The sequence below is a fragment of the Pongo abelii genome, chromosome 19 (genome assembly GCF_028885655.2).
Source record: "Pongo abelii isolate AG06213 chromosome 19, NHGRI_mPonAbe1-v2.0_pri, whole genome shotgun sequence".
NCBI lineage: Eukaryota > Metazoa > Chordata > Mammalia > Primates > Hominidae > Pongo > Pongo abelii.
In genome coordinates this window covers 76,492,767-76,559,016 of record NC_072004.2, presented here as the reverse complement: position 1 = coordinate 76,559,016, position 66,250 = coordinate 76,492,767, and the positions used below count along the sequence as shown (strand labels likewise).

The 66,250-nt window shown below is 46.5% G+C and overlaps 2 protein-coding genes across 2 annotated transcripts; both read left to right on the top strand.

Annotated features, from left to right (window-relative positions):
* Positions 1-8,288: 8,288 nt before the first annotated feature.
* On the top strand, positions 8,289-31,844 carry LOC103889611 (ADP-ribosylation factor 2; the record flags this gene model as incomplete). Its single annotated transcript, XM_054537166.2, has 4 exons — positions 8,289-8,442; positions 13,871-13,981; positions 25,696-25,820; positions 28,935-31,844. Coding segments are annotated over 4 exons (552 nt in total), but the record flags the coding sequence as incomplete, so codon positions are not given.
* A 625-nt stretch (positions 31,845-32,469) lies between these two features.
* Positions 32,470-35,183, top strand: LOC100431834 (putative uncharacterized protein encoded by CRHR1-IT1). Its single transcript, XM_002827392.4, is given in 3 exon segments — positions 32,470-33,177; positions 33,977-34,134; positions 34,136-35,183. Coding segments are annotated over 3 exon segments (474 nt in total). The 5' UTR covers positions 32,470-33,092; the 3' UTR covers positions 34,367-35,183.
* The last annotated feature ends 31,067 nt before the right edge of the window (positions 35,184-66,250 follow it).

The following is a 66,250-nucleotide window of genomic DNA, read 5'->3' as shown; positions in this document are numbered from 1 at the left end:
TCATCATAAGCAATTTATGCTTATTGAGTCATTGCAGTTCGAGATTTATAAACTTCCCTGAGCAGCCACTGTGATTTCAATTAAACCTCCCTCTTAATTGTCAGAGTTTTAATTTTTAAAAAATAAGTTGAGTTTTCCATTTTAAAATCAGTACACTATTTTCCCTCGATCACTTAAAAACAATCATAGTCCTACCTCCTGAATATATTCACTAGTAAGTTCGGCCTATTTTTAGCCTCTTCCCCTATACATTCCTCATGCATATCATTATAAAATTCTCCCTCTTTTTCTCTCTCTATATGTATGTATTTTGTTTGTTTGTCTTTTGAGACAGAGTCTCACTTTGTCTCCTAGGCTGGAGTGCAGTGGCACTATCTTGGCTCACTGCAACCTCTGCCTTCCAGGCTCAAGCAGTCCTCTCATCTCAGTCTTCCGAGTAGCTGGGGCTACAGGTGCACACCACCATGACCAGCTAATTTTTGTATTTTGTATTTTTTGTAGAGATGGGGTCTCACCATGTTGACCAGGCTGGTCTTGAACTCCTTGGCTCAAGCAATCTACCCGACTCAGCCTCCCAAAGTGCTAGGATTACAGGTGTGAGCCACTGCACCCGGCCATATGTATTAAATATATATATAATATATATATAAAACATACATGTATATGTGTATGTATTCATGTGATTATAATTGTTTAGCAATTGAATGCCATGTGGGCAGGAACTTTGTTTATTCAGAGGCTTGTGAAAGGAAAATAAAAACTTGGGACCCCAATTCATTCTGCCAAAAGAAAAAAAAATTAAGCTGAAAGCTAAGTCATGCAAGAAGTTGCCTTTCCTTTCATTCCTAAGCAGGACTGGCTGCAGCTAACTACTCTATGTCCACCTTATCTTATGGTAAGCACGAGAGTAATACATAATTGACTATTCCCCTACTTGCTCCTTGTCTCTTGCAACATGTGAATTCAGTAATGTGACCATACCCTCCTTCTTTCCCCTCCAGCCTGCTATTCCGTTTTAAATATTAAATCCTGGCTGGGCACCGTGGCTCACGCCTGTAATCCCAGCACTTTGGGAGGCCGAGGCAGGTGGATCATAAGGTCAGGAATTCGAGACTAGCCTGGCTAACATGGTGAAACCCCATCCCTACTAAAAACAACAAAAATTAGCTGGGCATGGTGGTGTGTGCCTGTAATCCCAGCTACTGGGGCGGCTGAGCCAGGAGAATGGCTTGAACCCAGGAGGCGGAGGTTGCAGTGAGCCGAGATTGTGCCACCGCACTCCAGCCTGGGTGACAGAGCAAGACTCTGTCTCAAACATAAAAAATAAATATAAATAAATAAATAAATAAAATATTAAATCCTTCTGGCCGGACGCGGTGACTCACACCTGTAATCCCAGCACTTTGGGAGACTGAGGTGGGCGGATCACCTGAGCTCAGGAGTTGGAGACCAACCTAGCTAACATGGTGAAACCCCGTCTCTACTAAAAACACGAAAATTAGCCAGGAGTGGTGGCACACGCCTGTTAATCCCAGCTACTTGGGAGGCTGAGGCATGAGAATCGCTTGAACCTGGGAGGTGGAGGTTGCAGCGAGCCATGATTGTTACCACTGCACTCCACCCTGGGCAACAGAGTGAGACTCTGTCTCAAAAACAAACAAACAAACAAACCTAATCCCTCAAAATCACCTTTGGAAAAAGGCACAGGCCTGTCTCCCAGGTGAGCATCCTTAATTTTGGCAAAATAAACTCGTAAATTGATTGAGACATGTCTCAGATACATTTTGGTTTACAGGCTCAGTGCAGATCTTGGGAAAATAATGAATATTCTTAGGCTATGAGGGATGGAAGGATAAATTCTCATAATTATCAGCTCCAGCATTCCTTCTGTAGGAACAAACAATGGTAAGTAAAAATCTCACCTTTGTTATTTCACCTTTTTTTTTTAGTTTATGATGACTCCATTCAAACAACCTTCATAGTTTCTGGCAAAACAACTTTCTATCTTTGCCTTGGAAGTCAGTAGGACATAATATATCATTTCTAATAGATGAAATAAAAATACTAGTAAACATTTAGAAAAATAGCAAGTCATCAAAGAAATGAAAATTAAACCAGCATGAGTTTGTTGTTGTTGTTATTGTTGTTGTTTTTTGAGACAGAGTCTCACTCTGTCACCCAGGCTGGAGTGCGGTGGCTCGATCTCTGCTCACTGCAACCTCCGCCTACCGGGTTCAAGCGATTCTCCTGCCTCAGCCTCCCAAGTAGCTGGAATTACAGGAATGTGCCACTACGCCCAGCTAATTTTTGTATTTTTAGTAGAGATGGGGTTTCACCATGTTGGCTATGATGGTCTTGATCTAACCTCGTGATCCGCCCGCCTCGGCCTCCCAAAGTGCTTGGATTACAGGTGTGAGCCACCACACCCGGTTATGTATAATTTTTACAGTCAGAAAAAACATACTTTAATTATTAAGGAGTCATATGTATTTATATTAACCCTCATACATATAAGCAATATAATTAGAAGAGTAAGTACAGTACTGTAATTGTAATAGTTTTGTTTGCTCAATGCACAGTGAGTCAGCATACAGAGACACCCGGCTGCAGCAGAGTTTAATAATCATAGGGCATCTGAATGAGGAGATGGGAAGAAGCCTCAAATCCACCTCCTTGAGAGGTTTGGGGGGCAGGGTTTTTAAGTCCTCTGGACAGGGGCTGCAGTGTGGGGATCGATGACTGGTCAAGAAGTGAAGGGCGAAGTCATGAGACAGGGAGACCAAGAAACCTCATTCTTGTGCTGAGTGGGTTCCTTGGTGGGGGATGTCAGAATTCAGGATCTGAAAAACAACCAGTTCTTGAGCAAAAAGATCTTATGAGTCTAGCATCGGAAATTCTTACTCATGGTAAGAACCATGGAGAAACAGGTAGCAGGTGGTCTAGCACGTGGAGTGATGTTCAGTGAGTTAGCAGCTGCAGGGAAGTGGGTAAAAGTACACTTGTGCACCCTGGATAACAGCTAACTATATATAATGCTGCCTAAAGCCTGGCTTGTTAACTCTCCTTAATCCTGTGACGGCAGTTTCAGTTCTGTATTTGCTTAAAAAGATTAAGGTGGCCAGGCGCGGTGGCTCATGCCTGTAATCCCAGCACTTTGGGAGGCCGAGGTGGGTGGATCACTTGAAGCCAGGAGTTCAAGACCAGCCTGGCCAACATGGTGAAACCCCGTCTCTACTAAAAATACAAAAATTAGCCAGGCACAGTGGCACATGCCTGTAATGCCAGCTACTTGTGAGGCTGAGGCAGGAGGATCACTTGAACCTAGGAAGCAGAAGTTGCAGCGAGCCGAGATCGCACCACTGCACTCCAGCCTGGGCGACAGAGTAAGACCCTGTCTCAGAAAAAAAAAAAAAAAAAAAAAGAAAAAGAAAATGAAAAGAAAAGAAAGAAAGAAAAAAATTAACGTGTGGGAGTGGGACAGACCCAGGCTACTTAATATTTTTCTGTAAAACAGCAGGGATAATAGTTTCTTTTATTTTATTTTCTTTTTTTTTTGAGACAGGGTCTTGCTTTATCGCCTAGGCTGGAGTGCAGTGGCACAATGTTGGCTCACTGCAACCTCCGCCTCTCAGATTCAGGCAATTCTCCTGTCTCAGCCTCCCAAGTAGCTGGGATTACAGGCGTGTGCCACCACGCCCGGCTAATTTTATATTTTTAGTAGAGATGGGGTTTCTCCATGTTGGTCAGGCTGGTCTCGAACTCCCAACCTCAGGTGATCCGCCTGCCTTGGCCTCCCAATGTGCTGGGATTACAGGTGTGAGCCACCATGCCTGGCTAGGGATAATAGTTTGTAATTCACTGGGTGTTACGGTCCTGCAGGTAACATTCTTTTTCTTATTTATTTATTTAGTCAATTCTAGCAGTATCTTCTAACTTTTTTTGTTCGTTTGTTTTTTTTTGAGACAGGGTCTCGCTTTGTCGCCCAGGCTGGAATGCAGTGGCGTGATCACGGCTCTCTGCAGCCTCGACCTCCCAGGCTCAAGTGATCCTCCTGCCTCAGCCTCCTGAATAGCTGGGACTACAGCCGCTACCATGCCCGGCTAATTTTAAAATTTTTTTGCAGAGATGGGGTTTTGCCATGTTGCTCAGGCTGGTCTCGAACTCCTAGCTCAAAGCCCTGGACTTCCAGGCGTGAGCTACCGCGCCGGGCCTGCTAAAGTTCTTGATATAGTTCCTGGCACATAGCATATGTTTAATAGATATTTGTTATTCTGATGATTTCAGTTATGTACCATTTACAGGCGTTTGTAACCTTTTTAGCTAACAAGGTGGGCATTTAGGGAACTGATTATAGAAAGCATTTCTCAGAAACGAGGACTGGTTCTGCGACGTCTTAACGAGGTGCGGGTGGCCAGTATTTTCCCCAACTGTTGAAAATCTGTTTAGAGGTGGGAGGGCAGTCTAGCCTCAGGCGGAATAGGAAGCCTTCCTTTTGCCTAATTTCAGTGTCAGTGGCTGGTTATTTCCTACGCGGAACACCGCCCCAAACTAAAGTCTACGTTTAACTCAACCGCGGTAAATTTCCTTCCATGGCACTATTAACTTGGCCCGGCCCACATGTCCGCTCCCGGTTGGTGTGAACGCTCCGAGGTTAGCTCAAACCTCGGCGATTTTCCCAGCTGATTGGCCGTGCAAATAGACAATCCTTTTGCTTTTCTTATTGGTCGCACGTGGCATCGGGGGTGGGGGACGTGGGCGTGTCTCGCCGGAATTCGCTGAACTGTCATTTGAAGATGAATATGGTATTGCCAGAGCTTCGTGGCGTCGCCTACGGCGCTCCCTCCCTCCCAGGCCCTTACTGTTCTTTGCATTGGCCAGATATGTCGTCACTCACAAAACTTCGAGCTCATTGGTGCAAAAGCTCCAGGAAGCGGTGGGTGATTGGTTGGTTGCTGTTCCTGTCCCCACGCCAGTCGTGGTTTAGCTGAACTGAGCCGTAATCCTAAAGGCTGCGGAGTCGGCGGTGACGTAGATAGCGGTGCCTTGAGTGGCAACAGGTGAGTCTCCGGCTGCAGGGACGGGGCGGCAGCACTCAATACCTGGCTGGATCTCCACTTCGTCTGCGGGCCAGAAACTCGGGGGAGGCGGTGGCTTTCAGAAAGGGATTGGGCTCCGCTGTTCCTTCTTCGCCTTCTCTAGGGCCGGAGCAGCGAAGAACCGAAGGAGGCTTCATAGGTTCCACGCAGGGCCCTCTCTCTGCTCTTCCAGGGGCGCACAAGTTGAGAAGGAGCGGCCTGGCGGCCCAGACAAAAAAGGCACGCGGCGTCTTTCCCCGGGAGCCGGGCGTGCCTGGCTGCCGCGCACGCTCACCTGGGCCACCACGCTCGTTCGCGCCCCTGACGTCGTGCCGATGTTTCTCCCTAATACACTTTTGGCGCTTGGGGCTGGGAGACTGAGCGTGCCAAAAAGGCCCTGTAGTCGGGGCCATCTTACCCCAGAGGGGTCTCCAGCGGCGCAGGGGTGTCAGGACCACGGGCGCCTGGGGCACACGAGTAACAATAAGAGGAAAGAGAAGGGAGAGGGAGGTCAAGGGGGTGTGTCTGTGCGGTTGGCAGGGGGAATTGGAACTAGCTGCCCCAAGGGGCATCTGAGCGGCAAGTACCTTCCCTCCCCCACCATGTTCCTGAAAAGTCTCCTCATCTGTGAGATTTGCTTTTTTTTCGAAACAAAGGAAAGGAATCTCTAGTTTTGTCGCCCAGCAAGATTTTGAGTGCTGCAATGCACTGGACTTTTATAGTCCTATAATGGACTTTCTTTGAATGATTAAAACATTTATCATTCTTTGGTCACTTACGCCACGTTTGTGAACAGGATAAATTCTGTGCTCGCTTTCTCTCATCCTAGAAAGGAATGTTGTGTACTTGGGCGTAATCCATGATATTAAGCTACTGCTGGCCACTGTTGAATTTCAGTGGTGAGGCCTGTGGAATTTGGTTACCTCCCCTCTGTGGTTACCAGAGTCCGAATGAATGGGAGATTGGCTATCCTCCTTGCGTCTTCCCCCTCCCCTGCCCAGGAGTAAAGCTTTCTTTGGTTAGCAATTTAAAAAGAAAATAAATCACAGTGTCTAGAACAAGGATGTATGTCTTTTTCTTTTTGAATTTTTTTTGTTTTATTATTTTTAGAAATAGAGGCAGGGTCTCTCTATGTTGCCCAGGCTGGTCTTGTACTCCTGGCCTAAAGCAATCTTCCCTTGTCTTCTGTTATCTCAGTAAGCAAAAACTAAAGTGATCCTCTTGCCTCAGCCTCCCAAAGTGCTGGAATTACAGGGGTAAGCCACCCTGCCTGGTCTGAAGATCTTTATAGACTTCCAAGAGCTTGGTTAGAGGTGTAGACCCAGCACTGCTTTTAAGTCTTTACTTAGAATGTCAAGCTCACATTTCAAGTCGGCTGATCTCAAAGAGACTGTAAATTTCTGTAAGTTAGTCTGACTTTACTATTGACTTACTTTATATAACCTATCATGATTTCTACTGAAAAATAAAATATTGAACATTTATGCTGTTAGAAGTCAATATAGTGATTACCTTTTATGGAGTAATGACTGGGAGGAGGCACAAAGAGAATTGGTCTGATAACCTTTTTTTTTTTTTTGAGACGGAGTCTCACTCTGTTACCCCGGGGTGGAGTGCAGTGGCCCAATCTTGGCTCACTTCAACCTCCACCTCCCAGGTTCAAGTGATTCTTGTGCCTTAGCCTTCTGAGTAGCTGGGACTGCAGGTGTGCGCCACCACGCCTGGCTAATTTTTGTATTTTTAGTAGAGATGGGGTTTTGCCATGTTGGCCAGGCTGGTCTCGAACTCTTGACCTCAGGTGATCGCCCACCTTGGTCTCCCAGAGTGCTGGGATTATAGGCGTGAGCCACTGTGCCCAGTGGTTCATGAAAATTTGTTGAACTTTACAGTTATCATGTATGTTTATACCTGTATGTAAATTATACTTAAATAAAAAGTTCTAAGAACTGGTTGAGAGTAAGGTGATAGTTACAGCAATAGAACACTGCATACTGGCTGGGCCTGGTAGCTCACTCCTGTAATCCCAGCACTTTGGGAGGCTGAGGTGGGAGGATCACTTGAGCCCAGGGGTTCGAGATTAGCCTGGGAAATATAGTGAGACCTCATTTCCACAAAAAATGCAAAAATTAGCTGGGCGAGGTGGCGTATGCCTGTGGTCGCGGCTGCTCCGGAGGCTGAGGTGGGAGGATTGCTTGAGATGGGGAGGTTGAGGTTGCAGTGAGCTGTAATTGTGCCACTGCACTCCAGCCTGGGTGACAGAGTGAGACCCTGTCTCAAAACAAAACAAAAAACTCAAACGAAAACTGGATGCTGTGGTGCATCCTCAACTCTGCCAAGTTATCTCTCTTGGCAGTGAAGCTTCCCAACGCTGAATTTCTTTGCCTCTGAAATTTCTTAGGTTATTTCCAAGGTGTCTGCTAGCCACAGGGAACTACTACGTTTCCAAGGGATATTGTTGTTTAACCTGCCTTAAAGACTTTGTTTTATATTGCATAAAATAAACAGCTTCTGTTTCATAAATTCTCATTTCAGTAGAGTTTAGAATGAGGTATAGTTGTATTTGTTGTATCATTGCTTCTGTACTTCTGTTTTTTTAAAAAAAATTAATTAATTAGTTAATTTATTTTTTGAGACAGTCTTGCTCTGTTGCCCAGACTAGAGTGCAGTGGCGTGGTCCTGGCTCACTGCAACCTCTGCCTCCCCAGCTTCAAGCGATTCCTATGCCTTAGCGTCCTGAGTAGCTGGTACTACAGGTGTGCACCACCGTGCCCAGCTAATTTTTGTGTTTTTAATAGAGACGGGGTTTCACCATGTTGGCCAGGCTGGTCTTGAACCCATGACCTCAGGTGATCCACCCACCTTGGCCTCCCAAAGTGCTGGGATTACAGGCGTGAGCTACCGCGCCTGGCCTTGTACTTCTGTACTAAATGACTAAAGGCTGCCACTGTCGTGGCAGTGCTGAGGCTATGTTGCATATCCCACTTGGATGCTGCAGTGGAAAATAGAATTTTCTGTTAAGGCATGGAAAGGTTTAGTTGAGTTTCTCTTTGAAGACAAGACTCACTACTCATTGGCCAAAGTGTACCTAAAATTGTTGAATTTTTCCTAGGAGCCATTTCTAATTGACACTTGTATTTTCTGCGTGTTGCTTCTATATCTCTAAAGAACAATTATTTGGCTTGCTTTTCTTGTCATGTTACAGAATTCAATTAAATTACAATAGGAAACATTTTTGAAAAGCTCTTTAAAAGTCTATTTGGGAAAAAAGAGGTGCGGATTCTTATATTGGGTTTGCATACAGCTGGAAAAACCACCATCTTGTATAAATTGAAGCTGGGGGAGACTGTGCCTACCGTCCCTACAGTAGGTAAGTTAATGAAAGACCTGTGGCAATTCCAGTTTACAATTTAGTATGTTATATATATTTTTTAGGTTCTGTTTCACCAGAGAAATATGTTTTATTTTTACATGCTTCTTATGTTATTGAATAATTCTTTTTAAAAATCTTGTCTACTCCAAGAGCATACATTTTTAGAGGCCAAAAACCAGGTTATATTATGTATCCTTTTTTTTTTTGACTCTGTCACCCAGGCTGGAGTGCAGTGGTGCATCTCTGCTCACCGCAGTCTCAACTTCCTGGGCTCAAGTGATCCTTCCACCTCCCTCCTGAGTAGCTGGAACTACAGGCGTGCACCAGCATGCCCAGCTAATTTTTGTATTTTTGGTAGAGACGGGGTTTTGTCATGTTGCCTAGGCTGGTCTCGAACTCCTGGGCTCAAGCGATCCTCCCGCCATGGTCTCCCAAAGTGCTGGGATTACAGGCGTGAGCCTCCACGCCTGGCCAGGTTATGTATCCTTTTCTAGTGGCTTGCACATTCTTAGGTTCACAAGGGAGACATATGAACACATGGAGGCTAAGCAAATTTAACCCCATCTGCTTGGCAAAAAAGAAAAAGTTAATGGGCAAAACAGGGAGGGTAGTTCTGCTCCCCACTCCTCGCAGCTAGTGTCCCAGCAGAAGGCTGAGGTGGGAGCTGGGAATCTGCTGATGCCTCTTCAGTCGGCCTCTGTTCCAGCTGGCCTGCCTTAGTGGCAGCATCTCATCTGTCTACACCAAGTACACTCCCAGTGCTTAGAGATGGAGTGTGATTTCTTTTCTTCACTGTGGCTCAAACCAACTGCTTGAGATGATGTCCAACTAGAGAAATAGACAAGCTGGCTGCATTGCTCTTACTGTGAACCAGCACTGTGTTTTATGGGCTTGTTAAGAGATTTACAAAGCGAGTTTTGACAGAACTGAATCTTTGCCTTGTGAACTGCCTCTAGATCCAAACTTCTGACTGAGGATACACCCCACAGGGTGGCATGTGAACATTACTACTGTTCTGAATATTAGGCACAGGACTCAAATGATCAACTTTCTTTTTCTTTTTTTTTTTTTTTGAGATGGAGTCTCTGTCACCCCAGGCTGAAGTACAGTGGCGCGATCTCGGCTCACTACAACCTCCACCTCCTGGGTTCAAGCGATTCTCATGCCTCAGCCTCCTGAGTAGCTGGAATTACAGACATTCACCACCATGCAAGGCTAATTTTTGTATTTGTAGTAGAGACAGGGTTTCACCATGTTGGCCAGGCTGGTCTGGAACTCCTGACCTCAAATGATCTGCCTGACTAAGTGCTGGAATTACAGGCGTGAGCCACCGCACCCAGTCTCCAAATGATCAACTTTCAACTTGGGCAGTAGCTGCAGAGATTGCATCGATTGAGGAGTGGGAAACCGAGGAGAATGTTCGAGTTATGAGATGGTTGTGTGTAAGGTAGTAATTTGGTTAAATTTTTCAAATGGATAAGCCAGTGCTGTCCAGAAGGCACTTTCTGCAGTGATTGAAATGTTCTCTGTCTGTGCTGTTTAGTGTCATAGCCAATAGCCATGTGACTGTTCATGTGCTTGAAATGTGGCTAATGCAACTGAGGAACTGAACTTTTTTTTTTTTTGAGATGGAATCTTGCTCTGTCACCCAGGCTGGAGTACAGTGGCGTGATCTCAGATCACTGCAACATCCGCCTCCTTGGTTCAAGTCATTCTTCTGCCTCAGCATCCTGAGAAGCTGAGATTATAGGTGCGTGCCACCACACCCGGCTAATTTTTGTATTATTAGTGGAGACGGGGTTTTACCCTGTTGGCTAGGCTGGTCTCGAACTCCTGACCTCAGGTGATCCGCCCACCTTGGCCCCCCAGAGTGTTGGGGTTACAGGCATGAGCCACTGTGCCTAGCCGGGAACTGAACTTTTAATTGTATTTAACTTTTAAGTTTATTTTTTATTTATTTTTATTTATTGATTGATTTTTTATTTTAACTTTAAGTTTAAATAGCCACATTGCCAGGCACAGTGGCTCATGCCTGTAATCCCAGCACTTCGGGAGGTTGAGGTGGGAAGATCACTTGAGACCAGGAGTTCGAAACCAGCCTGGCCAACATGGTGAAACCCCATATCTACTAAAAATACAAAAATTAGTAGTGGCATGCACCTGTAATCCCAGCTACTCAGGAGGTTAAGGCAGGAGAATCACTTGAGCCCGGGAGGCAGAGGTTGCAGTGAGCTAATATTGCCCCATTGCACTTCAACCTAGGTTACAGAGCAAGACTGTGTCTCAAAATATAAATAAATAGGCCGGGCGTGGTGGCTCACGCCTGTAATCTCAGCACTTTAGGAGGCCGAGGTGGGCGTGTTACCTGAGGTCAGGAGTTCGAGACCAGCCTGGCCAACATGGTGAAACCCCATCTCTACTAAAATTGCAAAATGGGCGTGGTGGCAGGCGCCTGTAATCCCAGCTACTTGGGAGGCTGAGGCAGGAGAATCACTTGAATCTGGGAGGCAGAGGTTGCAGTGAGCCGAGATCGCACCATACACTCCAGCCTGGGTGACAAGAGCGAGACTCTGTCTCAAAAACAAAACAAAACAAAACCATAAACAAATAGTCACAAATGGCTAGTGACTATGTATTGGACAGAGCTGGGGTAGACAGTTGTTCAATGTCATTTATTGAATAATTTTTCCATGCTGATTTGAAATGCCTTCTTTGTCACATACTAAATTCTCACTGGTATGTGTGTCTTTTTCTCGACAACTACCTGTTGCATTTATATTTGAACTCTATTCAAGTGTTATTAGAGCTTGGCATATCCTTAAAAATAATTCATTATTCATTTTCAGAGATTTCCTGGTTATGCTTGCTTGTTTATTTCTCCAGGTGAAATTTTAGATAATTTTGCTAAGTTTCCTGCCCCTGCCCCTACCATCATTATAGGATTGGAATGGCATTGTATTTATTTATTTAGCAAGAATTTAGATTGTTGCAATGTAATGAGTGTCTGTCACTAAAATAAGGCATGACTAGAATTGAGTTTTGGAAGGTGAGCAGGCCCAGCTTGCTTGGGTCTTTACAGTCATGTTTGGGATTTGGGCATGGGAAGCCACCAAGGGGACATCTTTCCTTCTTTTCCTTCCCTTCCTTCCTTCCTTCCTTCCTCCCTTCCTCCCTGCCTCCCTGCCTCCCTCCCTCCCTTCCTCCCTTCCTCCCTTTTCTGTCCTTCTCTTCCTCCCCTCCCCTCCTGTCCCCTCCCATCTCTGTCTCTCTCTCTCTCTCTCTCTTCCTCTTTTCTTTCTTTTCTGTCTTGGATCTTATTCTGTCATCCAGGCTGGAGTGCAGTGGCATGATCTCAGCTCACTGCAACGTCTGCTTCCTGAGCTCAAGCAGTTCTCCTGTCTCAGCCTCCCAAGTAGCTGGGACTATAGGCACACGGCACCAACGCCTGGCTAATTTTTGTGTTTTTTTGTAGAGACAGGGTTTCGCCATGTTGCCCAGGCTGGTCTCGAACTCCTGAGATCAAAGCAATCTGCCCACCTCAGCCTCCCAAAGTGCTGGGGTTACAGGTATGAGCCACTGTGCTGGGCCTATTCTTTCTTTTTTTAATTTTTAATTTTATTTTTTAGGGAGATTATTCTTTCTTTTTTAAATTTGAAAATATTCCAATCAAACATGAATGTGTAGAGAAATGACGTGACCACACTATGTGTTTTTAAGCTATTGCTTTGATTAGAAGATGGTGACCGGATGGAGAGAGGGAGAGTGGCAGAGGTGAAATTAGTTATATGGTTTCAGGAATTGAGGCTAGAAATGATGGTCTGTTGGGTTAGGGTGACTATTAGTTGTTTAAGGGGTTGAATTGATAAGATGTGGTAGTAGGGTTCTAGGGTGCGAGCATCGGATGTTTCCAAGGCACCTCTCAGGCTATCAGCTTGTGGAACGAAGTCAATGATGGGATAACTAGCAGAGGAGGAGGTTGGGGGTAGGGACCTTAAATTCCATTTTTCACTGATCACCTTGTTTTGGGGCCTTGAAGACATTTGCCAAAGCTGTTAGATTATGCGCCTGAAGCTCAGGAGAGAGGGCTAGGTTGGGGGATTTAAATCTCAGAGTTAGTACAGAGAGAGGAATGAAGTCGTGGGAGTGAGTGAGATTGCCAAGGGAGGGGTGCAGAAAGAGGAGAATGGATGGGGCCAGTGAGAGCCGGGGGGACTCCGTCATTGCAGGATCAGTTAAACATGGCTGAGTTCACTAAGGAGAATGAGACAGTACAGCCATAGAGATAGAGGAAAAGGGAAGCTGGGGAAGGGTGTCAAGGAGGGAGTGAGCAGTAGGGTCAGAGAGAAGATCAAATTATGGAAGAACTGAAAAGGCCTGTGTTAGATTTATTGACCTGGTGATCACTGTTGACCTTAGTGAAAACCAGCTACCCAACATGGTGGAGCAGAGCTAAGGTGCTGTTGCGTGAGAGGACCAAAGAAAGCTCAGTGAATGTAGCCACACTCCTTTGAGACATTTGACTTTAAAAAAGCAAATAGGCCAGGCGTGGTGGCTCATACCCGTAATCCCAGCACTTTGGGAGGCTGAGGTGGACAGGTTGCTTGACCTCAGGAGTTTGAGACCAATCTGAGCAACATAGTGAGACCCTGTCTGTACAAAAAATTTTTTAAATTTAGCTAGGTATGGTGGCTCATGTTTATAGTTCTAGCTACTTGGGAGGCTGAGGCAGGAGGATCCCTTGAGCACAGGAGTTTGAGGCTGCAGTGAGCTATGATTGTACCTCTGTGCTCCAGCCTGGCCAACACAGCAAGGCCCTGTCTCTTAAAAAAAAAAAAAAAAAAGCAAATAGAGGGTGAAGATGCGAAGGAAGAGGGTGCAGATGAAGATGTGGGGATCAAGGAAAGGTTTGTTTTCTTGTTTTTAAAGATGTAAAAGGCTTAAGCATGCCAAGGTGAACAGATTGGAGATATTCAGATATGGGAGAGAATAGGAATAGTAAAAAGTTCCAGACAGTCTGGGTGGAGTGGATCTGGCTCATGGAGGGAGTTGGTGGAAGAGAGTTACCTTCTTCTGTTGTTCAACAGGGAGGAAGAAAAGCATGGGTAAAGATGTAGACTGGCTTTTACACTGTATGGTGGAAGTGGAAGTCAGTCCCATCGGTGGCTTCTCTGCTCTGAAGTGCACTGTGATGGTCTCCTGCTGAGAGAAAGGGTAGGTGCGTGGCTGGAGATTGGAGAGTAGAGAAGGTTTGAGACACCTGTCCTGATGAATGGGCGAGGGGGCCAGCACATTCTCTTTGAAGGCTATAGATCTTTGACTAGCAGGCTGCTTTGTAAATTAAAAGTACTATCCGCATGTTGAAATTATTTTGAATTGTTCAACCAGCACAAATCATAATTAAATGTTTTCCCCATATTTCATTTAGGTTTCTGTACGGAGACAGTAGAATATAAAAATATCACCTTCACTGTCTGGGATGTTGGCAGCCACTTCAAAATCAGACCTCTGTGGCGGCATTTTTTCCAGAACACAAAAGGTAAAGATTATTCAGTCTGTAGCCTTGATACTGTTTCTGTGAAATGTCTCTAAGTGATACCTTGTGGTGCTCTGCTCTATTTACACTGTCAGCCATTTCCTCTCTTAGGGTCTCCTTATACTTACTGGGGAGGTTTCTTTTGTGAGACAGAGTCTTGCCCTGTTGCCCAGGCTGGAGTGCAGTGGTGTGATCTTGGCTCCCTGCAACCTCCGCCTCCCAGGTTCAAGTGATTCTTCTGCCTCAGTCTCCCAAGTAGCTGGGGTTACAGGCATGCGCCACCACGCCTGGCCAATTTTTGTATTTTTAGTAGAGATGGGGTTTCGCCATGTTGGTCAGGCTGGTCTCGAACTTCTGATCTCAGGTGATCCGCTCACCTTGGCCTCCCAAAGTGCTGGGCTTATAGGTGTGAGCCACCGTGCCCAGCCCCCCTGTCTACTTTAAATCACTACTAGATTACTTATAATGTCTACTAGCATGTAGACATTTTTTTTTACTGTCGCGTTATTTTTATTTATTTATTTACTTATTTATTTTTTGAGATGAAGTTTCACTCTTGTTGCCTAGGCTGGAGTGCAATGGCGTGATCTAGGCTCACCACAACCTCCGCCTCCCGGGTTCAAGTGGTTCTCCTGCCTCAGCCTCCTGAGTAGCTGGGATTACAAGCATGCACCACCACGCCCGGCTAATTTTGTATTTTTAGTAGAGACGGGGTTTCTCCATGTTGGTCAGGCTGGTCTCGAACTCCCAATCTCAGGTGATCTGCCCGCCTTGGCCTCCCAAAGTTCTGGGATTACAGGCGTGAGCCACCGTACCCGGCCTGCGTTATTACTTTTTAATATTTTTGGTTCAAGGTGGGTTGAATCCGTGGATACAGAGGGCTGACTATAGTTTTTACACCCTGATTTTCATGTAAAATATTAACCATATGGAATCCACAAATTACTCATTTTAGAATTTATTTGGAGTCTGTCTGTTTTGAAGATTCTCCTGCATGTCCTTGATAGTAAAGGCTTACATATTCGTCAGTCTTTCCAGACCAAATACCCAAGTTGACTGTCCCTTTTTTTTTTTTTAGCACATTTTTATTTGCTTAAGCTTCTAAAGTCGAATGTAATATCATTTGCACAAATAAAAATTAACAGTTGGTCAACTAAGAGAGCAAAGTATAGAGTGTTTTTCAAGGGATGACTGTGGCTTTCAACTTTAAAACACAAACCTGATTGAAATGTGGTGGTGTGAACATGGCAATGGGAGGTACTCTTCTGCAGGTTTAGGAGAACATTGCCAAAAGCAATGTTGATGCTTAAATTTCAAAAGATTTGGGTTTTGTTGTTGTGTTCTTAGCATTTCCCTCAAACATTTTATTTTGAAATTTTTCAAATATGCAGAGAAGTTGAAAGATACTCACATTCTTATCAATTAACATTTTGCCACATTTGCTGTATCTCTCTGTATATGTATGCTTTTCTTTTTTTTCTTTTTTTTAATTAAGTATTTATTGATCATTCTTGGGTGTTTCTAGGAGAGGGGGATATGGCAGGGTCATAGGATAATACTGGAGAGAAGGACAGGAGATAAACACATGAACACATAAGGCCTAGGCAGAGGTCCCTGCGGCCTTATGCAGTGTTTGTGTCCCTGGGTACTTGAGATTAGGGAGTGGTGATGACTCTTAAAGAGCATGCTGCCTTCAAGCATCTGTTTAACAAAGCACATCTTGCACCGCCCTTAATCCATTTAACCCTGAGTTGACACAGCACATGTTTCAGAGAGCACGGGGCTGGGGGAAAGGCCATAGATCAACAGCATCCCAAGGCAGAAGAATTTCTCCTCCCAGACAGGGCGGCCGGGCAGAGGCGCTCCTCACTTCCCAGACGGGGCGGCCGGGCAGAGGCGCTCCTCACATCCCAGACGATGGGCGGCCGGGTAGAGGCGCTCCTCACCTCCCAGACGGGGCGGCCGGGCAGAGGCGCACCTCACTTCCCAGACGGGGCGGCCGGGCAGAGGCGCTCCTCACTTCCTCCCAGACGGGGCGGCCGGGCAGAGGCGCTCCTCACTTCCTCCCAGGCGGGGTGGCCGGGCAGAGGCGCTCCTCGCTTCCTCCCAGGCGGGGCGGCCGGGCAGAGGCGCTCCTCACCTCCCAGACGGGGCGGCCGGGCGACTGTCCCTTTATATTTTATATCATTGTTTTAGCTGTTACCTTTGGCAATTAACTCTATTTGCAGTTATCTTTTCCAGGCTATAGATTTTAGAATGTTTTTTCTCAAAGTAGTGCCTTTATTTTTTTTTTAACTTTTTTAGTGGAAAATCCAAAACAAATACAGAGAGGATAACATAACGAACCCCCATGTACCCATCACCAAGCCCCAACAGTTATTAGCATTTTGCCCATCCCAGACATGATGCCTTTTATTCATATGTCCTTTAGTGTTCATTTCCAACTGATAAGGCCTTTTTATATATATATATATATAATCTCCATGCTATTATAACATCTCCAAAATTAATAATAATTCTTTAATATCTAGCACCTAGTCCTTATTGTAATTTCCCCATTTGTATCAAATGTATCCTGGCTGGGTGTGGTGGCTTACACCTGTAATCCCAGCACTTTGGGAAGCCAAGGCTGGTGGATCACCTGAGGTCAGGAGTTGGAGACCAGCCTGGCCAACATGGTGAAACGCTGTCTCTACTAAAAATATGCAAAAAAAATTAGCCAGGCGTGGTGGTGCATGCTTGTAATCCCAGCTACTCAGGAGGCTGAGACAGGAGATTCTCTTGAACCCAGGAGGCGGAGGTTTCAGTGAGCCGAGATCGCACCATTGCACCCCAGCCTGGGTGACAGGGCGAGACTCCATCTCAAAAAAAAAAAAAAAGAGAAAAAAAAAGTATCCTTTCTACATCTTTTCTACATTTGCTTTGTTTGCATCTGGATCAAAGTTCGCACAGTGCATTTTGTTGTTTTGCCTCTTTAGTCTTTTATTCTACAGCAGTCGTTCTTTTTCTCTGCCTTTTTTTTTTCCTCTTTTTTTTTTTTTTTTGAGACAGGGTCTCATGCAGTGGCACAATCTTGGCTCACTGTAACCTCTGCCTCCTGGAGTCAAGCGATGCTCTCACTTCAGCCTTCCAGGTAGCTGGGACCACAGGTGCATACCATCACGCCTAGCAAATTTTTTTGTACTTTTTGTAGAGATGGGTTTTCACCATGTTGCCCAATCTGGTCTCAAACTCCTAGGTTCAAGCATCTGCCTACCTTGGCCTCCCAAAGTGCTGAGACCATGGTGTGAGCCACCTTGCCTGGCCTCCCCTTTTTTTTTTTTTTTTTGTTTGTTTGTTAACTGTTTATTCCACATTCTGGATTTGGCTGATTACTTTATTATGGTGCCATCTAACTTGCTTGGCTATCTGTGGATTTCCTGTGAACTGGTTGTTTATTCTAGAGACTTGATTAGATTTTGGTTCATTTCAGGGGCAATAATACTTCATAAGTATTCTTCCTATCCTAACACAGAAGTTCGGTTGTCACACTTAGACATTTTTTAAAAAATTTTTATTGTGGCAAAGTATATATAATATAAAATTTACAAGTTTATTCTTAAGTGTACAATTCAGTGGCATTAAGTACATTCACCATGTTTTACAACCATCACCACTGTCCAGTTCCACAATTTTTTCATCATCTCCAACAGAAACTTTGTATCCATTAAGCAATAACTGCCCATTCCCTTCTCCCCCACCTCTCATTAGCCTTTATTCTATCCTTTGTCTATGAATTTGCCTATTCAGTGGAATTGTATATTAGTCTTTGGAAGTTTAGCTGCCTGGCCTCTTTCACTTAGTACAATGTTTTCAAGGTTCATCTATGCTGTAGTATGTATCAGAACTTAATTCCTTTTATGGCTGAATGATATTCTATTGTATGGATATACCACATTTTGTTTATCCATTCATCTATCGATGGACTCTTGAGTTGCTTCTGCTTTTTGTCTATTATGAATAATGTTGCTATGAACATTCATGTCCAAGTACCTGTTTGAGTCCCTGCTTTGAGTTCTTTGGGTATATGCCTAGAAGTGGAATTGCTGGGTAACTATGTTTTCTTTTTTTTCTTTTTTTTTTTTTTTTGAGACAGAGTCTCCCTCTATTGGCCAGGCTGGAGTGCAGTGGTGCAATCTCGGCTCACTGCAACCCCAGCCTCCTGGGTTCAAGTGATTCTCCTGCTTTAGCCTCCCAAGTACCTGGGACTATAGGCGTGAGCCACCACGTCCAGCTAGTTTTTTTGTATTTTTAGTAGAGACAGGGTTTCACCATATTGGCCAGGCCAGTCTCGAACTCTTGACCTTGTGGTCCACCCGCCTCGGCCTCTCAAGGTGCTGGGATTATAGGCATGAGCCACTGCACCCGGCCTCATTCTTTTTTTTTTATTGTGGTAAAATACACATAACTTAAAATTTAGCATTTTAACAATTTGTTTTGTTTTGTTTTGTGGTAGTGATGTTTTTGTGAGATGAGGTCTCTATATGTTACTCAGACTGGTCTCGAACTCATGGGCTCAAGTGGTTCTTCTGCCTCAGCCTCCTGCATAACTGGGACTACAGGTGTGCACCACTGCACCCAGCTCTATCTTAAACATTTTTAAGTGTATAGTCAGTCATAATGTTCTGCAACCATCACCACCATTCATTTCTATAACTATTTTCATCTTGTAAAACCGAAACTTTGTACCCATAAACTATAACTTCTGTTCTTCCCCCACCCTCTCCCCCTACTCCCTGGCAGCCACCAGGTTGTCACATTTTTAGTGATGCCAAATGGTTTCAGATGGTATCAGCCTAATTCCCCTGAATTAAAATTCTCCATCAACTTTTCACCTGATCATTTTAGCATCCATTGAAAACTGTTGCCTAGACCCATTATTTTATTAGAAGTTACAAAATGGTGATTTTTCCCCCCTCCTAAATCTTGTTATTCCTCTGCATTTATTAGCTAAAATCCTTCTAAACAAAGAATTCCCTCATCAAATATTTGGTTTCCCTGAAATATAGTTTGTACAGGAAAGGCTGGAAAAATGCTTTATTCTTTTCCTTCGTGGATTTTCAGAGAAACCACTGGATGCCCCACAGCTTCCATGGTGACTCTTAGATGTTTGTATCTTCGTGTTTCGATCTGCAGATTATGTATTTTTTTGATACTCAGAGCGTCCATTTATCTTGGACTGGCACTTGACAACTTGGCAAACCCTTGCAGTTTCTTAACTGTAATAAAACTAGAACACATGGGTTTGAACCACAGCTCTGTAGTGAAACCTTGAGAGAGTTAGGTAACCTCGTCTGCCTCAATTTCCTTATCTTAAAATGGAGATAATACCTACTGCCTGCATCATTGGGCTTAAATTACTTATGTAAAATGCTTCATTTCGTGGCTGGATGACAGTAGGCACTCAAAAGCACAAATTGTTTGAGGTTTCACTTCATCATTTCTCTGGCAGAATTCTTTTTTCTTACCCTACTGGGAGTTTTCACATTCAAATACCAAGATGAAATAAATACCTTTATTTCTTCAATCTTCTCTTCATAACAAGCCTAATTTTACTGAGTTTCGGTAGCTATTGTTTTTGATGGTAAGGAGCTGGCTGTATTCTAGGACCTTGGGGTGGGAAATTTGGACTTTTCATAAAATAGCAATTGGGAGCTGTTGGAAGAATGGACTTGCCGTGAGTGGTCTTGGATGCAGCCCCTATTTTTTCTGCCAGTTTCTAAAGATCAGGCTGTCTTTTAGTTTAAATTTTTTTCATCAGTATGTTGAGTATGACAGAACTTAATGCTTTTAGCTCTCTATTAAGACATTTAACTGTGTTTCACTTGTATAGATTGGAATTTGAACAGTTTCTGATTTCTATTTTATTTTATTTTATTTTTATTTTTTTGAGACAGAGTCTCGCTGTCTCCAGGCTGGAGTGCAGTGGCGCCATCTCAACTCACTGCAACCTCCACCTGCCAGGTTCAAGCGATTCTCCTGCTTCAGCTGCTCGAGTAGCTGGGACTACAGGTGCGTGCCATGCCCAGCTAATTTTTGTATTTTTACTAGAGATGGGATTTTACCATGTGGGCCAGGATGGTCTTGGATCTCTTGACCTTGTGATCCACCCGCCTTGGCCTCCCAAAGTGCTGGGATTACAGGCGTGCATCACCGCGTGTTTTGTTTGTTTGTTTGTTTGTTTGTTTTGTTGAGATGGAGTCTTGCTCTGTCACCCAGGCTGGAGTGCAGTGGTGTGACCTCGGCTCACTGCAACCTCCACCTCCTGGGTCAAGCAATTCTCCTGCCTCAGCCTCCCGAGTAGCTGGGATTACAGGTGCCCGCCACCATGCCTGGCTAATTTTTTATATTTTTAGTAGAGATGGGGTTTCACCATGTTTGCCAGGCTAGTCTTAAACTCCTGACCTCCAGTGATCCGCCCGCCTCGGCCTCCCAAAGTGCTGGGATTACAGACGTGAGCCACCGCGCCTGGCCGTGATTTCTTAATTGATATTTTTATAGAAGGCATAAGATGGTCCATTAGTTATTATGGAGAAATATTTTTCTCCTTGATTGTAGGTTGTTATTTTAATTTGTTGAATTGTAGCATATCTATCTGGTTCAAAATTCGAAAGTAAGAAAAGGTGTATACTCATCATTTGGTATCTGGGGGATTAGTTCTAGGACCTCCCATAGATACCAAAATCCTTGGATATTCAAGGCCTTCATATAAAATGGTGTAGTATTGGCATAAAACCTATGCACATCCTCCTGTATACTCTAAATCAGTGGTCCCCAACCTTTTTGGCACCAGGGACTAGTTTCGTGAAATATAATTTTTCCACAGACCCGGGGACCGGAGAGGGGGATCAGGGATGGTTTTGGGATGATTCAGCACATTGCATTTATTGTGCACTTTATTTCTATTATTATTACATTGTAATATATATTGAAATAATTATACAAACTCACTGTAATGTAGAATCAGTGGGAGCCTGAGCTTGTTTTGCTGCAACTAGATGGTTCCACCTGGGGGTGATGGGAGACAGTGACAGATCATCAGGCATTAGATTCTCATAGGAGCACACAGCCTAGATGCCTCGCATGTGCAGTTCACAATAGGGTTCACGCTCCTATGAGAATCTAATGCTGCAGCTGATCTGACAGGAGGTGGAGCTCAGTTGGTAATGTGAGCGATGGGGATGGGACGCGGCTGTAAATACTGATGAGGCTTCTCTCACTCACCTGCTGCTCACCTCCTGCTGTGCAGCCCCGTTCTAACAGGCCCAGTTCTTAACCGTACTGGTCTGTGGCCCAAAGGTTGGGGACCCCTGCTTTAAATCACCTCTAGACTACTTATAATGCTGAATACAACATAAATGCTGTATAAATAGTTGTGAAACTCTATTGTTCGGGGAATAATGACAAGAAGAATGTCTGTACATGTTCAGCACAGACGTAGGTTTTTTTTTTTTTTTTCTGAATAATTTCTATCTGTGGTTGGTTGAATCCATGGATATGGAACCCATGGATGTGGAGGGCCAATTATATAGTAACAAGTCACTGTCTCATTCCTGTCCCTTAACCATTTGGTTCCCCTCTCATAGACAACCTTTTTTTTTTTTTGAGACAGAGTTTTGCTCTTGTTGCCCAGGCTGGAGTGCAATGGCTCGATCTCGGCTCACTGTGACCCCTGCCTCCTGGGTTCAAGCGATTCTCCTGCCTCAGCCTCCCGAGTAGCTGGGACTACAGGTGTGTGCTACCATGCTCAGCTCAGTTTTATATTTTTAGTAGAGGTGGGGTTTCACCATGTTGGCCAGGCTGGTCTCAAACTCCTGACCTCAGGTGATTTGCCCACTTTGGCCTCCCAAAGTTCTGGGATTATAGGCATGAGCCACCTTGTCTGGCTGACAAACATTTTTATTTCTTGTATATCTGTCCAGACATACTTTATGTATATACCGGCAGCTCTATATACATATATTCCCATTTAAAAAACACATTAATAGTATACTATTCATGTGTAAATATACTTTTTTTTTTTGAGACGGAGTTTCGCTCTTGTTGCCCAGGCTGGAGTGCAATGGCACGATCTTGGCTCACTGCAACCTCTGCCTCCCAGGTTCAAGCAATTCTCCTGCCTCAGCCTCCCGAGTAGCTGGGATTACAGGCATGTGCCACCACTCCTGGCTAATTTTGTATTTTTAGTAGAGACAGGGTTTCTCCATGTTGGTCAGGCTCATCTTGAACTCCTGACCTCAGGTCATCCGCCCTCCTCGGCCTCCCAAAGTGCTGGGATTACAGGCATGAGCCACTGTGCCCAGCTGTAAATGTGCTTTTTGTACATTCTCTTAGTTCAGATGTAGGACCAGTCTGATGTTAGGTTCTTAGGTCAGGACCTATATAAAGATAGTATAAAATGGTACCTAATATTACAAAGCTTTTTTAGGAATGGCAAAGGGATAATATGGCAGCTTCCTCCCTGTCAGTTCGGCATTGGTGACTAAGGATCTCAAATTTCTGGATAATCTGGCTTGCTTAGTTATGACGACAGACCAGAACTTGCTGATAGCATATGAAATCTTCGGGGGAGTTTTGAATGTTTTTCATTTTTTAGTCTGATATGATGTAGGAGACATGACATTGACTCACATGCAAGCCCCAAACACGCTGAAGCCGCAGGAGCTCTCTATCAGCCATAGTAGGCTGTTCTGTAGCCGTTGGTTCAGGCAGCTGTGGAGTGGGCCTGGGAGGCATGGAGGGAAAGGGAAGAGGGCTGGCACTGGTTTACTCTCCTAGACATAGTGAAATCTCATGGTCAAAGGAAACCAAGAAGTCATCTTACCCTGCTACTATTTTCCTTCCAGAGTCTCTTCTGCAGGCTCCCCATGAATTGTGGCTGAAGCTGTGCACAAAGAAGTATCTCCAGTGACAGGAATGCCTTCTGAGGCAGCCCATTGCATCTTCATCTGCTGACACTCTGCTAGGCTGACTTCTGTAGTTTTCACCACTGAACTTCAGTCCACCTCACAGAGCTCTATACAACACCTGAATCCTCTTTACATCATAGACTTTCAGCTACTTGAAGATAGCCATCAGCCGCTACATGAGTCTTTTCTCCAGGTAAAATCTCCAGTTATAGCAGCTGTTCTTCATATGGCCTAATGTCTAATGCCTTTGCTCTCCTGGTCATTTTTTGAATTTCTTCAGTTTGCCCATGTCTCAGAGTGTGGGGTCCAGCACTGCCCATGTAACGTTCCCAGGATATTCTGACTGATGTAGAGTAAGCCTGGTATCACCCATGTCCTAGGAACTGAGACCCCATCACTGCTGGTGATGCAGCCTAGGATCAAACTGTTCTTTTGGCAGCCACTTCACATTTTTGTGTTAAAGGCTTACTGTTAGCCAAACACAATTTGTTTGTTTGTTTGTTTTTTGTTTTTTCCAAGACAGGGTCTCACTCTGTCACCTAACTGGAGTGCAGTGGCACGATCTCGGTTTACTGCAACCGCTGCCTCCCTGGTTCAAGCAATTCTTTTACCTCAGCCTCCCAAGTAGCTGGGACCACAGGTACGCATCACCACACCTGGCTAATTTTCGTATTTTTAGTAGAGATGGGGTTTTGCCAAGTTGGCCAGGCTGGTTTCAAACCCCTGACCTCAAGTGATCTGCCCACCTTGGCCTCCTGAAGTGCTGGGATGACAGGCGTGAGCCACCACACCTGGCTGACAGATTGTTGTTATCATTAATGTCACATGAACTACTGCCAAAGGCGTCTCCCCTTCCTGTGCTTGGAGGGTGTGTTGGATGCCACCTGTGCCCCTCCCTGGAGACGCTTTTGGCCCCACAGCTTCCTTCAGCCAATGCAGCAGTGACTGGGTCTGTGCAGGTTTTGGTCACCTTCACTCAGGTGTGATGGAGTGGTGCCTTTCTTTGGCCTGCCCCAGGTATCTTTTACTTCTTGGGATGTATTTGATGCTATAGTATGGAATGCTGCAGAGACTTCCAGCACCAACCCCCTGGAGTTGGACTTTATTTCACAGATTGAGGGCACCATCCTCCACAAGAATCCCCAACTTCAGCCACCAGCTGGCAGCAGGTTTGGGGGTCCTCAGCCCACCCTCACTTCTGGCCAGATGGCTACAAATTTGGCGATTTCCACTACCCCCTCAGGTTTGATCACTTGTTAGAATGATTCACAGAATTCAGGGACATGCTATGCTTACAATTACAGTTTTATTAATTGATCAATAAAGCAAAAGGATACAAATGAACCAGTCAAAAGGAAAGACACATAGATCTGGGAGGACATCAAATGCAAAGCTTTCATTGTTCTCTCCCCATGGAGTCAGGGGCTGTTACCTTTCCAGCACATTGATGCGTGACAATGTATAGAGTATTGCCAACCAGGGATGTTCTCCTGAGCTTGAGTATTTGTCATTTTTATTGGGGCTTCCTTGCATAGGCACTATTGATTGAATCATTGGCCATGTGACTCAAACTTTAGCACCCTCATTTCCCCAGAGGTGATTTTGTTAGCATCCACTATCTAGGGGCCCACCCTGAGTCACCTTGTTAGCATCAACTTACAGATGTGGGCCCGCCATGATAACAAAGACACTGCTATCACTCTGAAAAGTCCAAGGGTTTAGAGGCTACCTTCTAAAAACTGGGGGCAAAGACCAGCCAAATTCATTACTATACAGATGCCCATAGGAATCTCTTGGTGTTCATACCAATGTGACCCAGAAGTATGGGTGGCCTAACACCTGTTGAGTTGTTCTTGAGCAACAGGGAATGGGTACTGAAGGATACTTGTTTCCTCTTTTGTCCTCTGGGTGGACAGTTCTGACAGGCATTTGATATGGCTTCTTAGAATGTCTAGCAACAGTGAGCAGTGGTCCCATAGTGGGGGCCCAGCTTGATAACTTGTCCTTCTATTGTCTGTCCCTCCTGCCCTGTTTTACTCCCTCAGCCCCTCATTCCTGCTCTCTGGGATCACTTCCCAAAGAAAGTACCTGCACTTAAGCTTTTGTCTCAAGTTTTGCTTTAGAGGGCTAGCCCTAGAATGCTATTTATTATACTAAACTTTACCTGTTTTAAAAAACAATATTTTGGCCAGGAGCAGTGGCTCATGCCTATAATCCTAGCACTTTGGGAGGCTAAGGCAGGCGGATCACCTGAGGTCAGGAGTTTGAGACCAGCTTGACCAATATGGTGAAACCTCGTCTCTACTAAAAATACAAAAATAAGCTGGGTGTGATGGTGCGCCTGTATTCCCAGCTAATCGGGAGGCTGAGACAGGAGAATTGCTGGAACCCAGGAGGTGGAGGTTGCAGTGAGCCGAGATCATGCCACTGCATTCCAGCCTGGGCTGCAGTGAGACTCCGTCTCAAAATAAATAAATAAATTAATTAATTTAAAAAAACATGTTTTTTTCCCTGATGTGGAAATTAAGTGATTAAAAAAATGAGACTTTTTCAGGATATATTCTTGTTGTTAATATGGTGCAAGGCTGTGATGCTTCTGCAAAAGTGAGTTGAGTGTATAGCAGGCCTCCTTACTATAGAGATGATGTATCCTTCCATATCGATTACCTTTGTGAAGTCACACACACAAGCAGGGAGAAGTCGTGAAGATACATAAACAGCTGCGTTTTCCAGGCTGAGATCACTAACATGCTCGTGATTTCTTTCTAGGTCTGATTTTTGTAGTTGACAGTAATGACAGAGAGCGGATTGATGAGGCCCGGGAAGTGCTGACTTACTTGTTAGAGGACGATGAGCTCAGAAATGCAGTTTTATTGGTATTTGCCAATAAACAGGTATGTTGTTATTGGCTTTCTGAATGCTGGAACTGAAATTTACTGCCAAATGTCTCACTTATAAATACAGACATTTAAATGAGATGTCTGCCTCCCTCTCTCCAGTACCAACCATAATGTCTCCCACCATCTCCTTGCTAGAATGTCTTTTTTTTTACTGAGAGAGAGTCTCACTCTGTTGCCCAGGCTGGAGTACAGTGGTGTGATCTCAGCTCACTGTGACCTCCACCTCCCGAGTTCAAGTGATTCTCCTGCCTCAGCCTCCCAAGTAACTGGGATTATAGGCATGCGCTGCCATGCCCACCTAATTTTTGTATTTTTAATAGAGACTGGGTTTCACCATGTTGGCTAGGCTGGTCTCGAACTCCTGACTTCAAGTGATCTGCCCACCTCGACCTCCCAAATTGCTGGGATTACAGGTGTGAGCCACCGAGCATCAACTAAGTTCCAGACTTGGTTTTAGGCTTAAACCAAGACAGACAAAGTCCTTGTGTTCTTGGAGTTTATGCTGCTAGTGGGAAGAGAGTCAACCAATAAATAACATGTAATGTGCCAGGTGTGGTGGCTCATGCCTGTACTCCCAACACTTTGGGAGGCTGAGGCGGGGGGATCACTTGAGCCCAGGAGTTCAAGACCAGCCTGGGCAACATAGTGAAACCCCATCTCTACAAAAAAGTACAAACATTAGCTGGATGTGGTAGCATGCACCTGTGGTCCCAGCTATTCAGGAGGCTGAGGTGGGAGGATCGCTTAAGCCTGGAAGTTCGGGGCTGCAGTGAGACGAGATTATTCCATTACGCTCCATCCTGGGCTACAGAGTAAAATAAATAATAATATGTGTCAAATGGTTTTTATGTGTTGTGGAAGAAGGAAAAGCATAGTAAAGGGTCAGGGCAGGTGTGGGAAAGACTGGGAATGCCTCTCTGATAAGATGACATCTGAGCAGAGACCAGAAGGCCGGGAGGAAGGGAGCCACATGGTTCTAGGAACAGCATGGCAGCCAGTGCAGCTGGAACAGAATGAGCAGGGGAGAGAGAGAGGAGATGAGATTGAATCATATAGGGCCTGTTTTGGAGGAGGAAAAGGGCTTGTACATAAATGTAAAACAGTAAAAAAACATGGGAGGAAGACCAAGCGTAGAACTATCCAGCCTCAGGACTCTGAGCTAAACTAAGCATGAAAAAGAAGGTAGAAACAACCACGTGGAATTGTACCAGTCTGAGATGACCACCGTCACATTCTGACATCCTTCTTTCACTTTCTCTTCCATGAGTACATTCATTATGTATTTGTGATCATACTGTTTTGACAATGTTGCATCCTGTTTTATCACTTTAGATTTATCAAAATCATTGTCTCTTTGTTATCCAACTCTTTGTAGACTTGATTTTAAATGGTGGATGGATCATCATTTGTACAACTGTTACTCTTACTGTTCAGGTTCAATGTCAGTCCAGAGTTTGCACTAGTGAACATATGACTATTAAAGAAAGAAAATGAATCTGGAGGGTGTGTGTGTGTGTATGTGTGTGTGATTTTTTTGTTTTGTTTTGTTTTGAGACAGGGTCTTACTCTGTCACCCAGGCTGGAGTGGAGTGGTGCAATCACAGTTCACTGCAGCCTCGAGCTCCTGGGCTCAAGTGATCCTTCTTCCTCAGCCTCCCAAGTAGCTGGGACTGCAGGCATGTGCCACCATGCTCAGCTAATTTTTAAATTTTTTTGTAGAGCTGAGATCTTGCTATGTTGCCCAGGCTGATCTCAAACACCTGTGCTCAAGCTGTCCTCCCACCTCAGCCCCGCAAAGTGCTGGGATTACAGGTGTAAGCTACCGTGCTTGGTGCCTCTGTTGTTTTCAGTGATAAAAACAGAATGTTCTCATGGTATAAATACGCATACAGTTCAGAATATTCAAGTGAAATATTCTAGTGCTACTATTCATTGTTAAATTTATTCTTTCTCTTATCAGAGATCCAACTTTCTCTGCCTGTGTAAGCAATTATATGATTGTGTTCTTTCACTTAGCGTATCTTGGAAGTCCTTCCATATCAGTACATCTACAGCTTATTTATTTATTTATTTATTTATTTATTTATTTGTTTGTTTATTGAGATGGAATTTCACTCTTGTTGTCCAGGCTGGAGTGCAATGGCACTATCTCGGCTCACCACAACTTCCGCCTCCTGGGCTCAAGCAATTCTCCTCCCTCAGCCTACCGAGTAGCTGGGATTACAGGCATGCGCCACCACTCCTGGCTAATTTTGTATTTTTAATAGAGATGGGGTTTCTCCATGTTGGTCAGGCTGGTGTAGAACTCCCAACCTCAGGTGATCCGCCTGCCTCAGCCTCCCAAAGTGCTGGGATTACAGGTGTGAGCCACTGTGCCTGGCCTTACTTTGTTCTCTAATGCTGATTTATTCAAATTTAGTTTGAGCTTATTCTGTGCCAAGCACATTTCAAGGCACTTGGGATACATCAGAGAACAAGACAGACCAAGATTCCTGCCCTTGTAAAGCTTGCATTCTAGTTAGGGGAGACAGATAGATAGTCAATAATAAAGATACTTAAATAAGTAAATGTCATGATATAGTAACGTATGGTGAGTGCCATATTGAAAAGATGGAACAGACCACTTCGGTGAGGTCTCTGGTCCAGGAGGCTTTGTAAACCGTAAGGACTCTGACTCGTATCCTGAGAGAGGGGGAACTGTTGCAGTTTTGATAGAAGAATGATTCAATCTGATTCACCGATGGCTGGGTTGAGAATAGGCTTCACAGGAGCAAGAGCAGAGAAGTAGGGAGGCCAGTTAGGAAGTTATTTCAGTCATCCAGGTGAGAAGCGATGTGGCGTCAGATCGGGGTGACAGCCGTGGAGTGAGTAAGTGGTCAGATTCTGGATAAATTTTGATAGTAGAGCCATTAGGAGTTCCTGACAGATTGGCTGTGACATTGAGAGAAAAAAAGTAAGGATAATTTCAAGCTTTTTGGCCTGAGCAACTGGAAGGTTGGAGTTGCCATCAACAGAGAAGACTGTGGGTTTGGGCACGTTTAGCAGGGAAGAGCATATTTCGCTATGTGGATACAACTATACATTGATTTTTGAATGTTCTTTTTCAAGGATCTCCCTAATACTATGAACGCGGCAGAGATAACGGACAAGCTCGGCCTCCATTCCCTCCGCTACAGAAACTGGCACATTCAGGCTACTTGTGCCACTACTGGACATGGGCTTTATGAAGGCCTGAACTGGCTCGCCAACCAGTTCCAGAGCCAGAACTGACCAGAAGGATCTATCCTTTGTGCCTTGTGGCCACATCAGCTAGCCTCTGCTGTGTGCACGTGTATGTGTGTGCTGGGAGTGGAGGCAGCTTTCTCATGGTGCCTTATCCATGCCATAAGAAAAGCGGTGTTACATTTTAAGAAACCCAGTGTTAAGTTTTAAATACCGCCTTCCATTTCAGTAGTTTTGATGATCATTTTTGCAATTGATGGAGAAGTCCAGAGGGCTTGCTGGTGCTCGAAGGCCAGAGCGGGCTTCATGGAGGTGAGTTGGAGCCAGCACTGAGTTCAGCTGTTGCAATCCTGGTCTGGCATCTGGAGTCCTGTTAGTCTTTCCTTTTGTAAAAAGGAAGGAATTGTCATTCTTTTTTTTTTTTAAACCATATTATTACTGTACCTTTTCATGTTTGTTTATTTTTTATTAAAAAAAAATTTTTTTGAAACAGCCTCCCACTTTGTCGCCCAAGCTGGAGTGCAGTGGTGCGATCTCAGCTCACTGCAACCTCTGCCTCTCGGGCTCAAGCAATCCTCCCACCTCAGCCTCCTGAGTAGCTGAGACTATGGGTGTGCACCACCACACCTGGCTAATTTTTGTATTTTTTGTGGAGACAGGGTCTCGCCATGTTGCCCAGGCTGGTCTGTAACTCCTGAGCTCAAGGGATGCACCCACCTCAGCCTTCCAAAGTGCTGGGATTACAGGCATGAGCCACTGCGCTACCCAGAAATCGTCATTCTTTACCATCACTGCTGGAGCTAGCAGCTCACTCTTCAGTGCTTTAAAGCAAATGATCCTCAGGAAAGAAAAGGTATTTGCTTATTGCAGGTGCAGAGAGGCTCAGATTGGAACTTTTCCCTGAAGCTATATTGTAGCCCAGATTTCCTGATGTAACTTGCTTTATTTAAAGACATCAGTGAGCTTTTTCAGTGGCACATCAATACTTCATAACACTAGGAAGGTATCCAGCCTTTTCCTTATGCTAATTCCTTCCCTTATTTGCCAGATGGGGACCCTGTGGGGAGGTGACCCAGTGTGAGGCCGAAGCTCTTTCCCAGAGCCCCACAGGCCAGTGGAGGGTCGTGTTTGCGCTCTGGGCATCGCCGTCTTGGGTCTCGGTCCCCTGCGACTGCAGCTGCTACATCCCTGCTCCAAGATAAATGTTCTTCCCATGAAGCAGACGGTTCACTTTTGGGATGGCGCTGTCCCCAGGTTTGGCTGTCTCAGTCCAGATGATGTTTGGTTAGTTTCCATTCCCAGAACCACAAGCCTGTGAGTTCTGAGAGTTTGTGACAGAATCGAGAGGCTAATTTGGGAGATGTGAGATTCCCAGCCCACCTGGTATTGCCCCCGAGTTAGTGGTAAATTTTGCTATGGAAAATATCTCTTGTCAAGACCAAGCTCTGGCGCATTGCCTTCCTCTTTTGGATGGCCATGGCATCTCATGAACCACTTGGAAATGTGTTTTATGTTGTTCTCCAAATATTAATAAAAATATCTTGGAGAGGAGGTTCGCTAAGTAGTCTAGAGCTCGTTTGTCCAGACAATTGTTGGCCATATTAGTACCTAAGCACTTCTATTTAACCTTCTTCTTCTTTTTTTATTTTCTTTTTGAGACGGAGTCTTGCTCTATCACCCTGGCTGGAGTACAGTGGCGTGATCTCGGCTCTCAGCAACCTCTGCCTCCCGGGTTCAAGCGATTCTCCTGCCTCAGCCTCCTGAGTAGCTGGGACTACAGGCGCCCACCATCACGCCCGGCTAAATTTTGTATTTTTAGTAGAGACACGGTTTCATCATATTGGCCAGGCTGGTCTTGAATTCCTGACCTCAAGTGATCCACCTGCCTCGGCCTCCCAAAGTACTGGGATTATAGGCGTGAGCCACCACGCCTGGCCTATTTAACCTTCTAAAACTACTTTTTCAAGAAATCTTCACTCGAATTATAGAAGATTGGCCAGGCACAGTGGCTTATGCCTGTAATCCCAGCACTTTGCGAGCCCAAGGTGGGAGAGTCGCTTCAGCCCAGAGTTTGAGATCAGCCTGGGCAACATGGCGAGAACCTGTCCCAAATTTTAATATAAAAAATAAAATTAAATAAAAAATTATACAGGAGGGCCATGTCAGGTGAATTTTAACTGAAGCAAACCTTATTTATTCATAACAATGAAGTTGATATTACTAGGAAAAAATTTCATTCCGTGATAAATGTGTGGTGTCATGTTTTTCTTTAAAATATTGAATTTAAAGAATGTTCATTGCAATACTGGTAACTAAGTCCAGATTTGCTTTTTAACCATGGAGTAATTTCTGAGAAATATTTGTTTTATTTTATTTTTTTGAAACAGAGTCTTGCTCTTGTTGCCCAGGCTGGAGTGCAATGGTGTGATCTCTGCCTCCTGGGTTCAAGCGATTCTCCTGCCTCAACCTCCTGAGTAGCTGGGATTACAGGCGCCCTCCACCACGCCCGGCGAATTTTTGTATCTATAGTAGAGATGGGATTTCACCATGTTGGCCAGGTTGGTCTCGAACTCCTGACCTCATGATCCGCCTGCCTCGGCCTCCCAAAGTGTTGGGATTACAGGTGTGAGCCACCGCACCCGGCCTCTGAGAAATATTTAGATTGTACGCCTCAAATGGGCAGGGACTGTGTCTTACACTTTTGTATTTATGCTACAGTGTACCTAGTACAGTGCCAGTCCTCGTTAAACACTTATTGGTTGCTCAGACAATAAAGAACTTGCTTTGGAAGGAGGAGAGGATAGTCGTGTGCTTCTGAATATATTGAACTTCTTGAAATCTCTTTCCCCATCAGTTTTAGCAGAGTTTCTATTGAAACTCCTAGGGTGTGTTTATGGAAGACAAACTCAGACGTGCTGTCCTGGCCTTAGCCCTGGCAGTACGCCTTGCCTTTTCACGGCACATCCACTACAGCCTTTCCCACACTGTGACACTGGAGCCTGTGAGTCAGAGTAAGTATAAGTGGGGAGCACTTTTCAGTACAGTAGTTTTGAGGAAAGACTTGGGTCTCTGAAAGCCATGTTTGCATCCCTGCTATGTCCGTCACTGGCTGCTAGCCTCAGGCCACTGACTCCTAGCCTCTGTATCTCAGAGCCTCAGTTTGCTTAAATGGGGATACTGATACCTGCCTCATAGAGTTATGAGGATTAAGTGTCTCCTACCTTTGAATGTCTTGCTCCAGTGTTTCCCTGGAGATATCTTGTCCAAGTATGAACAGCAGTGCTGGCCACAAGCTCATCAGCATTATTATTATTATTATTATTATTATTGTTAAGGAAGAGTCTTACTCTGTCACCCAGGCTGGAGTGCAGTGGCACAATCTCAGCTCACTGCAACCTCTGCCTCCCGGGTTCAAGTGATTCTCGTGCCTCAGCTGCCCGAGTAGCTGGGATTACAGGCGTGCACCACCACATCTGGCTAATTTTTGTATTAGTAGTAGAGACAGGGATGCACTATGTTGGCCAGGCGGGCCTTGAACTCCTGACCTCAAGCGATCTGCCCGCCTCGGCCTCCCAAAGTGCTGAGATTACAGGCGTGAATCACCGCACCTGGCCACTTTTAAAACATTTCTATCACCCTGAAAAGAAACCTGGTACCCTTTAGCAGTCACTCCTCATTTCCCCCATCCCCCGCAGCACTGGGCAACCACTAACCACTGACCTACTTCCTGTCTCTAGATCTGGTGGAGATGCTTTTTAAACTTTTTTTACTACCCTGTGGTCCCTGAGGAGCCTTACACTGAGAAGTTTTCTCCCATTTTGTCTTTCATTCTCCCCATCCTCTTTTGTTCTAGTGCATGGCATGGGAAGCCCTCTCTAGGAGGATGCTGTGGCCACACAAGCGCTGGACGAACCGCTGGAGTAGGTGACTTCCAAGGTGTCCTAATGTAGTAGCTATTAGACCAGCTCCTGCATTTGGCCAGTAATTAGCGTGCTGCTGCACATTGCCACTAGATGGTGCTGCTGCTCCATCCCAACTAACCACATGCATCCCTGGCTGGGGTCAGCCTTGGGGTTTCCCAAGTGTAGAGGAATCCATCTCTGTGCCTGTGGTAATGGCTGGACACCAGGAGAGACCCAGAAAACAGGGATATTCCTAGAAGAGAAAGGCAAAATAAGCACTCAGAGCAGAGGACGTTTGAGTGTCAATAATGAAGGTGGCAGCAGTAATCATGGCTATCATTTACTAAAAATAGTGGATATTGGCCAGACATGGTGGCTCACACCTGTAATCCCAGCACTTTGGGAGACCAAGGTGGGTGGATCACTTGAGGTCAGGAGTTCGAGACCAGCCTGGCCAACATGGTGAAACTATCTACTAAAAATACAAAAATTAGCCAGGTGTGGTGGTGCATGCCTGTAGTCCCAGCTACTTGGGAGGCTGAGGAAGGAGAATCACTTGAACCTGGGAGGCGGAGGCTGTAGTGAGCTGAGATCGCGCCACTGCACTCCAGCCTGGACAACAGAGCAAGACTGTCTAAAAAAAAAAGTAGATATTGTGCTAGTCACTTGATACACATTATCTCTGATCTTTGCACCAAGCGAGGCATGTGTATTATGTCTGCATTACAAAAGGGGAAAAATTAAGGTTCAAGAAGATAAAGTGGCCAGGCATGGTGGCGCATGCGTGTAATCGCAGCACTTTAAGAGGCTGAGACAGGCGGATTGGTTGAACCCAGGAGTTCAAGACCAGCCTGGGCAACATAGTGAGACCTCATCTCTACAAAAAAATAAAATTAGCTGGGTGTGGTGGTGCGTGCCTGTAGTCACAGCTGTTCGGGAGGCTGATGTGGAAGGATCACTTGAGCCCGGGAGATAGAGGCTGCAGTGAGATGAGACTGAGCCATTGCACTCAGCCTAGGCAACAGAGTGAGACCCTGTCTCAAAACAAAACAGAAATAACAAAAAATAAGGTGACTTGCTTGAGGCCACATGGCTGTGAGCCAAATACAGGTCTGGGTTACCAGGGCTCACATACTTCTAAGTACACCCTACTGCCTTGGAATCTGCTGAAGACCAAGCCCCTGCCCCCCAAGCCATGGCAAAGGAGGAGGGAAGGAAGCAAAGGTGCCCAGTGGGGACAACTCGGGGAGGGGGGAGGTGCCCAGGGCCCAGGAAGGCCAAGCAGCATGTGGCAGGGCAGCATCAGGTGACACCCAAGAAGGAATGAGGAGAGGATGTGAGGAAAGAGCCACAGCACAGAGGCCTGCTGTTAGGTCAGTGGAGACCACGGCCCATGGGACCTGGATCTACCCTTGATGCTAATAATATTCTTTGGGGAAAAAAACTATAATCACAAAGTTTCTGCAACTGGACTGTAGTCATGGTTGCAGAACTGTATAGATTTACTAGGAACCATCAAATCGTTCACTTACAATGGGTAAATTGTACAGTACATAGGTTATCCCTCAGTAAAGCTGTATGAAATTTATAGTCATGAAACCAATAGTGACAAGGGAGCTGGGTAAGTGGTCTCAGCCGTGCTGTAGGCACTTTGAGAAGAGGAAGAGTGGCATCTCTGGTTTAATGAAAGAAAGCCTGGCCCATGGCGTCCAGCTTCTGCTTGAATACTTTCAGTGCCTGGGAGCTCAGTACCTCAAAGCAGCCCACTCTGGTTTAAGATCACTCTCTAATCCTTAGAATGTTGAAATACATCATTATTATTCTTATACTGCTGTGAAAAATAAATGTCTTTGTTTTGCCACATAACATTTCTCTGAGAGCTTGAGGACAGTTATTGCATTTTCCCAAGTCATTTTTATCTCAGACAGAATTCCCTGATGACCTGTAGGTTTTTTGTTTTTTTGTTTTGTGTGTGTGTGTGTATTATTATTTTTTTTTTTTTGGAGATGGAGTCTCACTCTGTCGCCCAGGCTGGAGTGCGGTGGCGCGATCTTGGCTCGCTGCAGCCTCCACATCCCAAGTTCAAGCAATTCTCCTGCCTCAGCCTCCCAAATAGCTGGGATTACAGGTGTGAGCCGCCACACCTGGCTAATTTTTGTATTTTTAGTAGAGATGGAGTTTCACTACATTGGCCAGGCTAGTCTTGAACTCCTGGTTTCAGGTGATCCGCCCTCCTCGGCCTCCCAAAGTGCTGGAATTACAGATGTGAGCCATTGCACTCGGCTCTCCCTGTGTTTTTTACAGGACAAGATTTCCAGCCTCTCCCATTCTCCTGGTAGCTCTCCAGGAGCTGATCTGTCCACATCCTTCTTAAAATGTGGGGACCCATGGGGAACCTGAGATTCTGCAGATGCCAGCCCAGTGCTGTGTGGTTAACAATTTGGATCCTAGCATTAAGACCCTGGGTTCAAATCCTTGCTCCATTGTAAGCCAGCTGTGTGACCATGGTTAAAAACATCTACCTTTCTGAGCTCTAATGTCATCATCTAAGTTATTGTGAGGATTGTACTGACCCACACTTTCTACCTGCCCAATCCCTTGAGGTGGGCTCAACCTGGGTTGGCAATGGTTGGGCAAGGGAGAGCGATCCAAACAGCAAACTGTCACACTGCTGATAAGCCAAGCAGAGACACAGCCACAATTAGGAGAAGGGGCTCTGCCATCTCTGTCTATCAGGCTTTTCTCTCATGGAGCTGTAACCCCTGGTAAAGGAGGTGAGGAACTTGCTGGGGGGAACACACAAACACCTGCTGATGTGCCTGACTTGGATACCCAGGAAGTTGCTGGCTTTCTCTTCCTTTCCCCAACATTTTTATTTGTTTGTTTGAGACAGAGTCTCGCTCTGTCACCCAGGCTGGAGTGCAATGGCGTAATCTTGGTTCACTGCAACCTCTGCCTCCTGAGTTCAAGCGATTCTCCTACCTCAGCCTCCTGAGTATTTGGGACTACAGGCATGCGCCACCTCACCTGGCTAATTTTTGTATATTTAGTAGAGATGGGGTTTTGTCATGTTGGCCAGGCTAGTCTTGAACTCCTGACCTCAGGGGATCCACCCGCCTCAGCCTCCCAAAGTGTTGGGATTACAGGCATGAGCTACCACGCCTGGCTGGCATTTTTTTTTCAATAGAGTCTCCTCTTGATCTCATCCCTTGTCCACTGCACAAACCCCTCCCCAAAACGATCCCCAAGGAGGGGGGCTCCCGAACTAGATCAGCCTAGGGTAGGCCTACCCAGTTCAATCTTAGCCGGGTCTATGGTGCCATCTGATTGAAATCTAACTTGACTCTCTTCTCACTGACCTCTTTGGGGTCCCAAGGGTGTAAACATCCTGCAGCCTTCCGCCAGCATTGTCTCTTTCGATGTTCCCCTCCATTCACTGACTCTCCTCACTATATTTCTACTAACTTACTCTTACATACAAAACAGATCTTTCCCCCTTCCTGTACATCAGATATCATTTTGGATCGATACTACACCCAAGGCTGGGTGCGGTGGCTCATGCCTGTAATCCCAACACTTTGGGAGGCCGAGGCAGGCAGATTACTTGAGGTCAGGAGTTTGAGACCAGCCTGGCCAACATGGTGAAACCCCATCGCTACTAAAAATACAAACTTAGCCAGGCGTGGTGGCGCACGCTTGTAGTCCCAGCTACTTGGGAGGCTGAGAAATGAGAATCACTTGAACCCAGGAGGCGGAGGCTACAGTGAGCCAAGATTTCACCACTGCACTCCAGCCTGGACAACAGAGCAAGACCTTGTCTCAAGGAAAAAAAAAAAAAAAAAAAAAAGAAAATACACCCCCCGGTACTTACATAAATGAGATCATTTCTGTAAACACAGCGCAGTAGCAGCATCTAGTATAATAAGCACTCAATAAATACGGCTATTATTGCTGAGGCAGTGCATATTGGGGCTCTTTTTCTCCATCCTCTTGTGTAGCCTAAATTTGCAGCTGTGTTTGGCAGCCGCCTCATACTAATGAAGCACACTGGGCTTGGGATCATTTCAGACCTGCAGATCTCTTTTGCATGAAATGCAGTGGGGCCAGGGCTCCCTCTTCTGCATTTGTGCACCTGCTTTTAGGAACATAATGAATGATTTGCATTTGTCTCTTTTCATTTCATCTAGGCTTTGGCCCATCATCCTAACCTGTTGGCTTCATTTTGAATTTTGGATTTTGTTATTGAATGCATCAGATCTCCCTCCAAGCTTTGCTTCCTATAAATTTGATACCCATGACTCATAAGTCATCATCTGAGTCATGATAAAAAATATTGAATAAGGCTGGGCACGGTGGCTTACACCTGTAATCCCAGCACTTTGGGAGGCCAAGGCAGGTGATCACTTGAGGTCAGGAGTTGGAGACCAGCCTGGCCAACATGGTGAAACCCCATCTCTACCCAAAATACAAAAATTAGCTGGGCGTGGTGGCACGCACCTGTAGTCCCAGCTGCCTGGGAGGCTGAGGCACGAAAATTGCTTGAACTTGGAAGGTGAAGGTTATACTGAGTTAAGATGGCACCACTGCACTCCAGCCTGGGTGACAGAGGAAGTCTCTCTCTCTCTCTCTCTCTCTCCCCATATATATATATATAAAATTAGATGGGGTCATACCATCAGAAACTTCCCTCCAGCTTGATTCATTTGTGTAACAGTAACAGATATTTACTAAGCACCTATAATGTGCTCTGTAGTGGACCCTGTTCCATTCATTAGATGTGGATGTTCAGCCATCTATGTAACTTGGCTAATCATACTTTAAATCTAGCCCTTATTTCTCCATCTTATCCACCAGGAATCCTGAAAGATTCTATCAGGTGCTTTGCTAAAATTAAGTATACAATATGCGTAGCAATGCCTTCATGTACCAATCCCTCAGCAATGGAAATAAGGTTAATTTGACTAATTACTCTTAGTAAGCCACTTTGACCACTAGTAACATCTGCCATCTTTTATAAGCCTATCTGATTGCAGATCAACCTCAGACATACCCATCTGTAGTTTCTGGAATCCACCTTCTCTCTCTCACAAACCTGGGCAACATTTGCTCATCTCTAATTTTTCTCCACCCTTCTCAGCTTCCTGACTTCTCAATATTTACAGTAGGAGTTTGCAATCACACAGTAAAGGTCTTGGATATATTTAGTTGGAGTTAAGAGCGTTGGGCTCCCATAAAGCAGAAGGGCTCTCCTTGAGTTTAGTTCATATATATTTAGTTGGAGTTAAGAGTGTTGGGCTCCCATAAAGCAGAAGGGCTCTCCTTGAGTGCTGCGTCATCTGTCTTAGATCCCGATTTCCCCATAATCATGTTTATTATCCTTTCCAGGTTGAAGATTATTCTCTCTTCTAAAGAAAGTAGAAGGATATTAGGAGAATAGACACTTTAAAATGTTCACTCTTTTATTCACATTACATCATCTGTCTTGAATAATGGGTCTATCTCTTTCCTGTTGCTCTGGCCCTGAAAAAAAAAAAATCAGCTTTTTAAGCCTGCTTTTGTTATGTGTGCATTTTCTTGTAATCCCATCATTCTGGGATTTAATAATAATAGTATTAATACCACCTACCATTTGTTGGTTACTTACTGTGTTTTAGGCACTGTGCTAAACGCCTTCCACATATTAATCTCATTAGTAAACATTTCTGAAACTATTCTTACAATTTGTCCTTTAGTTTTTCTTGTTCTTGTCCTCTTAAAATCTGAGCTTAGCCATGAGCTCTCAGTGAAGCTGCTTGTATTTCTTTAAAAACCCCTCTTTGCTTCCTCCAAGTTGAGTGGGTTGTACTTCTGAGGTCAGGACAAACTGGGCACCGGAGGAGTTCAGCCTTCCGAGGCTGCAGGAGGGGTGGGTCCCCTGAGGCGAGCAAGATGATGTAAGGTCTTGACTTGGGGTAACGGACAGCCACAGATGGGAAGAGAGAAGCCAACATTTAACCACGGAAGGATGTGAAGGGCGGAGAGGTGGGTTGAGCACTGGGCCCCAGGTGCGGGGAGTGGGAAAAGGTCCAAAGGTGAAACCTGGGCAGCCTGGGCTTGGGTCTGGAAGTGGAAAGAAGGAAGTCGTTCTAGGGGGAGCTGTGAGCAATGTGAACCCATCATTTCTGTTTTCACCAGCGAGGGTGAGAATTGAGTCCACAGGAGTGGCTTCCTCCTCTGCTTCCTCGACCTGCAGAGGGCTAAGTAGGGCAACGAGCAGGGTAAAACTTTTCAAGATGCTCTGCTTTTAGCAGAATGAGCTGTTCTGACCATTTCCCAAGAGCCAAATTTCCTCGTCAGTCCTGAATGTTGCCTCTGTTCTATGATCTGCATTAAAAAAAAGATATAGTCTCCCCATTGTGTTGTCAAATCTGAAATAAGGGACTGTGTTTTTGCAAAATTCTCTTCCAAGGCCAAGCACAGGGTCAATGTTCAGCAAATATTTGGTGAGTTAATGAATGAAATGAAAGCACTGTCCTTATGCTCCTTGGCTGGGTGATGTAGAGAAGAGTTCCAGAACAATATAATTTAGTTTCTTTCTCCTTTTAACCGACCCTAGAAATTCTCCACAAGGCATATGCAAATATCCCAGACATGTGGGTTTCCAGGCATGTGTTTTATGTGCAAATACTGCTGCATATATATGATTTTATTTTACTTTTTGAGACAAGGTTCATTGTCCAGGCATTGTCCAATGCACCAGTGCGCTGGTGCTATCTCGGCTCACTGCAGGCTTGACTTTCCGAGCTCAGGTGGTCCTCCCACCTCAGCCTCCCAAGTAGCTGGGATGACAGGTGCACACCACCATGCCCAGCTAATTTTTTGTATTTTTAGTAGAGGTGGGGTTTCACTATGTTGCCCAGGCTGGTCTTGAACTCCTGGACTCTAGCAATCTGCCCACCTCGGCCTCCCAAAGTGCTGGGATTACAGGCATGAGCTTCTGCTCATATATGTTACTTGTTCATCTGACTGAAGACCCCAAAAGAGACCAGCACCCCAAAGAAGCATGTATTTCTCTTTGGAAGCAGAAGCGAACATCCTTCTGTTTGCTTGGGATGCATGGGACGAGCATGCAGTAGGTGTTTAATAAATATTTGTTGACTAATTAGGGGGCATAAATATGTAAAAGTGGTAAATTAGTAAGAAAGAGCTGCAGTGTAGATAATCAAATAACAAAGTTGTCTAGGACAAGAGAATCTATCTCTGAGGGTTCTGTGTACGGGGAGAGGTGGTGTTGGCTAGTGAGGCAGATCTGCCTTCTAATTAGGCTCCAATCAGGATAATATTGCAATTAGCTTGGGATATTATAGCAGTTAGCTTCTATTCTTGGAACAAATTCCTGGGAGATTTAAGTTGGGTGGTAAAAGAAGGTTGTCCCAGGAATAAATTTGCTGTGAACCGCTTCGGAGTGACTACTTCATATGTGCCTAATTGAACCACCAACGTAAACCTGATTGGATTGTTTCCTTCTTTATCGGCGACACTTAAACATGAGCTCAGGAATTTGGACAGCCACTTAACAACAGAACACAGCTCGGGAAATTGCAGATTTCAAATTTCAGAAAAATCGATGAATGTAGACAACTTGAGTGTCTTCTTTTTGTCAGGGTAGACAGGCTTCGGCCTCCAAGATCTGGCTGACAAGTGCTTGCTGCTGAGACAGGCACTGAAAAGAGTAAAAAATATAATGTCTTCAATTATCTTTCCAGTTATTGCGACATTTAAAAACTCCACCCCAGCCCACCCTGACAGTCTCCTGTAAGGAGCTCGATTTTCTCTCTGTCAACTTGATGACAGACCCAGGAGGATGTTGTGTCTGGGAATGTTTGCTCTTCCTGGCTGGGGTGAGTAGGGCTTGGCAGCAGAGACAGTGCGAACGGAACCAAGCTACGAATCCTGGCTCTCAATCCATCCAGCCAGCAGCTTGTCGCTTCATCCTTCACCCTCCACGCTTCTTCTCTTTCTTCTGCATCAGGAGAGGCAGATGTAGAGCCCAGAGTTTTTTGTCAAAGAGCCTGAGTTGGAATCCTGTCTGGCTCCATTGCTGGGGGGTGACTGTGGCTTTCCGAGGCCCAGTTTCTTCATCTACAAAATGGGCATGATAATATCTGCCCAAATCATTTCAGGAGGTTGGTTGTTGAGATGGGTTGGTGCCTGTACGACTGCCCTAAGCTTGAAAGGACAGCAGTCGGTGCCGGCTTTGTAGCTCACAACCTTTACCTTAATGCTGACCATCACAGGGTCTTGGGACAGGCCCTAGGACCCACCCGCCCCCCGCCCCCACTGGTGCAGGGCTTCCCTGCAGATGGCGCTGTGGCCTGGGGAATGCAGCCAGCAATAAATCAGGGCAGCTTGATTAAACATGTCCAAATCTAGTCAAGCCAGACTAGACGTGGGCGTGTTTGGCAATATAGGTGGATCCAGTCTGGATTTCCTTTACCTGCATGTCCTGGGTGTGTATCCCTCACAAAAGATCCCCCCCAACCCCATCACATTTGCACCTCACCAAATTAAGCCACCCAGCCCCCACTTGGCTCCCTGGGAACCACTGCAGCAGGCAGTGTGTTTAATCCCTGTGAAGCATTTTAGCATTAGATGAAGATGACGCCTTTGGGCTCCCATCCGCCTGTGACAGAGGCTGCCACCTCCACTCTTGGAAACACCCTTGTTCTGACTTAGTTTCCCATCCAAGATGAAGGTAGGCAGACTGAAAAAGCCAATGCTAAGAGAAAGAAGACCCCAAGACCCCTGTGTGAAGCTTAGAAGGCAAAGGCCTATCTTCACAGACCCAGCTAAAGAACTAGGCTTGGGCGCCAACACATCCTGTTTGGAATCCAAGCTCCACCACTTAGCATTTGTGTGACCAGGGGCTTGTTAAGGAATGCCCCAAGGCTCCCTTCCCTTCATATAAAAAGAAGAGATGGTACCTGCTTTATAGGATGCAGTGGTGAGGGTTCAATGAGACGAGGTGTGCAATAGGCTTGGTATAGTGCCTGGCACATGGGGATATTCAAATAGTGGTGACTATTAGATCAGGAGCAGACATTGGGGTAGGAGGTATCAGCCCGGGGAGGAGACGACAAGGAGAGCTAGGGAGGGAAGGACGTGCCAGGGAGGAGACGGTGGGCTCTGCAGAGGAAGGCTTCTTGGTACCCCGCGAAAGCTGCTGTGGGAACACACCTTTACTCTGCTGACATTTTCAGGCAGCCGTGCTGGCAGGGATCTGGGCACCTGGCAAAGCCAGCTGACCATCTGGCTGGCTGTTTCTGCAACAAAAAGAGATGGTGTCAAAGGCTTTGGGAGCTGGGCTCCTTTGACCCACAGTTGGCACTGGAGGCCAAAGAAGTCCTCCTGGAGACCATCACCTTCTCATCAGCAGTCTTCCAGCCAGCACACTGCAGCGGCTAGTGAGTGCAGGATTGTCTCCAGGAAGCCAGTGCCAAGACCAGAGGCCCAGAGCCTGCACTGAGCAAATCGCCGGGGAGTAGTGACGGCCCTTCTTTCCTGGTCAGTGCTCTTGTCCCGTGGGGCTACTATCTCCTCTGGATCCCACGAAGACTGCTTCCTGCCACGGCCATGATTACCTGTCACACTGCACGGTTAGAAGTGCAGGTTCTGAGGCCAGGCTGCCTGGGTTCATGCATTAGCTGTGTGACCTTGGGCAAGTTACTTAGCCACATTTTGCCTCAGTTTTCTGGACTACAAAGTGGAGTTGTGAGAGTTCACCAAGTTCATGCTTATAAGGAGATGGCAACACTGCCTGGCATTTAACAAGTGCCCCACAGATGTTATCTGGGGCTGTTGTCATCTCTGTGGCCAGTTGTCATTGGTTCCAGGTCTTGGGGTCACGTCTGTGTGCCTGGTGCCCTAGGTGCCCCAATATCTAGTCTCTTTTTCTCCCATTAAAAAATCAATCTCACTTCTCTCTCTCCCTATCTTTCTCCCTTTCATCTTCCCTTTCTTAGCACATTATTTATTCAACAAACACGGATGAAGTGCCTGCCCTGTGCCAGGCGCTGGGGAGGGGGAGGATGGGGGGCTACAGAGATGGAATAAACAGTGAGCCCTGCACAGGACCCTCCGAGTGCCCACAGCTAGGCAGAACAGCAGTTAGTCCATGCTGCTGCAGGAATCACCATCGTCACAGGGGAGCCAGAATCTGGAGACACCCAGGCCCTGAAGACGGAGCCTGCCCAGCCCCCACTGAAAAGAGAGCTGCTATTGGCCTCAGCCTCCAGGAAGAGCTGGGTGATTCAGCGGGATGGAGATCCTCCTTCCAGAGACAAGATGGGGGCAGCAGAGGTGAGATTCTGGCTGGGAGTGAATGGGTCTGCTGGCTGACAGCCTGGCTGTCACATTCGAAAGCTTATCCGTGGACAGTGCCCCTCTGCCCTGCTAATGACAGGGATGTCGCTCACAGGTCTCCCCTGGATTGTGCTGAACCAGACATTGCTGCCTTTGCCTAGGCAGGGTGATAGATGTCACGAGGGCTTGGGAAGCTTCGGGGGGAAAGTTAGGCTATCTGCCCACCCCTCAATCATGCCATGCATCCCTAGAGTCACACAGAAATGTTCTTACACACCTCTGTGCCTTGGCATGGCTGCTCCCTCTGCCCAGCCTGCCCTCCCCTGGATCGGGCCTTCTCCATCTGAGAGTCCCACATGTCCCCAAGCCTCAGTCCCCAGGAAACTCTGGGAGTCTGCAGTGCTCTAGGATCGCGGGAGTCCCTACCTCCCCCGAGTGGCCCTGATGCCTTGGACATGCTTTTACTACCACACTGTCACACTGGGTGGTCATTATTTGTTTAGGTGTCTTTTCTCCTTACCCTAGACCTTGAGTTCTTGAGGCCAAGAACAGCCAAGTCTCAGCTTTCTCTGCAGGGCCAAGCACATAGTGGCACTCCGCAAATGCATGCTGAGGAATGGATTGTCATTACTCATGTCACCATCCACCTCTGCACAAGTCTTGACACGGAGCAGCCTCCCACCCCTGCTGGAAGCCTAGCCTAAAGTGACCGACCTGTTTTAGTGAGGGGTTGGGGTTTGGAAGGCCCGCTGGATACAAGGATCTAGAATGAGGAGATCTTTTCCTATTGAGGACCAAAGATCTCAACTCTTTTTTCCTAATAAACTAGGAGAGACCAGTTTGGAATTGTCTCTAAATGTACAGGATGAGTTTGAGAGTTTGAGTTTAGAGGTAGCAGAGCCTCTTGTTCCCAACTGAAGGCACTCACGAAACCTGAACTGCACCCACTTGGAGGAAAGTGAGACGGGGCTTCCCAGTGAGAACCCAGGGAGATGCCTCAAAGGCCACAGAGGGAACAAACAAACAAGCAATTTAATTTAGATTTTTTAATGCAGAAATGAAGTGTTCCGCTTGTTTGCTTTTAAAATGGAGAACAGAGAACATAAAATGACTTCACAAATGAAGGAAGTAATTAGAAAAAATTCCTCCAGTTCTATGTGATGGCCAGTAAAGGAAGAGAGAGCACAGAAAAGAGAACGGGAAGGGCAGATGGGAAGGAAGGAGAGTACGACACAGAGATGATGACGCAAAGAGAGAGAGTGGAGAAGAGATGAACATAGAACCATCCCTCCACACACACACATTTTGATCTTATGAAAAACTTGCTTTGTAAAATTAAAGTTTGTCTTTTGTTGTTTTTACACTGTAAGAGAGCGATTTGAATACATTTCTCTATTGTTTTCTGACTTCTAGAATAAGAAGTTGCCAGGGAGAAGTCCAATGCCATTCTTAGTCTTGATCTTTTTTTATAATCTTTTATTTTTCTCTGTGGAAAATTTTAAGTGTTTTTTTTTTTTTTTTCTGAGATGAAGTCTCACTCTGTCACCCAGGCTGGAGTCCAGTGATGCGATCTTAGCTCACTGCAACTTCCGCCTCTCAGGTTCAAGCAATTCTTGTGCCTCAGCCTCCCAAGTAGCTGGGATTACAGGCATGTGCCACCACGGCCAGCTAATTTTTGTATTTTTAACAGAGATGGGGTTTCACCATGTTGGCCAGGCTGGTCTTGAACTCCTGACCTCAAGTGATCTGCTTTTCTTGGCCTCCCAAACTGCTAGGATTACAGGCGTGAGCCACTATGCCTGGCCTGCATTTTAAGATTTTACCTTCATATACATCACTATGAAATTAGCGTGGGCCTTTTTTCATTCATTGTATTGGGTGCACAATGGGCTTGTAAACTCTGCAGATGCTGGTCATTCAGTCCTAGGAAGTAATTTTGTATTATTTCTTTGATAATGGACTCTCCTCCATTTCTTCTACTCCCTATTTCTTTTGCTGGGCCTCCTAGATAGGTCTTCTGCTTTTCTATTTTCTCTCTGATTTTCCATACCTTTATTTTTTTTCCTCTTCCAGGTAGATATCCTTGACCTTATCTTCCAAATCCTCTACTGACTATTTTATTTATGGGATCAAATTTTCAGTAGTTTGCACTGTTTTTCTGATTATTCTTTTTTTAAAAAAAAGAGTTTTATTGGAGGTACACTTTACATACTCTAAAATTCACTCATTTTAAGTGTCTAATTCAATGATTTTTAGTAAATTTGCAGAGGTCTGTAACCATCACTACAATCCAGTTTAAATTATTCTTTTGTGTATAGTTGTTTGTTTTGGTATCATGGGTGAAATGTCTCCTCTTATCTTTGTGTGTGTGTGTGTGTGTGTGTGTGTGTGTGTGTATGCATGAGATGGAGTCTCACTCTGTTGCCCAGGCTGGAGTGCAGTGGCGCAATCTTGGCTCACTGCAACCTCCACCTCCCAGGTTCAAGCAATTCTCCTGCCTCAGCCTCCCAAGTAACTGGGATTACAGGTGCCCGCGACCACGCTTGACTAATTTTTTGTATTTTAGTAGAGATGAGGTTTCACCACGTTGGCCAGGCTAGTCTCGAACTCCTGACCTCAAGGGATACACCCACTTCAGCCTCCCAAAGTGCTGGGATTACAGGCATGAGCCACCACACCCGGCCATCCTCCACCTGTTACAATGCAGCCAAAAGGCCCTCACTAAATGCTGTCCCCTAATCTCAGACTTCCCAGCCTCTGGAACTGTGAACCAAATAAACTTCTATTGTTTATAAATTACCCAACCCCTGGCATTCTGTTATAACAGCAAAAAATGGACCAAGACAAGGTGATATCTATCCTTGCAGATCCCTAAAAAAAGAGTTCCTAGGAGTTGATGGATCTTTAATACCTGCTTGAGGGACAAACCAGATACTCTTTTGAGAGCCCATCTAATTCTGGGATTCTACTCTCAAGTGGGTTGAGGGCTCAGAGTTTGCAAAGCTAGAGAGCGTCAGGACCAGGGACAGATCCAGGTTTTGTGAAACCTGAAGCTTATACAATTTTGGGTGCTCTGTATAAGAAAAATAATACAAAATTATGGATGCCAAATTAGATACAGGGCCTAGGAAGGGGCTCGTAAACTCTGCAGTAGTGGGCCTTAAGCATAAGCTTATTAGCCTCCCAATAAAGCCTCCTCTCAACAAAGCCTCCTCTGTCTAGGACAGAACCATATTCCTTTGGAGCCAGTAGATTTCAATGCATTTTCCCCCAACAGACTTGGTCTTCCAGATTCTACATCTCCCTCATGATTCCCCTCCCCCCCAACAAATTTCTAACTCAGCAAAAGCTTATTGAATGCCCACTGTGTGCAAGGCATTGGGTTGGGCACCTTCGTTACCTGCCTCTGTGGCAGGACTGAGATTATCACCCGCCCAAGGAGAAGCACATCTGACTGAAGATGCCCCTGAGTCTGTGCAGGTACCATCAAAGCAGAGGAAGAGTAGGGTGGGCACAGAAAACCAGATGGGAAGCAGGGCCACATCTGATCTAAGGACACAGGTGGTCTTCTGAGGACATCAGGCCCCTGTGCTCAGAGGAGAAGTCCATGCTGCCCTCTGTCTCACTTCTAAAAGGAATTGTTGCTGCAGAAACTGCATAGAGATCTCAGAAGCCTGAGTTAGAGTGGAAGGCTCAGCCGTTTTCCTGCTGCCCCTCTGTCAGACACATCACCCCTCCTGTGGGACTGGAGTCAAATGTCATCACTCAGAGTCAGCAGCCCTGCACTTGGTCTGGAGCCCAGCTGCCAGCCCTGTCCCCACAGTTGTCCCCGGCCCTGTCTGGGCCTTTTTGAGCTGATTGAACTACAGCGTCTAGAAAACTCCAGGCCAATTCTAGGTCCTGTCTACAATCTCTTGAGTGTTTTCTCTTGGAATGTTTAACCAGCAGAAAAGCACATGCCAGCAGTGGTTTCTGAGGCCCTCTTCACCTTGCCAGATGACCAGGCCTTGCCAGGGACCCACTGGGTCTCTGTCATCTCCCTGAGCCTTTTTCCTCGTCTGTAAAACTGAGACAAGAACCCCTATGAAGGGCTAGTTTTATGACTGTGGTGAAGGTCAACCTGGGTCTGGGTGTGGGAAGGGGTTACTGATATCTCACAGTCTATCTTCTGGTCTAGCTGCGCAAGTGATAGCCACGGGTCCTCACCAGTTAGATGTAGTGGTGGAGATAATCAGGCAGGTCAGGGCCCTCGGATGCCCCAAATTTGCTTTATGGTTTATGACATTGTCCCATGGTTTGTACTGACAATGCTGGCTGGGAAGGAATAAAAACAGCCAAACTTCTTAAGGTGATTTGCCAGAAAATTTTTATTTGGATACACACTGTACTGAACACAGACCTGAAAATGCATTTTAAAAGGCTTTCTAATGAAGCGAATACAAAACAACTCACACATTAGACAAACCTCTGTGGTATAGCCATACTGGGGAGAGCAGAGGCTTTCTCAGAGAAGGTGGGCCAAGGAAAAGGTGGGGGAGATGTGAGGATGGCCCAAGAAGGTTTAGGGAGGGATGGTTTGGGCTCCCCTCTGAAGTTCACTGTGACCCCTGTGTCCACCCAGAGAGCTCAGTGCCCTATCTCTGTTATTTATACTAGTTGCTTCCCAAGCTTCCTGGGCTTTTCTCTAATTTGGGGTGCAATTTAGGGGCCCCACTGATTAACTTCAAAATCCATTGATATTGGGCCGGGTGCGGTAGCTCACACTTGTAACCTTAGCACTTTGGCAGGCAAAGGTGGGAGGACTGCTTGAGGCTAAGAGTTCAAGACCAGCCTGGGCAACATAGTGAGACCCCCATCTCTACAAAAGTTTTTTAAAAAAATTAGCCAGGCATAGTGGCCTGAGCCTGTAGTCCCAGCTACTTGAGAGGCTGAGGCAGGAGGATCGATTGAGCCCAGGAATTTGAGGCTACAGTGAGCCAAGATTATGCTACTGCACTCCAGCCTGGGCAACAGAGCGAGACCCTGTCTCTTTTGCATTGTTATTATATGCAAAACTTTATGGGTGTGAAAAAAATTTCATGTGGCTGGGTTTAGAATTCTTTTCTGGGAAGAGGGCCTGAGCTTTTACCTGCTCTCCAGTGGGTTCAGCACCCACCATGGAAACCATCATGGTAGACCATGCTAAGGCAGGAAAAGGTGAGCCAGCACATGATTCCAGCAGGACCACTGCAAGAGTGGGGAATGCAGACCACCTCCAGTTTTGGGGTGGGCTGGGTACCCAAAGGAAGATGGAGACTCAAACCCCAGGATGTCGTTTCCCTCACGAGGTTTGTCCCCATGCTACCTGGCCAGTAGTTAAGACCCTTCTACAGATGATCCCATTCAAAGCACCTATTTGGCACCCCTGATGAACCTGGCACCTGTGGGGAACATGAGGAAGGTCAGACATGACCCTTGTCAGCCTGTATGGTGCTCCTAGTCTAGGGGGCTGGGGAAACAGGCACCCAGAGAAATTACAGGGTGCCGTGGAGCGTGCTACACATGAAGGTAGAGTAACCGGGCAGCACCGAGGGAAAAGTTAGCTCAGCTCATTCTGGAAGCTGGAAAGCCACCCATGGACCTTAGAGTGAAATACCAGCCACCCACGGGCCTTAGCGTGAAACACCAGGCTGTGTGACTTCTGAGGACCTCAGTTTCCTTATTAGTACCATATGGCAACAACTATTCATGGAGTTGGGAGAGTCACATGAAATCGTGCCCACAAAGTGCGTCCATGGATTGGACCTTCAGGAGGAATTTGCCTTGTGGAAAGATGTAGGAGGACACCAAAAGCAGCAAGGGCAACATGCATAGAGGCATGGCTCGGCAGGGCACTTTGTGCCGACTCAGCGATGGGTCCATGCTGTGACTTGGAGAGACTCACTCTTGATAGTCCAGCAGCATTCAGGTTCAATGACTCAGCAATTCTTGATTCAATGATGTGGTCATTTGAAGATTTGTGGGTACCGGCGATTAAGTAAGCAGAGTGTTTATAAATCTAGGCTGCTGATAATCACAATAATAATCGCTGCTAAAAATGATTGAGAGCTTACTATGTGCCAGGCTGCACATAGCATTTACGGATTAACTCATGGAATCATTAGGTCACGCTAATGGAAGGGACTTGGGTAATCCCTTTGCCAAGGGGCCACCTGTCACCTTTAGTTTCAGTTTATTCCTCCCCCTCCCTTTCTTACTCAGGCCTCCCCACCCTTACCTCCCCATAAGTCATGACCCTCTCCTAAAAGTCCTAGAAGTTCAGAGCCAGAAGGGACTTGGGAAATCCCTAGTCCAGTTCCTTTTTTTTTTTTGAGACAGGGTCTCACTCTCTTGTCCAGGCTGGAGTGCAGTGATGGGGTGATCACAGCTCACTGCAGCCTCGACCTCCTGGGCCCAAGTGATCCTCCCATCTCAGCCTCCCAAGTAGCTGGGACTACAGTTGCATGCCACCACACCCAGCTATTTTTTTTTTATTTTTGTAGAGACAGAGTCTCACTGTGTTTCCCAGGCTGGTCTCAAATTCCTGGGCTCAAGCAATCCTCCCGCCACAGCCTCCCAAAGTGCTGGGATTACAGGCATGAGCCACCACACCTGGCCTCAGCTCCTCATTTTATACAGGAGGAAATTCAGCCCACAGAAGGAAGGGACTTGCTTTTCTAGAGTACAGAGAAAGGGCCTGAGCTCCTGTGTAGGTGCTTGGTGAATCCAGCCAGGAGGCCTGGTTATCCTTCATTGACTATCCATGTGACCTCGGGTGAGGTTCAGAGTTAACAGTTAAGCCAGTGCTCAGCTGGGTGTGTCCACACCTCCCTGGTACCCACATGCACTCCGCTCTTCTTCTGGCTGTCAAATCCCTAGATGACCCAGGCCACCTCGTTTTCCCTCAGGTCAAGCAGCTGAGGTGGGGGTTCAGGCCTCTCCAGGGCTGTAGCTCAGGCCTCAGGAGGTGCAGGAGACACCTGGGAGGTTCAGAGAGGCAAGTAACTTTAGACGTCTGCAGGTGGCCAGAAATAGCCACCGAGCAGTGCTGTGGCCCTGCCCACGCCAGTACCGTGGCCAGCCTGGGAAGCTAAATCTTCGAGACTAGCTTAGTTAGGATTGCAGTGTGGTTTCCTCAAATCCTTCAAACCCAGAGCCATCCCAGGCTGGAGTGCAGTAGCATAATCGCAGTAGCCTGAGCTGTCTTCCTCTGTCTAATCCCTTGACTGTATTCCAATGTCTTCGACCCTGAGATAGACTTACTGATGCCCCTGAACTTATACCTTCTCCCCTTCTCAGTCCCTCACACCTGCCTGGCCCCATTACGGTCCCTTGCCCTTTCCAGTTGAGCCTCAGCTCTGGCCTGGCTTCACAGGGGTCTCCTCCCTGACCCTTGTTCTCACTTCACAGCCACCTGTAAGTCGACCCTGTCTTAATCTTCCACCAGCAGAATTTGTGTGGGAAAATAGACATAACATAAAATTTACCATTTACCTTTTAAATCATTTTTTTGTTTGTTTGTTTTTGTTTTTGTTTTTTGTTTTGTTTTTGAGACTGAGTCTCACTCTGCTGCCCAGGCTGGAGTGCAGTGGCACAATTTTGGCTCACTGCAACCTCTACCTCCTGGGTTCAAGCCATTCTCCTGCCTCAGCCTCCCGAGGAGCTGGGAATACAGGCATGCGCCACCATACCAAGCTAATTTTTGTATTTTTAGTAGAGACAGGGTTTCGTCATGTTGGCCAGGCTGGTCTCGAACCCTGACCTCAAGCAATCCTCCTGCCTCGGCCTCCCAAAGTACTGGGATTACAGGTGTAAGCCACCGCACATGGCCCATTTTAATCATTTTTAAGGGGATAATTTAGGGGCATCAGTCACATTCAGGATGTTGTGCAATCATCACCACTATCTATTTCTAAAACTTTTTCATTACCCCAAACAGAAACTCTGAACCCATTAAGCAACATCTCCACATCCCCCACACCACCCAACCCCTAGTAACCTCTAATCAATGTTTCTGTCTCTACTAATTTGCCTATTCTAGGTACCTCATATAAGTGAAATATTTGTCCCTCTATATCTGACTTCTTTCACTTAGCACAATGTCAAGGTTCATCCATGTTGTAGCATGTGTCAGAACATCATTCCTTTTTATGGCTGAATAATATTCCATTGTCTATATACACTTTGTTTATCCATTCATTTACTGATAACACTGGGTAGTTTCCATCTTTTGACTATCGTGAATAATGCTGCTGTGAATATTTGTGTACAAGTATCTTGTTTGAGTTCCTGCTTTCTTTCTTTTTTTTTTTTTTTTTTTTTTGAGACAGAGTCTTGCTGTTGTCACCAAGGCTGGAGTGCAGTGGCACGATCTCAGCTGACAGCAACCTCTGCCTCCCAGCTTCAAGCAATTCTCCTGCCTCAGCCTCCCAAGTAGCTGGGATTACGGGCATTTGCCACTATGCGTGGCTTATGCCTGGCTAATTTTGGTATTTTTAGTAGAGATGGGGTTTCACCATGTTGGTCAGGCTGGTCTTGAACTCCTGACCTCAGGTGATCCACCTGCCTCAGTCTCCCAAAGTGCTGGGATTACAGGCGTGAGCCACCGCGCCCAGTCTTGGGTTCCTGCTTTTGATTTCTTTGGGTACATACCTACGAGTGGAATGGCTGGATCAAATGATAATTCTATGTTTAGCTTTTTAAGGAACCACCAAACTGCTTTCCCCAGTGACAGCACCATTTTACATTCTCACCAGCAACATGTATGGGTTCTGATTTCTCCATCCTGACCAACTCTTGTTATTTTTGAAACAGGTTTCTTTCCTTTTCCTTCTTTCTTTCTTTCCTTTTCTTTTTCTTTTTCTTTTCTTTTTTTTTTTGGTTGTTGTTGAGAAGGAGTTTCGCTCTTGTTGCCCAGGCTGGAGTGCAATGGCACGATCTCAGCTCCTCACAACCTCTGCCTCCCCGGTTCAAGCGATTCTCCTGCCTCAGCCTCCCGAGTAGCTGGGAGATTACAGGCATGCGCCACCATGCCCGGCTAATTTTGTATTTTTATTAGAGACGGGGTTTCTCCATGTTGGTCAGGCTGGTCTTGAACTCCCGACCTCAGGTAATTTGCATGTCTCAGCCTCCCAAAGTGCTGGGATTACAGGCATGAGCCATGGCACCCAGCCGAAACAGGTTTCTTATTCTTGGGGCAACAGCCCCATCTGGGTCATCTTCAGGAGGTTTCTGTTCTCTTTAGAACTCGACCTCAAATGGTCCCATCACATCCCAAGTCTCCTTAGCCCAACTGCTGCTGCAGTAGCCCAGGAAGTGGGGTGCTGAGATGAAGGTCCACATCAGCAGGTCTGGGGTGGGGCCCTGGAACTTGCATTTCTAACAACTTTCCAGCAGGTGCTGATGCTGCTGGTCTGGGGATCACTGGAGAACCAAGGCTTGAAGGCATCACATTTTATAGTTTGCTCTAGGAGGTTTCTGCTTAGTTCTTTCCCTTCCACATTTGCATAAAACAGAAGCCCCGCAACTCAAGGTCTTGTTAGGCTCCGGGGAGGAAGACAGGGAAGGGATTCCTTCCCTTCCTCAATTCCCAGACTCTCTGTCCTGCTCCGTCTGGAATATGAGTGTCCTCTGTTCTGTCTCTGCAAACAAGTCAGGGCCTTTGCTGGGGCCAACAGCGGCACAAGAATTAAAGTTCCAAGTTAGCTTTAGATCAGCTTCAATCGACTTTTCACTCTGGAGCTGTTCTAGGTGAGGCATTGGCATTTTATTCAGTGTGTTAAATGGCTGACAGGCGTTGAGTCTGGTGAAAGATTGCCCTGAAATACCTCCCCCAAGCCCTGGTGTGGGAGAAAAACAATGAAAGCCTGGCCTCTCCTCTGGAGCAGAGGGCCTTTCATCCAGGCCCCAGAGCCTTCCACTGAAGCTCTGTCCAAGGTAGCTAGCCACAGGGTCCTCTGCTTCAGAGCTCCCAACCCCGGCTCCCTCTGACCCACCCCTTTCTCTTTCCCCTAAACTCTAGTTTTGGAGACCTTTGCCTACTCTTGGCCTCTGGTTTTGGCAAACAGTTTCCAACATCTCAGATTTCCCCATTCTGCATACAAATCACTTCCCTTCTGTGGGCTTCAATTTCCCCATTGTTCAAATTAAAGAAACAACGACAGCAATGATTTTGTAACCATGTTCCACAGAGCCCAAGGATTTGCTGAAGGCCAAGGTGTACCCCGAGTTCACCACCTCTGCTTTATTAGAGTGGCCTCATTTGTATTTGATATCTTAAAGTTCTATGTAAACATCTCATTTGGAAGACAAAGTTCTGCTGCTAAAAAGTAGTTTGAAAATCAACAGCCTAGATGATCTTGACATTTTTCCCCTCTGGTTTCATCTTCTATGTTCTATAGTTCTTTGACCATTACATCTTTTCCAAGTCCCAGCCTGCATGCGACATCAGTCTTGAATTTTCCTTGAGCTTCTGGAACTCAATGCTCAGGAACACGTGTTTCTTCCACGACAGGGATAGGGCAGTGGCCTGCTGGCTGGGTGGTGACTGCTGCAGCCCTCTGGCCAGTCTAGGAGGGCACGGCACCTCAAGCAAGGTGGAGTGGGGCTGAGTAGGGGAAGGAGATTGGAGTGGTCACTACGAGCCTTCCCGGGTGTGTTTGTGTGTGTGTTTTCCATTTGGAAGATGCCACCCGCAAAGGAGTAGGCACCCGTTTCACAGTTCCTGTGACAGTCCTGTGTGAAACACCAGTGAACTCCCAGGCCCAGTGGAGGGTGAGAAGGGAAGTCAAGTGGGAGCCACCCACAAGGAAGTTTTCTGGCTATCAAATTGGCCTCATGGGCCTGAAGTTGACACACAGTGGGAGCCACCCACAAGGAAGTTTTCTGGCTATCAAATTGGCCTCACGGGCCTGAAGTTGACACACATCAGCACGATGAATGAGCCTGTAATACCTGATCATCAGGACAGAAGCAAGCATCCCTGGGATGCTTCTCTGGGAGCCAGAAGGCTGGTAGGAAGAGGGTAAAATATGCTGAGTTGAAAGAGCTGAGGCTGTTTCTTCTGGAGAAGAGCAGGCAGAGGGCTGGGGTGGGTAGATGGGGGACTATCTATTTATCAGGCTCAGGTACACGTATCCTGATTGCAGGAAATGTGATGTACAGGCTTCTGGATTTATGGTGAGGGAGAGGCAGGACTCTAAATCATTTTGCAGACCCTGAAGCCCTGACTGGAGGCTTCTCAGGCTGGAATACATTACGTATGTGTAAAGGGAGTGCCCAGACGCCTGGGGTGAGGGTGAAGCTCCCACTGGAGTTTCCACAGTTCTAGCTGTGCTCTGGCACTTAGCTCTGTAAATCTGCCCAAAGACCCTGACAATGGAGTAGAAAGGGCTTTGCAGCCAGACGAAGTTGGGCTTGAATCCTAGCTCTAATGATTGGCAGCTAGATGACCCTGAGAAACTTATTTGAAAACTCCTAAATCTGTTTCCTTAGCTGTAAAGTAGGAATAATACCCAAGGATGTCACTGTTTGTTTTTCATCCACAAGCCAATCTCCCTTTCTCCTTTGATTTTGTTTAGATGAAACATTAGGGAAGAAGGGCCTCTCCTGCAGCTTCAGCAAGATGAACTGCAGTTGTTCCGATCTAAGCATAATCATGTCATTTTCTTTCAGCTATTGATTGGTTTAGGAGAGGGCATGTGACCTAATTTTAACCAATGAAATTTTTCTTTCTGATTATGTCAAAGAGTCCGACTGTCATCTCCCTACCATGATGTGGTTGGGTGAGGATGTGATGCTTGGAGCTGTGGCAGCCATTCTGCAACCATGAGGTGATAAGCCTACGAAAGAAAAGAAAACACAGCAAGGATGGTGATGCAGAAAAATAGAAAGAAGCTGGGTCCTTGAGCATTTTGCTGATGAGCTGTGGAACTGTAATAGGTTCATTGCTTAATGTGTGAGGCAAGTCAATATGCTGAGACACTAGGTTGCAGCAGAGAAAGAAGTTTAATCATAGGGTCACTGGATGAAGAGAAGGGAAGGAACTTCAAATTCATCTCCCTGAGGAGTTTAGGGCTAGGATTTTTAAGGATTTTGGAGTGGGCCAAAGAGATCGTTGATTGGCTGAAGAGTACAGGGTGAAGTCATAGGACGGGGAGATGAAGAAGCTGGATTCTCTTGCTGATCCCATTCCTCGGTGAAAAACATCCGAAGTTATCCTTAAACAAAAGCCTTATGATTTTTTTTGGAGGGGCTGTTAACAGCTTTATTGAGACGTATACTACACGTACCATAAAATTCACCCACTTAAAGTATTCCTAGTATCTTCACAGAGTTGTGCAAACTTCACTACAACCAATTTTAGAATATTTTCTTCACCTCAAAAAGAAACTCTCTATGCTTTTGCTGTCATTCCCCAACCCCCTACATCCCCCAGCTTTAAGCAACTATTAATCCACTTTTTCTCTCTATGGATATACCTATTTTGGGCATTTCACATAAGGAATCTAATATATAGTATTTATGACTGGCTTCTTTCACTTAGCATAATGTTTTCAAGGTTTGTCCATGTTATAGCATGTATCACAACTTTATTCATTTTTATGGCTGAATATTATTTCATTGTATGGATACACTACATAAAATTTTAGGATTCGGCCAGGCGTGATGGCTCACACCTGTAATCACAGCACTTTGGGAAGCTGAGGGGGGTGGCTCATTTGATGTCAGGGGTGCGAGACCAGCCTGGCCAACATGGTGAAACCCCATCTCTACTAAAAATACAAAAATTAGCCAGGTGTGGTGGGGGGTGCCTGTAATCACAGCTACTTGGGACGCTGAGTCACGAGAATTGCTTGAACTTGGGAGGTGGAGGTTGCAGTGAACTGAGATTGTGCCACTGCACTCCAGCCTGGCGACAAGAGTGAAACTTGGCCTCAAAAAAAAAAAAAAGCTTTAGGATTCTGATATCAGAGACCCTGTCTGTAGGAGCAATGGGGATGCGAACAGTCAGGATCTAGCACTACCCGACCTTTAGCAACAAGGAAATGGGCCAAAGTGCAGCCTGATTAGTGCTGAATTCTAACTATATTTCTGTCCAGAACCTGGCATGCAACCCTTGTCAACCCTCTGGGGGCAGTGTCAGTTGCTGCATGGACTCTGGGATTGTGTGTGTCTCCAGACTTCTTATCTGAGAGTGAAGAATCTTTATTCCATATGACATTGGCAATTGGGTATTCCATTACCTGCACCTAAAGCATTCCTCCCTGTAGTACAGCAATCTCACAGGGTTGTTGTGAGCATTAAATAAGATAACAAATATGCAAAAATTCCAAGCCTAGAACTTGGTTTAGTGTAGGTGTTCAATACATGCTAATTTCTTCCCTCTCCTCTATTTTAATCTCTTAACTTTAGATTTTTTTTCTACTCTACCAACCTCACAAGATTGTGCTAAAAAACAAATGAGATCATTGTTATTTATTGCCACAATAATGCTGTATAACAAATAGCCACAAAACCTAAGTGGCATACCACAATAAACATTTCTTTAGCCCACAAATGGGAGACACTGTTAACTTGGGTAACAAAGGGGCGGATGCACAGGCCTGTGAATCTACTAAAAGCCATTGAATTAAATGGGTGAGTTTTATGGTATGTGAATTACATCTCAACAAAGCAGCTAAAAAGAAAAAAAGAGGATGATTGCAGAGTAAGGAGAGGAGGGAAGAATTACTAGGTGGTGGTGATACCACCCATTTCCTATAAGGCTGCTGGGGCCCCACCATGCAGGACCATTCACAACCCTGCTTGTTAAGGTTTTCTCTGCCATCCTTGAAAATAATCACCGGTTGCATAACGGACGCTGTGGGGAAAGATTCTGTTGACAGCAATTCACTCTGCGGCTGACTTTGCTGGAGCACAAGCCCCCATCTCATAGGCCCAGACAGGAGCTGGGATCTCAGTGCATAGAAGGAAGTAGAGGCACCAGATGAGAGGTGGGAACATCATCCCAGGGCTGCCTCCTTGGCCAGAAGGTGGCATTAAGGGCTTCTGTCCTGCTGTGTATTTGGAGAGGCAGAGGCATGTGGGAAAGGGAGAAAATGTTAGCATGTAACAGCGACGAATGGGCTGGAGCACGGGACCTACAGGGAAGGATGAAATGAACCGGGGTTAGGAGCTAGAGAAGAGCAGGATGAGGGGCAGCTTCACAATTATCTTCAGGAAACAGTTGGGTTATTAGCTGCAAGGGGGCCATGACAGGCTGCTCTCCTGACTCTTTGAACTTGAGTCCGTAGGAAGCAAAGTTGCTTTCACAGGCAAGTGGCAACTGCCTGCAGCATCTGAGCAAGTGCATAGATCCCTGGTCCATGTTGACATGAGGTTCCCCCTTCCTCTGGAACATTCCCACCCCCACTGAAAAGCAGCCACAGACAACATGTAAATGAATGGGCATGACTGTGTTCTAATAACACTTTATTTATAAAAACAGGCCCAGTGAGTGTAGACTCCTGGAGAAGGACAGAACTGGGAGGGCCTCAGAGACCAGTGATTTCTAGCCCTGCCTGCGTAGTAAAGTCACCTGAGAAACTTTCAAACACTACTCATGTCTGGGCCCCATGCAGAAAGTCAATTTCGTCAACTTTCTGGGGGCCAGACCTGAGCATGGGCATTTATTCAAGTTCTCAAGGTGGTTCTGACATGCAGTCTGGGGTTAAGAGCCACTGCCCCAATCCAACTGCATCATTTTATACATCAGGAAACCAAAGCCCAGGGAGAGCAAGCAGGTCTACGTTCTCACAGTCAGTCTGATTTAAGGGACTCCTCCAAAGCGGCAAAGTGCCATTTGGGTCAGATCTGTGACCTGAGCTGCCTCTCGGGACTGTCACCTTTCTCTCCTTCTGACAGGTGGATGTTCCCATGTAAACTTTAGATCGGCTGATCTAGGAACTAAAATGAAAATGGGGCACCCTGAGGGCCCACTGGGGAACAGAGTTTGGCAGGGAACATGGAGGGCAGTTTTTTGTAAAGGTAGGTTTTGGAGAGAAACAACTCAATTTACTAGCTTTGTGTGACATGGGCAGGTTACCTAATCCAAGACTTTGTTTCTCCATTTATAGAATAGAGCTGATCATAATGCCTGCCTTGTGAGGGTGTTGTAAGGATTAGAAGGGATTATCCATGTAAAATGTTTAGCATTGTTCCTGGCACAAAACCAGTGCTAATAAACAGCAGCATTTACAAGTATTTTTATTTTATCTTGGTATTAGATCCATTGCTGTGGGTGCACTTAGCAAAGTCAGAAGCAGGAATCCAGCTGAAAGGTAGAGGGCAGTCCAGGCATGGGCAATGGCCAAAGAAAGGCTATGAGGTGGGGGTGAGCAAGCTGTGATGAGACCCAGCTCTGGGGACCCATTCAAATGTCACCAAACCTGCCTGTGTCCAGACTGCCACCTGGAACCTGCTCCTCCTCTCCCCCAGCTCCTGAGCTTCTGTTCCGCTGTGGTCAGGGTCTTTACTGCACCCTGCTGGATTGGGGAAACTGCCCCTGGTGAGGGCAGGTGTGCCCTGTGTGTTGGTAGCCTCCAAGGGGCCTTGTACCTTGTGTGGCACACAATAGGCATAGCCAGTCAGGCTGAAAAGGAAGCAGCTTCTAATAAACATTAAAATAAGAGAGGCACAGCAGGGAAAAGCCGTGGCAGGATGGCCAAGGAGCTTCCGTTTGCTGCCATGGATGGGAAGCAAGAAGCTGTACTTGGCTGGAGCTCCCCACATACCCCTAAGGGATCCTGTGCTGCTCTGACCTAGGGCCATTTGCTCTGAGAGGACAGTGCCTTTGCCCTGGGCTGGGACAGGAAGTCTTCCCTGCCCATCACTGTCACATCCTTCCATGTGCTCTGGCTGTGGCAGCCCCTCCTCACTACTAAGGCCGGGCCCAAGGTGTCTGAGCCCACCGCAGCCACCCTACCTGACACCTGGGCAGCCTTCTCAAAGACCAGGGAGCGGGGGAGGAGGGAACAGACCAGTGGGCCTGGAAGGGGACTGGATAGTTGATTTGGGGTCTACCCAGTTAAGCTCCAGGTGACTGTAACTGCATTCAGAATCCTGATGCCACCCCACCCAGCTGTACTAACATAGTAGCTTCATGTTCACAGGTGCTTTACTGTGACTTGCCTCACTCCAGCTTCTCAAGCCATGCTCTTAACCTCTGATTCCTTTCTCAGGGTTCAGAGCTCTTTTTCAGGTGGGTCACGTGGGGGAAAAGGTTGATTTTTCAGCTAGTGCTGATATGCCCTAGCCTACCATGCCTGACTGACCCCATTGAGATAAAGGGGACAGAAGACCCCCTGTCTCCTGGCTCCCCAAGACTTGCCTGGAGATTGGGGTGTCATGGGGAATGGCACAGAGAGCACACTAGGTGTTTTTTCTCCAGGCTTGCAAACCCAGCCTGAGGAGGCACCCCATTATCTTAGCTTCAAGGATTGTCCTTCTCCTCCAAGGACCCTCTCCCTGGGCCAGTGTCCCTTCCTCCTTAGTCCCATCGGGGGAGGGGAGGCTGCAGAATCCATCTGGAGACAGAGAGCGTGGGATTGATGTGCTGTTTTTAGTTCCGTGGGAGAACTCACAACAAGGGGTTGTAATTTCTCTGCAATTTCTCTCCTTGATGAGGCATCTGTTGGCATGCTGTGAGGAAATTCTCATCGGAGCAGACAGGGCACGTCTATGGAGCCACTTGCATGGGTGTGACAAGGCCTCATCACTGCTTCTGCCTCCCAGAGGTCCTGGGCTTTGCTCTGAATCAGGAGCCGATCTGGGGCCTGTCCTCCTCCTCTACCACCTTCTCTGCCTCCCTCTCTGGCTGACTCACATGTGGCCTCCAGCTGTCTCTGCCATGGGTGGCACCTGCCTGTGCCTCGGTCACCTCTTGTTTCTTGCACTGTCCGAGCCTGACGGTCCCCTCAATGGTGACCTCTGAGCTCCAGTACATCCACCAGCTCAGCTGATACTTTCACCCATACCATGTCCTGGAGCTCCAGGGATGAACAGGGAGCCCCCTCTCCACCCACTCACCCTCAGGTAGCTGAGTGCGTGCGTGGGAGGGAAGGCAAGACACTAACATGAGATGCCTGTGCTCATGGTACAATGCACAGTGGAGTTTGGGAGCTCAAAGAGGGAAACTCTCATCTCTTGGAAGCACAGTGATTGGCAGAGCTGGAAGTCAGACAATTGGAGTTTTGCCCCAGGCCAGCCAAATACACAGGCTATGACATTTGGGGGAAATGATTAGATGGTGTGATGGGGAATGTTACACTTACAGGATAGGACATGCTCTCCCATGCAGCAAGTGCCTGGCAGGAATGGTTATTTACAATAGGAAGCTCCCAGGCAGTGCACGTAATACTATCCTGCTCCTCACTGTCTCCCCAGCCACAACCAGGCACTCCCAAGCTGATGTGAGGACACCTTTATCGTCCTCGTCCTGGGCATCAAGGTTGCCAGTTATAGTTCTGGTGGCTCAGGGTGCACCAGGGAGCAGGTGATGCTTTGCCTGAGCCTTGATGGGTGGGCAGGGGTTTACCAGGCAGGTGAGGGGATGGAGTGCAGGGAGTTCCAGGTAGGAGATGGAGGTGGGCACCATATTCGGAAGAATATACATGGTTTGACCTGGCAAGGGCTTGAGGGTAAAAGGGCAGGAGATGTCCTCAAATGCTGGGTGGAGCCAAACCCTGAAGGCCTTGAATGTCACACTGAGAGGTCATGGCTTTTCACCTCCAGGCCTTTGCTCATCATAGACTGTGCCCCCTCAGGAGCAGGACAAGCAAGGTGCAAAATCTACGGAGACACTCACTCTCAGCCGCACCAGTGCACGCCGGCACCTGATAATGACTGCCTCCTTATTTTGCATCCTAGGTCCCCTTCCTAGGTCACCCTACACACAGCTCTGCTTAGGAGGGAGGTCACTTTCTATTCATCTTTGAGTTTGGGGCCTGAAACAGTGCCCAACCAGAGTAGAAGAGCAAAAAATGCTTATAGAATTAATGAACAAATGAATGAACAAATGTTGTTCTCTCTGTCTGGAACATGTTTACCTTTCTCTTGGCCAGTCAAGGTGTGTCTTTTTTTTTTTTTTTTTTTTTGCAGCTTACCTCTTCCCTGCAGCCCCTCCAGGCAATGCTGTCCTGAGTCCTCAGTTCTTACGTTGTGTACATGTCCTATTTCCCAGCTGGGTGGTGTTCTTCTGTCTGGAAAAGGACATAGACATGGCAGGTGCCCTGTAACATCTTCGAATGTATCCCAGGCCCTTGGGTGGGAAATATCAGCCACTGCTGCTGCTGCTGCTGCTGTGAGTTTGGGTTTCCCTCCCTCCACTTCCTTCCCTCTTCTTCATGGGGCTAGACTCAGAGAAGGCTCCTGGAGGTGGTTGCTCCAAACTGCCCCTCCATAGATACAATGCATTTGCTCAGTTCGAGTTCCTGATTTCCCGCTTTGGATGGCTCCCAGCCGGCTGATGCTAATGCAGTCTGGAAGGCTCCAGAGGTCTTCCGATTTGCCCACACCCCCCATCCTCCGGATGGCACTCCTCATCAGGTATGAAACCCATGGGGTCTTGGCTAAAAAAACGAGGTTAAACACGACCACTCCTGGGCTGCAGAAACTCCGGGGATAATCAATGATGTTCCCCAGAAGGGGTCAAGACATTCACATTTTTTGTCCAGTAGAGAATCTGTTTCAATCAGGAAGCTACTCTTGCTGTCCAGAAAAGTGGGTCAGTCCCCTCCCATGCTCACCTCGTGAGAACAGGGAGGACAGGCACAGGGCATCACGAGGGTAGCATAATTACAGAGTGCCCAGGTCAGGGCACTGAGCCTGTACATCAAGAAGGAGGCCATGCCCTGGCATCCATCAGAACCTGGCATCCTGCGTACTACATCTCAGAGGGCAAAAACCTCCTTGGGAATGCTGTTGCGAAAGAATCAGTGCTCAGGTGAACCTGAAGCAACTGCAGACAGAGAATGAGCAACAAAGGGCTTAGAGACAGTGCCAAACCCCAAATCTCCTGTGCAGCACAAAGACCTTGGGGCCCCCTGAGGAGGTCCAAGCTCCCCCAAATAAGGAACAAACTCCAAGTCAATCAGGGAAAGAGACGGGCATCCTCTTAGCCATTCCTGATTATAGGTTTTTTACTAGCCGTGTGCTTGTTAATTATGCCTGAGTTGCGAGGAAGTTTAAGGCATTGGTAACGAGCTCTGCCATTTACTAGCTCTGTTCCCTCAGGCAAGTTATCTAGCCTTGCTGGACCTTAGTTTCTCCATCTGTAAAACGGAGATAATTCTATCTACCCTCAAAAGATCTAATGATTCAATAAGTCCTTAGAAAGTCTGGCACATCGTGGATACTATTAAGTATTGCCTGATAAGGATAATCAAAATATTTTCCATACAGTTTAATTACATTGAGCTCTCATTTTGAGTCTGGGAGGACTAAGTCATTTAAAATATCGATCATTTGTACTTTTCATAAAGTCCAAGTTCAAGAACATGTGTAGGTATTACGGCTACCTGGGCCAGGGGGCCGAACCTGACTTCGAGAGCCAAGATTCTGATGCCCAGGAGGGCAGAACCAGGTAAGCAGCATCCCCTCCTTCCTGGATCCTATCATTTTAAGGTCCATCCCTGCCAGGTTGGCTTCAAGTCACACAGACACAGCCCACCTTGGCTTTTTGGACCAGGCTGAAGGCAGCCCTAGTGTGTACGGAGTTGGTTCCTTCCGGTGGGTTCGTGGTCTCACCAACTTCAAGAATGGAGCTGCGGACCTTCGCGTGAGTGTTACAGCTCTTAAAAGATGGCACGGACCCAAAGAGCCAGCAGCAGGAAGATTTATTGTGAAAAGCGAAAGAACAAACCTTCAACAAAGCTTCCACAGCATGGAACGGGGACCCAAGGGGTTGCCTGCTGGCTGAGGTTGGGGGCGTTTAGGGGGTGGCTAGCTTTATTCCCTGATTGTCCCCTCCGATGTTCTGTTTCTGTCCTATCAGAGTGCCCTTTTTTCAATCCTCCCTGCAATTGGCTACTTTTAGAATCCTGCTGATTGGTGCATTTTACAGAGCGTTGATTGGCACGTTTTACAGAGCGCTGATTGGTGCGTTTTTCTTTTTTTGAGATGGAGTCTTGCTCTGTCGCCCAAGCTGGGAGTGCAGTGGCACGATCTCAGCTCACTGCAAGCTCTGCCCACCGGGTTCACGCCATTCTCCTGCCTCGGCCTCCCAAGTAGCTGGGACTACAGGCGGCCGCCACCACATCCCGCTAATTTTTTGTATTTTTAGTAGAGACAGGGTTTCACCGGGTTAGCCAGGATGGTCTCGATCTCCTGACCTCGTGATTCGCCCGCCTCGGCCTCCCAAAGTGCTGGGATTACAGGCGTGAGCCACTGCGCCCAGCCGACTGGTGCGTTTTACAATCCTCTTGTCAGACAGGAAAGTTCCCCAAGTCCTCACTCTACCCAGGAAGTCCAGCTGGCCTCACCTCTAACTAGACTCGGCCATGGGGACCCTGCTTCACGCTTCTGAGTGTCTGCTTCTCTTGGCAATGGCAGAGAAGTTTATCTCCCTTGCTGTGGGGCAGTGGCAAAGTGGAAAGGAGAAAAGTTCAGTATCTGGCAGGAATGTGTTTCTTTAACATTTCTCTGTGTGAGAATGGAAAGAGTGGCACTGGGATGGGTTTTCTGCCATCACTGCTCAGGGCCTAAGCGCCAGGGTGGAGTGGCCCCCTTGCCCTGCCGGACTCGTTAAGGTGAGAATACCATAGGCAGCCCTTGGAGGGTAGGGGAGGGAATGAATAGGGTGGTTTGAAGAAAACTGATCTTGGCCCTGCTGACCCTGGCCTGGGCTAGGCAGCTCCCTAAGGGCATTCATTGTATTATAACTGTTGGTAGAGGGGCTGCTAGATTGTGGGAGCACCCCCACAACCGGGTTCCGGGTTGTGCCCAGAAAGTGTTCCCGCCCCTGTCCTTTTTTTTTTGAGACTGAGTTTTCTTATGTTGCCCAGGCTGGTCTCAAACTCCTGGGTTCAAGCAATCCTCCTGCCTCAGCCTCTCGAGTAGCTGGGACCACAAGCACGCGCCACCACGCCCAGCTTTCCCACCCTCTTCTTCATCATTTTGCTTTCCTGGCCACAGGAGCAGAGGCTTTTGTGCCTGGCATCTCACCCCTTGGCCCGCTTCCAACCCCAGCTCCAGCGGCTGCCCCTCACTGTGCCTTTTCGGCTCAGTCCTTGCACAGGCGCAACCTGGAATGGCAATGGTGGGAGGAGGAAGTGGGAGGCAAGAGGAGGGAGATAGGTGCTTCAGCCTCCCGGCCTTCAGGGAGTCGATTCTGACGTGTACTTTACACCGCTTCAGGCCCACTTAACAACCGCCTCATTCACCCTCCTCACCCCCTCATTGCTTCACATGGTTGCCTCCCCGGTTAACCACCTGCATCCAAGTTATCTCTGACCTTGCTTTCTGGGAGCTGCACGCTCAGATCGCACGTGACTGCCGTCCCTGTGAAGGTGATTGGCCAAAAGGTAGAGTGTGTCCCCAAGCAGGGCCAATCAGAATCCTCCCCTGGGCAAACACGAGCCGCTCACGTGTAGGCACTGTATAGGCGGCAGGTGGGGCCCAGCACGTGGAGGTGGCGGGATCTGGGACGTGAGAGAGAGGGCGAGACCCCAGGGAAAGAAGAGACAAGCAGACGTGAGAGACTGGGGGAGAGTCTTGGGGTTTTGAGCACCTGAGGCTCTGGTTGCTTCCTTGGGTCTGTGAGCCCCAGCTTTCCCAGCCACATGAGGCCTAACTTTACCGGAGCTGGGGTGAACTGGGTCTGTTACTCAACTGAGAGAGGCCAGGCTAAGAGGATGTTTCTGCAGGAACGTTCCTGCAGGGCTGCCTGAGTGAAGGGATTGGGGCTTCTTCATCTCTATGATCTTAGTGCAGTGTTGGAAAGCATCAGGTACGTCATGATGAATGAATGAGTGAATGAATGAATGAACAAAGGAGCGAACGAGAGAGTGGGTACGTTGTGGGTATCTTTTGCTGTTCTTTCTCCCTGCCATCACTGGGCCTACATTCAACAGTCTCTTTTCCTATGAAATAGAACAAGATAAGTAGGCTTTAGATTGTGAAGTATTGCAGAGTAAAAACCTTGAGTAAGTGATTCAGGCCCCTTGTATAGGAGAAAATGTGGGGCAAAGGAAAGGTGGAAACCGAAGGCACCTAGTATCTATTCGGTGCACACTCTTGATACATTACTTTAAAAATTTTTGACAGTAACCCCACGGAGTAGACGTTATCCCTGTCTTACAACTGTGTAAACTGAGGCACAGAGTGGTCAAGTACTTTGCCTGAGGTTTTACAGATAGTAATCAGTAGACCCGGGGTTTGATTTAAGCTGTTCTCATAGGTGTTAGGTGGTATCTTGTAGCTTTAATTTATATTTTCCTATTGTCTAATATTGTTGGGCATCTTCTGTGTCCTTATTTGCCATCTTGTTTAGTTCATACTTGTTCAGATTTTTTGTCCATTAAAAAAATTGGTTGTTTATTGGGTTGGTTCTTTTTTATTGGCTTGCTATTGAGTTTTGAGAGTTTTTTTTTTTTAATTTTCTGGATACTAGTCCTTTATCAGATACATGTTTTGAAGATAGTTTCTTTTTTTTATATTCTTTTTTTTATTATACTTTAAGTTCTAGGGTACATGTGCACAACGTGCAGGTTTGTTACATATGTCTACATGTGCCGTGTTGGTGTGCTGCACCCATTAACTGGTCATTTACATTAGGTATATCTCCTAATGCTATCCATCCCCCCTCCCCTGACCCCATGACAGGCCCCGGTGTGTGATGTTCCCCACCCTGTGTCCAAGTGTTCTCAGTGTTCAATTCCCACCTATGAGTGAGAACATGCTGTG